The sequence below is a fragment of the Chelonia mydas genome, chromosome 1 (genome assembly GCF_015237465.2).
Source record: "Chelonia mydas isolate rCheMyd1 chromosome 1, rCheMyd1.pri.v2, whole genome shotgun sequence".
Taxonomy (NCBI): Eukaryota; Metazoa; Chordata; order Testudines; family Cheloniidae; genus Chelonia; species Chelonia mydas.
The window spans coordinates 53097669-53169757 of record NC_057849.1 but is presented as its reverse complement, the minus strand read 5'-3'; the positions used below and the strand labels follow the sequence as shown (position 1 = coordinate 53169757).

Genomic DNA, 72089 nt, shown 5'->3' with positions numbered 1-72089 from the left:
CTTCTGCCGTGACTACACTCGGGGCACCAGCCGACGGAGAAATGCGGCGATAGAGCATTTGGAACGGGAGGTCTTAGAGATGGAGAGGCGCATGGCCGCCAACCCCGAGGACCCGTCCCTCTGCGGAGCGTGCCGGGAGAAGCGGGAGGAGCTTCGGGCCCTCGAGGACCACCGGGCCCGAGGTGCCTTCATTCGGTCCCGCATCCGCCTCCTTCGGGAGATGGACCATGGCTCCCGCTTCTTCTATGCCCTGGAGAAAACGAGGGGGGCCAAGAAACACGTCTTTTAGCGGAAGACAGCACCCCCCTCACGGATCCGGAGGAGATGTGTGGGAGGGCCCGTGACTTCTACACAAGCCTTTTCTCCCCGGATCCAACCGATCCTGGCGCTTGCGGGGTGCTCTGGGAGGAACTCCCCACAGTCAGCTTGGGAGACCACGACCGGCTAGAGCTGCCTCTCACCCTGGCCGAGTTCTCGGAAGCCCTCCGTCGCATGCCCACCAATAAATCTCCGGGCATGGACGGGCTGACCGTGGAGTTTTACCGCGCATTCTGGGACATCCTTGACCCAGACCTAGTCACTGTCTTGGCTGAGTCCTTGCAGAGCAGGGTCCTCCCTCTGTCGTGCAGGCGAGCGGTGCTCGCCTTGTTGCCGAAGAAGGGGGACCTCCGCGATTTACGAAACTGGCGTCCCGTCTCACTCCTTAGCACAGATTACAAAATCGTAGCGAAAGCAATCTCGCTGCGGCTAGGGTCCGTGATGTGATCCATCCAGACCAGACCTATACTGTCCCGGGTCGCAGCATTTTTGACAACCTATTTCTAGTCCGAGACCTTTTGGAGCTCGGGCGGAGAGATGGTCTGTCATTCGCCCTCCTGTCTCTTGATCAGGAGAAGGCGTTCGATAGAGTAGACCATGGGTACCTCCTGAGCACTCTGCAGGCGTTTGGATTCGGACCTCAGTTTGTGAGTTTTCTCCGGGTGCTGTATGCCTCCGCGGAGTGTTTGGTTAGGCTCAGCTGGACCCTGACCGAACCGATCAGCTTCGGGCGAGGAGTGCAGCAGGGGTGCCCCCTCTCGGGCCAGCTGTACGCTCTGGCGATCGAGCCTTTCCTCTGTCTCCTCTGCAGGAGGTTGACAGGGTTGGTGCTGCAGGAGCCGGAGCTGCGGCTGGTCCTATCGGCGTACGCCGATGATGTACTCCTCCTGGTTCAGGACCCGGGCGACTTGGCGCAAGTGGAGGCATGCCAGGCCATCTATTTGGCAGCCTCCTCCACCCGAGTCAACTGGGTCAAGAGCTCTGGCTTGGCGGTGGGGGACTGGCGGCAGGTAAGCTCCCTCCCACCCGCGCTTCAGACCATCCAGTGGAGTGCGGGTCCACTGCTCTATCTCGGCGTTTACCTTTCCGCCACGCACCCTTCCCCGCCGGAGAACTGGCAACATTTAGAGGGTGGGGTGATAGAGCGGATCCGGAAATGGACGAGGCTACTCCGATGTCTCTCCCTCCGAGGGAGAGCACTAGTGCTTAACCAACTAGTCCTGTCCACGCTCTGGTACCGGCTCAACACCCTGGCCCCGGCCCTGGGTTTCCTGACCCACCTCCGGAGATTGATTCTAGAGTTCTTTTGGTCAGGAATGCACTGGGACCCTGTTGGAGTTCTTCATTTACCCCTGAAGGAAGGAGGGCAGGGCCTGAAGTGTCTGTACACTCAGGTCCGCGTTTTCCGCCTCCAGGCCCTGCAGAGGCTCCTTTATAGTGCAGGTAGTTCGACGTGGAGCATATTGGTGCACGCCTTCCTGCGCCGCTTCCAAGGGCTCCAATACGACCGGCAGCTCTTTTATCTTTGTCCGAGAGGTTTTCCGTGAGACCTCTCCGGGCTGCCGGTCTTCTACCAGGACCTCCTCCGGACCTGGAAACTGTTTCTAACGACCAGGTCCGTGGCGGCCACCATGGGAGCAGATCTCCTCACGGAGCCCCTGCTACACAATCCCCAACTCCGTGTGCAGGTGCCGGAGTCCCGCTTGGTGCACCAGAGGTTGGTCCTGGCGGAAGTCACGAGGGTCGGAGACCTCCTGGACTACGACCGGAGAGACTGGCTGGATCCCCTGACGCTTGCTCGGCGCATGGGGCTCTCCAGCCCTCGTACCCCCCGGTGCGTACTTCAGGAGATGAAGTCCACCTTGACCCCCGCTGCTCGGGCTTATGTCAACTGAGCCTTGCGCGGGGGCGCACCCCGCCCATCCTCTACCCCAGGCCTGCCGGACCTTTCCATTGGGCCCCTACCCTGCCGATCCCAACAAACCCCTCACCCTTTCACTGCAAGCCGGCTGCATGAACTGCAGCCGGTCAGTTTTCAAATTGCACCACGGAAATATTTATACACACTCATGCTTCACACCCTTCATGCCCACACCCTGGTGTCCCGCCCCGATACAAAGTAGCGGGACCTCCTGCCACCTTTGGAGAGTGAGCAACCTCGGTGGGCCAGCCTGTATTCCACCTTGGTCCCGAGGCCCATCGGGGACATCAGCTGGCGGCTCCTTCACGGAGCTGTGAGCACAGGCATGTTTCTGACACGGTTTACCCCCATCCCGGGTACTTGCCCTTTTTGTAATGTGAGGGAAACCCTGGCGCACGTATATTTAGAGTGTGCCAGATTGCAGCCCCTTTTCCGGCTCCTCACAAATATTCTATTGCGCTTTTGGCTTCATTTCTCCCCTCACCTCTTTATCTATACACTTCCCATCCATGGCCCCACAAAATCGCGGGATCTCCTGGTTAACCTCCTCCTAGCCTTGGCTAAAACAGCCATTTATAAAACCAGAGAGAGGAGGTTGGCCCATGAAATGTCCTGCGATTGTAGGGCCTTTTTCCGATCCTCAGGACATTCACGTATCCGGGCGGAGTTCCTCTGGGCGGCGTCCACCGACTCCCTCGACGCCTTCGAGGAGCAGTGGGCACTGTCTGGGGTTCTCTGCTTGGTGACCCCGTCCGGTTCCCTCCGTCTGACCCTTTGATTGAGGGGAAGAGCGAGAGACATCAGCCCCAGCCATTGCCGCTGTGGATACCATCATTACTGTCATCTAGGAGGGGTCCTATAATACATGGGTGTCTACCCCCCCCACCCCCAAACCGCCCACCCCGCAGCCGTGCCCATCTTGCCGGGCACTCTCAGGAGAGGGATAATCGGTGACACTGGGCGCAGCATTAGGTAACTCGAGGGGGTGGAAGACCACGAGTGTCGAGGAAGCCCCCCCGCTCTAGGCCACCAGGTAACTCAGGAGGGTGGAAGACCACGAGTGTCGAGAAGCCCCCCCCGCTCTGGGCCCAGGCTAGCCTGAACGCTTCTCCCTCCTGAAAGCTGCTGTGTTGTACCTTCTGTTTGCGTTGTTTTGTTGCATAGTTTGTTTTGTTTTCTTGGTAACTCTTTGCAAGTGTTACAATAAAATTCTTTTCTGTTTCAAAAAAAAAAAAAAACAACCTTCCCTGTTACCTTACCCAGGGAAAAGGGACCTACTTAGCCTACTCTCCTGCTGCTGTCCTCTGGCCTGGGCTTTCCTTGCCTTTTGCCCCTGCTTTCGGCTTCCCACCCGACCGGGCCAGATGCTCTCCCGCCTTTCTTTTCTTTTTTCTTTCTCTGCTGTTGCTAGAGTGCTGGCTGACTGCCAGCTGGCTGTTAGCGCACCCCCGCCTGCCCTTGGACACTGCTGCCGCTCCAGCTGAAACCCACCCTGAGAGAGGGGGGGCCTGCCAGCCCGCTTCCCCAGAGGGGGGCAGTGGAAGGACCCAGCCCCCAGAACCAGCCGCTTGCTGTTTGTCTGCGGATCCGTCTCCGGTCGAGAGGACTCTTATCACTTGCTCCGGCATTTCTGGAATGCAAAAAAGAAAGCCCGGAACAGACAGAGAAAAAGCCATCCACCAGAGGAACACCGCCCAGGGAATCTACAAATCGCTGTGGAGGGGACCTAAGACTGAGTAACTTTCAAACTGTGCTCTCGTGTGGGGGGAGGCCTTGACTGTGTCTTAACTGTGTTTGTAGGGACACAGGGAGTGTGGCACGGAGCTACCCCCCAATCCATCTGTGTCCTTCCAACCCCCACACTATGATCTTCACCCCCCCACTCCACCATCTTTGCTGGCTGTCTAACATCTGTCTCTGGACTCAGCTGCTCGCCCTGATTCCACTGCGTGGGCCAGAAGCACCAGCCAACCAAACAGGACTCTCTGGACAAGCGTACGGTGGTTCATGTGCCCCCCCACGAATTGTCCACCCCACAGCTTGTCCCTTTCTACCTGACCCCAACTCCTGTTAATCACCTGCCACCGCCCCCGCTGGGGCATCAGCAATGGAGGGCACCGGGGTGACCTCCGCTGCAGCAATGCCCATCGCCTCCCCAGACTCTAGGGAAGCCCCCCCAGCCGGTGGGAAAGGCCAGGGCAAGAACAAGGGGAAGGGCCCCGCTAAAACCACCAGGCCCTCCATGGGAGGGGCCACCCCCACTGTTGCAGCCCCGCCACCGACCACGGCTTCCTCCCCCACTATCCCCTCCACCAGCTCTGCGGATGTCCCTCCCTCAGCCTCCAGGACATATGCCCGGGAGGCAGCAGCCCTCCTGCCTGCCGCCTCGTCATCTCTCCCGCCCACCACCTCCGCCACCATCAACAGTGGCCGGGGCCCCTTTCCCACCATGACAAGGAAGCACGGTGTCCGATGCCTCCTGGTGCCCACCTCGCCCCATGTGGAGACCTACGTGCGGGCGTTGGCGAGGGTGGTGGGGCCCTCGGCCATTGTGGCGGCCTCCAAAATGTACAGGAAGGTCGTTTTCTTCTTAGCATAGGAGGCTGCCACCCAGGAAGCGGTGGAGAGGGGCCTGGCGCTGTGTGTGGGGGGTGTTTGTCCCCCTAGAGCCGCTAGAGGACCTGGGCATCCGCCTGGTCCTGACCTCTGTCCCGCCTTTTCTCCCCAATGCTGCCCTGCTACCTGCCCTTTCCACCCTGGGGAAACCTGTTTCTGTTATCAGCCCTCTCCCATTGGGCTGCAAGGACCCCACCTTCCGTCACATTTTTTCCTTCCGCCGGCAAGTGCAACTTTTACTGCCATCGGCAGCGCATGACGGAGTGGCGCTCGAAGGGTCCTTTCTAGTCCCCCACCAGGGCGCCCATTACCGGGTGTACTTTTCCACGGGGGAAGCCCGGTGCTACCTCTGCTGGGCGTCGGGGCATGTCCGGAGGGACTGCCCCTTAGCCCGGCAAGGAGGGGCACCTGGGATCCCCGAGACCCGGCAGAACATCGGCCCCCTCATTGCTGACGCCCCTGGCTGCCCAGTACCTAAACCCGCCCCCCTCCTCTTCAGACCACCACTACTCCCGCTCAGGCCCAAGGGGCACCTCCCCTACAATGCCCAGACGAGCGGGAGAGCCCCCCCCTCGCTGCTGACAATCTAGCAGGGCCTATGGAGGAGGGTGTGGCAGAGATACCACCAGGCATGGGAGAGAGCCTGCCCCAGGGAGAATGCTCCCTCCCTTATGCTGCCCCACCATTCCCCCACAAGTCCCTGAGCCATCGCCTTTACCCCCTGACATGACCCCTGCTAACCAGTCCCCAGATGATGCCATGGAGGGCTGGGCCCTAGACCAGGGGAAGCGAGGCAAGCGGAAGGCTCGAGCTCCGCCTCATCTACCCGAGGCAGAGGCCCCCCGGAAGACCAGGAAGGGGGGCACTGATGCCGAACATTCCGCTTTGCCCACAAGTGCCTCCCATCCACCGGTGTCAGCCGGAAAAGACATGGCAGCACCGGATGATAGTGTCTCCCCTCCACGGGAGACCCTCCCCTCCAAGACCCTCGAGGAAGCCCCTTCTGTTCTGACGCTACCCGAAGCCCCCGTGAACCCCGAGGCAACCGTCGTGGCGGGTGCCAGCGGGGAGAACCCCGGGGCGGTGGAAAGTGCCCTCTCCTCCATGTTCTAGGAGATCGAGGCCTTAGATCTGACCCCGGTCGCCCAGGGGGAGGACGACCTTTTGCCAGCAAACCTCGATCTGGGTGACCTCACTCCACCCCTCTTTTCCCCATGCTCCCTCCCCTTAACTGCTGCTTCCGCTCCCACCTCCAAGGAGCCCCTGGACTCCTCCACCGACCCAGCCGCTGATGGCACCCTGCTGACGACCACCGAGCCTGCTTAGGTGACAGCCGGCACCACGCGGCCGGGACATGAGTCGCTGGGGCACCCCCCGTTGGTGCGGAGCAATCTACTTCCTTCCCGGGCAGGGGCCCAACAGAAGATAATCCACGTCCTGATGCTGTGGCCGCTAAATCCACCACAGAGTGCGCGTGCGCAGTGTCACTGAGAGCTCCCTCCCCACCCCCTTAACCCTTGAGCTTCATCGGGAGGTGCCACCATCCAGCTGCTTGCCTCCCGAAACCCAGAACCTTGCCTCTGCCCCTGCCCCTACCCCTATCCAATTTACTTCCTGCAATGTCATTGATGCCCCCGGGGCTGTCTCCTTCCCTTTCCCAACTGATGACCCCCAGGGAGCGGCCTTTGTGTTCTCCTGCCCCGACCCATTAGGAGCTTCTATTTTCCCTCCACCACCCCCTATCGCCCTAGAACTTGAGGCAGGCCTAGAAGCTCCAGCCCATCAGGCACCCCGTCGGGGGTCCGCACCCTGCTTGTCTGTTTTAGTGGACCACAGGGCTGCACCAAGGGCCCCGCCGGAGAACAACCGGGAAACTGTAACCCCAGCCCCCCATGAGCTGCGAGGAGAGCTGCGGAAGTTTTTAGAGGATGTCCGTGGACATCTGGCGCTACCACCACCCGGATGACACTTCCACGTTCACCTTTGTCCGGGTGGAAGCCCATCAGTCGAGCCACTCCTGGTTGGACCGCATTTATTTATCATGCTTCCATCTCTCACGAGCCCACTCCTCCAGCATTCGGCTGGCCCCATTTTCTGACCATCATCTAGCCACCGTGACAGCCTCCCTCTGTGCAGAGAGGCCAGGGCCGGCCGACTGGCATTTTAACAACAGCCTGTTGGAGGATGAGGGCTTCATGATGTCCTTCCGGGAATTCTGGCTGGTCTGGCGAGGGCAGCGGCATGCCCTTCCCTCGGCGCGGCAGTGGTGGGACCTGGGGAAGGTGCGCGCCTGGCTTTTCTGCCGCGACTACGCCCGGGGCACCAGCCAACGGAGAAATGCGGCGATAGAGCAGTTGGAACGGGAGGTCTTAGAGATGGAGAGGCGTCTGGCCGCTAGCCCCGAGGACCTGCTCCTCTGCGGAGTGTGCCGGGAGAAGCAGGAGGAGCTCCGGGCCCTCGAGGACCATCGGGCCCAGGGTGCCTTTGTTCGATCCCGCATCCACCTCCTTCGGGAGATGGATCGCGGCTCCCGCTTCTTCTATGCCCTGGAGAAAACGAGGGGGGCCAAGAAACACATCACCTGCCTCCTGGCAGAAGACGGCACCCCCCTCAAGGAACTGGTGGAGATGTGCGGGAGGGCCCGAGCCGTCTACGCAAGTCTTTTCTCCCCGGATCCGACCGACCATGGCGCTTGCAGAGTTCTCTGGGAGGAGCTCCCTATGGTCAGCGCGAGCAACCGAGACCGGCTAGAGTTGCCTCTCACTCTGGCCGAGTTCTCGGAAGCGTTCCGTCGTATGCCCACTAATAAGTCTCCAGACATGGACGGGCTGACCGTGGAGTTCTACAGCGTGTTTTGGGACGTCCTCGGCCCAGACCTAGTCACTGTCTGGGCCGAGTCTCTGCAGAGCGGGGTCCTCCCTCTCTCGTGCAGGCGAGCTGTGCTCGCCTTACTGCCGAAGAAGGGAGACCTCCGCGATTTACGAAATTGGCGTCCCGTCTCGCTCCTCAGCACGGACTACAAAATCGTAGCGAAAGCAATCTCGCTGCGGCTAGGGTCTGTGCTGGTGGACATGAGCCACCCAGACCAGACCTACACCTTCCCAGTCCGTAGTATCTCTGATAACCTATTTCTGGTTTGGGAGCTTTAGGAACTCGGGCATAGAGACGGTCTGTCGTTCGCCCTCCTGTCCCTAGATCAGGAGAAGGCGTTCGATAGGGTGGACCACGTACCTTCTGAACACTCTGCGAGCGTTTGGCTTTGGACCCCAGTTTGTGGGGTTTCTCTAGGTGCTGTATGCCTCCGCAGAGTGTCTGGTTAAGCTCAACTGGACCCTGACCGAACCGGTCAGCTTCGGGCGAGGCGTACGGCAGGGGTGCCACCTCTCGGGCCAGCTGTACGCTCTGGTGATCGAGCCCTTCCTCTGTCTCCTCCACAGGAGGTTGACAGGGTTGGTGCTGCAGGAGCCGGAGTTGCGGCTGGTCCTGCTGGCGTACGCTGATGACGTGCTCCTAGTGGTCCAGGACTCGGGCGACTTGGCACAGGTGGAGACTTGCGAGGCAGCCTCCTCTGTCCGGGTCAACTGGGTCAAGAGCTCTGGCTTGGCTGTAGGAGACTGGCGGCAGGCGAGCTCCCTCCTGCCCGCGCTTGCATCCATCCAGTGGAGCGCGGGTCCGCTGCTCTACCTCGGCGTTTACCTTTCTGCCAGGCATCCCTCTCCGCTGGAGAACTGGGAAAATTTAGAGGGCAGGGTGATAGAGCGGCTCCAGAAATGGACGGGACTACTCCGATGTCTCTCCCTTCGTGGGAGAGCGCTGGTGCTTAATCAAGTAGTCCTGTCCAAGCTCTGGTACCGGCTCAACACCCTGGTCCCAGCCCCGGGTTTCCTAACCAACCTCCGGACATTGATTCTGGGGTTCTTTTGGTCAGGAATGCACTGGGCCCCTGTAGGGGCTCTTCATCTACCCCTGAAGGAAGGAGGACAGGGCCCGAAGTGTCTGCACACTCAGGTCTGCGTGTTCCGCCTCCAGGCCCTGCAGAGGCTCCTTTATAGTGCAGGTAGTTCGACGTGGAGCATATTGGTGCATGCCTTCCTGCGCCGCTTCCAAGGGCTCCGATATGACCGGTAGCTCTTTTATCTCTGTCCGGGAGGTCTTCTGCGAGACCTCTCCAGGCTGCCGGTCTTCTACCAGGACCTCCTCCGGACTTGGAAACGGTTTTTAACGACCAGGTCCGTGGCGGCCACCGAGGGGGCAGATCTCCTCGCAGAGCCCCTGCTACACAACCCCCAGCTCCGTGTGCAGGTGGCGTAGTCCCGCTCAGTGCGCCAGAGCTTGATCCTGGCAGAAGTCACGAGAGTCGGAGACCTCCTGGACTACGACCGGGGAGACTGGCTGGATCCCCTGACGCTCGCTCAGCGCATGGGGCTCTCCAGCCCTCGTACCCCCCGGCGTGTACTTCAGGAGGTGAAGGCCGCTTTGCCGCCCACTGCTAGAGCTTACCTTGATCGGGTCCTGCTTGAGGGCACGCCGCGCCCACCCTCTACCCCAGGCCCGCCGGACCTTTTAATTGGACCCCTGCCCCGTAGACCCAATCGACCCCCTCACCTCTTTACGGCAAGCCGGCTGCATGAACTGCAGCCGGTATGCGTCCAAACCGCGCCAAGGAAACATCTATACACACTCGTGCTCCACACCCTTCACACCCTCACCCTAGTGTCCCGCCCCGACACAAAGTGGCGAGACCTTCTGCCACCTTTGGAGTGTGAGCAGCCCTGGTGGGCCAGCCTATATTCCACCTTGGTTCTGAGGCCCGTCGGGGACATCAGTTGGCGGCTCCTTCACGGAGCTGTGAGCACGGGCACGTACTTGGTGCGGTTCAACCCCATCCCAGATACTTGTCCCTTTTGCGGTGTCAGGGAAACCCTGACGCACATATATTTGGAGTGCGCCAGGCTGCAGCCCCTGTTCCGGCTCCTCACAAATCTCCTATTACGTTTTTGGTTGCATTTTTCCCCTCACCTTTTTATTTATGCACTCCCCATCCGTGGCCTCACAAAGTTGTGGGATCTCCCCCCCGGGTTGTCCACCCCACAGCCTGCCCCTTTTGTTGGGTGCTTTCAGAAGAGGGAATTGTTGGTGACACTCGGGCATGGTGCCAGGTAACTCGAGGGGGTAGCAGACCTTGAGAGTCGATGAAGCCCCCTCGCTCTGGACCACCAGATAACTCGGAAGGGTGGAAGACCATGAGAGTTGAGGAAGCCCCCCGCTCTGGGCCCAGGCAAGCTTGAACACTTCCCTCCCCTGAAGCTAATGAGAAAACAATTGTGATTGGTTGCTGTGTTACACATTGCATATGCTGTTTTGTTTTGTAAGTGTGTTATGCAAATAAAAAAATACCTTTTTTGCTTCAAAAAAAAATTACTCTCCTATAGCCATCTGGCGTGACCCTGTCACTATATATATATATATATATATAGCAATGGTGATACATTAAGATTGCAAAGCCAAGCACTCAAAAATTAGAAAATACCAGAATTAAGACTGCATCTTCTATGCCAGCTTGGGCCCCTTGTGTGTATGAATTATGATACAGTCTTTAGTTACATGATTACATGAGATCTTCTCCCATAGGACCCCTACCTCATTCAGTGCACAGGATGGACCTGCTCTGGGGATGAATCAAGATTGTGTTCTGGTACGGTTGAATATGCCTTGTAAATACAAATATTTTATTGGAAGCATAAAGCTCTATGAGTATTGCTTCAAATATGCTACGAAGTATGCCAGCTGGAGTCTTTCTGAAGCTGTCTCAGTTACAGGAAAGCATTTCTTTAATAAATCTTAACATTTGCAAACTGGCATTTATTCTGGTTTTGCTGATATGAAGCTACCTTGCCAGCCAGTCCTAGCAACAATACACTGAACCAGTACGTTTTTCCTTATATTTGTGTATTTGGTCTTTTGTAATACAGCTTTACTAATTCTCGCTATGTCTTTCTTGCTTAGAACTGTTATTCTGTAGTGTCAAACTGTACAATTTATGCTTTTAAGAGACAAATGAAGGAACAGAGGTGTACTGTTTTTGCATCCATTTAAGGCATTTGCCTTCTCAGTAAGCTCGAGCACTAAGTTTTCATTTAAGCTCTCACCTGCCCTTTGCTACATGCAGAGCCATACATGGGAAAACAGACTTAATAAATCAATAAGGTTTGATTTAGGTTATTATTTGACCTTGCTTTTTCTTAGGAAGGCAGTGAATGTAATTTTATCTTATACTGGGACACAGCATCGTATAAATAAATCCTAATATTTCCAAGGGCATAATGTAAGTTCTTAACTCTGTCCAACTGCATTTTGAAATAACAAACAGTGTATTCATCTGCCTTTATAAAGTAAAAAAGTAGATGACATTTGGAACACTTCCTCAGCAGGGTCTCCTTTTAAAATCTTAAGTTTTAGAAAGGATTTTCCCCCCAATTTTGCTTTTCAATAGGAAAAAGACCCACCCCACCCTCAAAATATGACAGGTGAAAAATTATGATGCCTAAGACAGAGCTCACTAAATAATTACAAGTCTAAATGGGCTGTACCCTTGTTGAGTGATGCATGTATCACATTAGAAAACCAATTTATAATGGCTCCATGAATATACTTTTCCTTTTAGTTTCTGTACTTAATGTAATCCTTTATATGCTTGTTATTCTAGTCTCCTGTACTTCATATTAGATGCTTTATATAATTCAGCAGTCATTTATTTAAATAATGAACTCCTTAGTGTTTCCATTAGTGACAATGGATATTGTGCTAGAATAATCCAAATTCCATTCCTAAAGACTGGCTGTAGCTCAGCTCTGTCCATGAAGGCAAATGTTCCAAGGAAGGCCTGAGGAAATCGTCTGGCATTATGATCTCAGAAGAATCCTTATTGAGGTTGCAGGAACAAACCATCCCGATGTGTAGAAAAAAATATTAAATATGGCAGGTGACCAGCTTGGCTTCACAGTGAAATCCTTGCTGATCTTAAACACAAAAAAGAAGCTAACATGAAGTGGAAGATTGGACAAATGACCAGGGAGGAGTATAAAAATATTGCTCAGGCATGCAGGAGCGAAATCAGAAAGTCCAAATCATACTTGGAGTTAGAGCTAGCAAGCGATGTTAAGAGTAACAAGAAGGGTTTCTTCAGGTATATTAGCAACAAGAAGAAGGTCAAGGAAAGTGTGGGCCCCTTACTGAATGCGGGAGGTAACCTAGTGACAGAGGATGTGGAAAAAGCTAATGCACTCAATGCTTTTTTTGCCTCTGTCTTCACGAACAAGGTCAGCTCCCAGACTACTGCATGGGGCAGCACAGTATGGGGAGGAGGTGACCAGCCCTCTGTGGAGAAAGAAGTGGTTCAGGACTATTTAGAAAAGCTGGACGAGCACAAGTCCATGGGACCGGATGCCCTGCATCTGAGAGTGCTAAAGGAGTTGGCTGATGTGATTGCAGAGCCATTGGCCATTATCTTTGAAAATTCATGGCGATCGGGGGAGGTCCCAGCTGACTGGAAAAAGGCTAATGTAGTGCCCATCTTTGAAAAAGGGAAGGAGGAGGATCTGGAGGAACTACAGACCAGTCAGCCTCACCTCAGTCCCGGGAAAAATCACGGAGCAGGTCCTCAAGGAATCAATTCTGAAGCACTTAGAGGAGAGGAAAGTGATCAGGAACAGTCAGCATGGATTCACCAAGAGCAAGTCATGCCTGACTAATCTAATTGCCTTCTATGAGAAGATAACTGGCCCTGTGGATGAGGGGAAAGCAGTGGATGTGTTATTCCTGGACTTTAGCAAAGCTTTTGATATGGTCTACCACAGTATTCTTGCCAGCAAGTTAAAGACGTATGGGCTGGATGAATGGACTATAAGGTGGATAGAAAGCTGGCTAGATCGTCGGGCTCAACGGGTAGTGATCAATGGCTCCATGTCCAGTCGGCAGCCAGTATTAAGCAGAATGCCCTAAGGGTCGGTCCTGGGGCTGCTTTTGTTCAATATCTTCATTAATGATCTGGAGGATGGCATTGATTGCACCCTCAGGAAGTTTGCAGATGACACTAAACTGGGAGGAGTGGTAGAAACGCTGGAAGGTAGGGATAGGATACAGAGGGACCTAGACAAATTAGAGAATTGGGCCAAAAGAAATCTGATGAGGTTCAACAAGGACAAGTACAGAGTCCTGCACTTAGGACGGAAGAATCCCATGCACTACTACAGAATAGGGACCAAGCAGCTAGGCAACAGTTCTGCAGAAAAGTACCTAGGGGTCACAATGGATGAGAAGCTGGATATGAGTCAACAGTGTGCCCTTGTTGCCAAGAAGACTAATGGAATATTGGGCTGTATAAGTAGGAGCATTGTCAGCAGATTGAGGGACGTGATCATTCCCCTCTATTTGGCATTGGTGAGGCCTCATCTGGAGTACTGTGTCCAGTTTTGGGCCCCACTCTACAAGAGGGATGTGGAAAAATTGGAAAGAGTCCAGCGGAGGACAACAAAAATGATTAGGGGGCTGGAGCACATGACTTATGAGGAGAGGCTGAGGGAACTGGGATTATTTAGTCTGCAGAAGAGAAGAATGAGGGGGGATTTGATAGCTGCTTTCAACTACTGAAAGGGGGTTCCAAAGAGGATGGATCTAGATTGTTCTCAGTGGTAGAAGATGACAGAATGAGGAGTAATGGTCTCAAGTTGTATTGGGGCAGGTGTGGGTTGGATATTAGGAAAAAACTTTTTCACTAGGAGGGTAGTGAAGCACTGGAATGGGTTACCTAGGGAGGTGGTGAAATCTCCTTCCTTAGAAGTTTTTAAGGTCAGGCTTGACAAAGCCCTGGCTGGGATGATTTAGTTGGGGATTGGCCCTGCTTTGAGCAGGAGGTTGAACTAGATGGCCTCCTGAGGTCTCTTCCAACCCTGATATTCTATGATCTCCTTGCAGTCATAGTAGTTTTATAGAGCATTCCATGTATTTTTAGTGAAGTACATAGCCACAGTTTCAGGGTAACTGCAGCTCTGACCCCTCTGTGGTCTGCTCAAGGGATGCCTCACTTAGATCTAAGGCCTTCAGCTGTCAGCTCGCTGTAGGCAGGGAACTACATCCCACTACCTCCTGACCAGAGATTTAGGCTTCAGTTCCCCTGCAATTTACTGTGATTTATCCCAGCAGGTTTGAACCTAGTCCTGCACCTGCAGTTTGCTCTCTCAACAGCTCTGACACTGAATCTCAGCGACCAACCAGCTTTCACAAAGCAAAGTACCTTTGTCTGAGGACAAAAGCCATATCAAAACCAATAAAAAGGTCTAAACAAGTTAGGCTTACCTAATGTCAACCATATCCCACATGGAGACCCTGGCAAGTTCCAGCCCTTATATCCCTTTGAGCTGGGTTAGCCCCTTTGGTTAAGGGTTCATGTCAGTTTGCAGATCAAGAAGGATACCCCTCTGTCAGCTTAGGCTAACACTTCTATATTCTTCAGGGCTTTTGGTCTCAGTCTTCCTGGAAGAGAGAGAACCTGTCACGGCCCCTTTCCCCTAGCGGCTAGAGCTTCAAAGCCTGGGTCTCTGCATAAACAGCCTTGGGATTTTGCATCACTCACTCACACCTGATTCCATATTCCACAGGGAACCCACTCAGTGAGCAGGAATGCACAAATACAACATGGATTGATGCAAAGGTCTGTGAATATTCTACAAACCGATATTGTCTGGACCATCTCAGTAGAATAGTCCTTGAAATGTACATGCTTCCAAGGTCTGGCTCACAAGCATGCAGATGACATTTATAAAGTTGACACAAAATAGACTCAAAGATATGCCGGAACTCCTTCCATTGTGCACCGAAGGGATTCATTTCAAGAGCATCTGGAACGAGAGGCACAGAAATGGGAGAGGAATGAGTGTCTGACCTGCTCCCCCCTTCCTTGTCCCATGAAAAACCTCTCAGCAGATCTCTTGCAGGTATGAGCTTCCTGGGCTTTGAAGGTCTGGGGACTAGCAGGGTTGCAACTTTCCATCTTACGCTACATAAAACTGGTGGGTTGAGGTGCAGTGAGGTCAGAGAGCTAGATTCTGCCCCTCTTACTCAGGATAAGCAGTATTTTACTCTGCAAATAATCCCACTGAAACAGGCAATAAATGTATGGGTGACAGAGTCCAGTCCTCTGGTATGAACTCAACTCAATCCACAGCTATTATACTGGTTTCAGAGTAGCAGCCGTGTTAGTCTGTATCCGCAAAAAGAAAAGGAGTACTTGTGGCACCTTAGAGACTAACAAATTTATTTGAGCATAAGCTTTTGTGAGAATGCATCCGATGAAGTGAGCTGTAGCTCACGAAAGCTTATGCTCAAATAAATTTGTTAGTCTCTAAGGTGCCACAAGTCCTCCTTTTCTTTTTGCAGCTAATATACTGTATCGGCTAATGCTAGTTTTCCACAGTGGATCCATGCAGATGGGCACAGATTTAGAAGGCTGAATCCTCTACATCCACACCCACTTCTTCCTATAGAATTTCTACCAGCTGAAACTAGCCCAGTTCCCTGCCTCTAAGGGTGTGCCATTTAGCTGAACGAAATACCTACCCAAGATGTTCTTGTAAATTCCTTCTACGTCAAGGATGATTTTTGAAATGCTGGATACTCTTCTTTATTCTCTGCTTGATACACAAAACCTCTTCTATTATCTTTTCCCCTCACTTTCATTGAGTGGTTTTACTAGCCATGAACAAAAGGAGTTAGTGAGGGGATTATAGTGTATGGTGAATTTATGGAGTAACACAGTCACTCTTAAAGGAATGAGCATTGCTGAAAAGATAGCAAGAAACCAGGGGGAAAAAAAGAGCCATTCTGCCTATAGCTGGAGAGGAAGGAGCTAGAACCTATAATAGTCAGGAGTCCTGTGGCACCTTAAAGACTAACAGATTTATTTGGGCAAAAGCTTTTGTGGGTAAAAACCCCACTTCTTCAGATGCATTAGTCTTTAAGGTGCCACCAGACTCCTCGTTGTTTTTGTGGATACAGACTAACATGGCTACCCCTCTGAAACTTGGTATAATAGTCACCTACAGGAATACAAAATTTGCCATTTTAGCCTTTCTTCTGGATTTAAAGTGCCAGCTACCACAGCAGAGCATGCTAGGAAATATACCCCCCTGTAAAAAGAGTGAATTTAAGCCTTAAATGGTATTTGTGACTGGGCAATCAGAGGGGGAAAATAATACTGTCTAAGAAGGACTAAAGCAGTGATTCTCAAACTTTTGTACTGGTGACCCCTTTCACATAGCAAACCTCTGAGTGTGAACCTCCTTATATATTAAAAACACATTTTTATATATTTAACATCATTATAAATGCTAGAGGCAAAGCGGGTTTTGGGGTGGAGGCCGACAGCTCATGATCCCTCCCCCACATAATAACCTCCCGATCCCCAGTTTGAGAGCCCCTGGATTAAAGATACCAACACCATAGGGTGAGGGATCTTGGTATAAATTATTCTGGTATTATTAATAGAAAAAGAGTGGTTTGGGGGCTTCTTAGGGTATCTGTGTCCTTTATTTTTGGGTCTATTGTATTTGATTATCAAAAATCTGTTAAAAAACCCCAAAACCAAACCACCCACTTTCAACACTTGAAACTCACCATCACACTGGACCTGCAGTATCTGGACCTGTATCTTTCTGGGTCAAGTTGGGCTTGCCCTTGTCTAAAGCAATCCTTGGCTACATCTCCAGAATTCTCTTATTGTAAATGCAGAGCATAGCACCTAGTTAGGAGCTGAAACCATGGTAAAACTAAGATGAAAGGAGCTACCTCACTCATTAATAATGACAAACAGGCCCCAGTCCTGCAACTGACAGCACACCAGTCCTTCTATGATTTTATCCCTTGGCTTTACTGGTGCAAGTAAGGGCTAGGACCTTATTGTGCTAGGTATTGTACACACAGGAAGAGGTGGGGCTAGTTTCACAGGGGGAATTTAGTGACACTAGTGTCACTAAACCCAGCTAAACCCAGGGTTGTGAGTTCAATCCTTGAGAGGGCCATTTAGGGATCTGGGGCAAAAATTGGGGATTGATCCTGCTTTGAGCAGGGGGTTGGACTAGATGACCTCCTGAGGTCCCTTCCAACCCTAATATTCTATGATTCTATGACATAGGAACACTGAATTGCTCAGCATTGCAACATCTAACTTGTAGGTGCCTTGCTGCCTTGTGGAATTCACAACCCTGAGTTGGGTGCCCAGGCTTCCTACCCACTGCATAGGGATAGTTAGGGATTCACAGATGCCAGAATACTGAGCAGGGTGCCACTTTTCTGGCCCAATTAATGTTTAAGTATTTCCCATAAAAGGGAACTGCTTCAACAAGGAGAGGGGCCCACCTCAGAGTATTCTACTGCTTGAGGTGCTCACTGTAGCAGGGAGGGAGCTGAGCTCTGGCGGAGTGGGGATTTGAACCTATATCTCCCACATCATGTGTAAGTGCTTTAACCAGTGGGTTTTTGGGTGGGAGATGCTAGTATCACCAAATTTTGCACAGGTTAGGTGTGCTCTGAGCACACCAAGTAGCTTGTGTCCAGCACTTGAGATAGGTGGGGAAATGCCTTGTTTGTGAATCCTGCTAGGGTTGCAGTGTGCATTAGGCACCGAGCAGCTCAGTGGTGTCAGGACTTAGGTGGCTGTGCATTTACCCACTGACAGAAATGTAGGCATCTGGGGGACTTTTCCAATGGAATTTAGGCACCGACAAGGTTGGGTGGCAGCTGAGCAGGGCTTTTGGGAATGCCAGCAGTGCCCTAAATATTGGATTAGGTGCTTAAAAGGACAGCTAGACACCTAAATCCCCCATGTGGATATAGGCCTTGGCTCCTCACCAAAGTGGCTATTAAATTAAACTGAAATAAATATAAATGAAATAAATATTTTTGTAAAATATGGTAAATCTGTGACTAGCAAGGCCCTGACCTAGCAAAGAACTTAAGCACATACTAATTTTGTACCCTACAAACACGCCTACAATTAAGCATGTGCTTAAGTGCTGGGCTGGATTGGGGCCTAAATGGCAGCAGTTACTAACTACTTTGTAAATGAAGGTATAAAGTACATTAGCTCTCTGTCATATTAGATCCTGCGCCAAAGTTCAGTGAAATCAGTGGTTTGACTCCAATGGGCTTTGGATGACCCTTAGTTGATTCTTATCTAAAACAAACCTTACAAACTGAAAACATCCTACTCCCATTTGACAACTTGTATGAAAAATAAATTAAGCTCCATCACAGATGTGAGAACCACCACCATTTAAAATAAAAATCTATGACCTGAAATGACTGTGGAATGATCAATTACCTGAAACGAGGAGACTTTTAAGAAAACAAACAGCAAATCACCCTTGAATGGTAACGTTTTAATGGAAAACTTTTCTGACCTCACAATTTGGGATGAAGCAATGGGTTTTAAAAGCTCAAGATGAAGCTAATGTCTCCCAGACTCTTTCCCCCTCATTGACCAGCACATTCACACAAGTACCATTCAACCGTGAGCCTTTCCACTAACACAAGCGTAGCTGTGTTGAAACAATATGGAGAGTGTGAGAGAAGACACAGATTAAAAGGAGAAAAGAAGTTACAAAACGGTGATGAAAAATGCTGCTGCAGTAGATTTGGGATTAGGACAAAAATGAAAGCAAAACAGACAAGAAGACAGACACTGATCAGGAGGGCCTGGCAGAACGTGGCACTTGTATTGCGCTGCCTAAAATAAGAGAGAGGAAGGCTGTGGATGGAGGGTGCAGGTGGGTGACAGGACAGGAGGGGGCACAATAGCAATAAAAAAATTGGAATGAAGTAAAACCTGTGCAGATGATGGAGATTCTGAAAGGGGTTAAATAAAAAGAGGACCCCTATTGAAAATATAAAGCCAAAAGGATGTGGATAGAAAGGCAGACGTACAGCCAATTATGTAAAAAGGAGCTGATAGTGGATAATCCAGCATTAAATGAAGTAAAAGAAAGCCCCATAACAAATAAAGATTGAAATCTTTAAATGCACGCGTCAAGAAATTAATTGAATGGACAGATATGTTTGTAAGATTTCAAATTAATTTACTGCCTGAACACCTATGAGACAAGTTTAATTAAAGCACATTTAGATAGGCACGAGGTGCTCAGCTTTTCTCCTGCCTAGTTTATAAGCAGTTTTTTAAAGAGCTGAATAATTTTAGACCCATATTAATGTTTGTAGTTCTGCAAGCTACGTGGATGAAGATCTACAGAGAATAGGAAATAATCTCTCCCAAATATGCATAACTGATTAGTTAACAAGGTGCATTATGGGAGATCTTTACTTTCCTCCTCAAGCATTATGATATAGACAGAGAAAGGATAACCAAATAAAGGGAATTACTTAATGCCTTATCTGCATCCCTATATGATGTCCATCATAAGATCTCAGCCAATATGGTTCAAAACAAAAATGAATTGGAAAAACTACAAACAAGTCATTAAAAGATAAGCAGCCCAATCTCACTCCCATTGAAGACAATGGCATAAATCCCATTGCTTTTAATGGACTTGATCTTGTGTCCACTAAAGCGCTCAGTGACTTTAATGGTGCAGGGTCAGTGTGAGCAGGATTGGTTCAAGTGGCAGGACTAAGTAAATATTCTTAATCTGAATTAAATAAATCAAACCTAAAATAGACCCTATCATCATTAGAAGGTGATTTTGTCTTAATTGTCATCCAGAGTAGATTGAAATTTCATGCTGTGGCATTAACTATCTTGCACTTTGCAGGATGCACTATACACTAGCCCATTCTCCTCATCCACCTCGATATACTGTTTAGTGATGGTGAACACATACACTACTCGGTGTTAGACACAATGGTACTGAGGATGCCTACTAGTTGCCTTTGTTAACAAGCATTTCCAATTTTATTTGGATCTTTCCAAGAGCTATAAGGATAGTAAAGCACTGGGACAGGTTACCAAAGCAGGTGGTGGAATTATCCTCATTGGGGGTTTTTAAGAACAGGTTAGACAAACACCTGTCAGGGATGCTCTTGGTATATTTGGTCCTGCCTCAGCACACAGGGGCTGAACTAGATGACCTCCTGAAGTCCTTTATAGCCCTACATTTTCCTGATTCAGATTCTAATATGAATGGAATAGAACACTGACAAATAAATGGGTCTCTCCATTTTACAGATGAAGAACCTAATGTTTGGCTGGTAGTAAAGGCACAGAAGGTCCCTCCAGGTGGCTATTCCCTGCCTATGTGGAGATAAGGGGTCAGCCAGCTCTGTGGCTCTGTCCCAACTTCCCTGGACCTCACTGCAGCATTCCTTCTGTCGTCCTTCTGCACGAAGTCCGGGGGCAGGAGCAGTTTGGGGAAGTCCTAACAGGAGAGTTCTAATGGAGTCATGCTGTCAGAGTGCACGCAGGACAGGGGGAATGGCTGCGGAGACTCAATCCACACAGAAAGCATCAGTTTCTATATTGAATTCCATACAGAGCAACAGAAAATAAAATAAGCCGAATACGATCAAATGAACTAAGTGGGTAAGTGTCATTATTAGAGTAACATTCCATGGTAACCCCGATACATTATAGACTGTTGATAGCAGACCCAGGAAGGTTCAACCAGAGTTGTGTATTACAGGATCTATTACAGTATATCTAATGAATTATTATCGCATGCCAAAGATAAGAAAAAATTGCTCTCCTGGAACCAGAGTCTCAGGGCAGCTTGGTCACAGCTCATGAACGGAACCCTTGTTGGGGATGCAGGTGGATAGTCTTATAATTTAAAAAAAAATAAAGTCATGTCCTAATGTTCTAGCATGTATTCAGTTTGATCATAATTGTTTAATGAATCTACCAGGGCCTAGATTCTATAGAAGGCTGAAATATATTGCTGTAACTTTTCTAACAGAATAATAATTGACTAATGGGTGGATGGACCCCTGTGGCCAGGCAAAACAGCTTGCAGGGTAGCGTGCCATTGTTTCTACTATTTTGATTTTTAGAAACTTGTTCTTGATATAAGATTGTGATATTAAGTAAAACAAACAGCATTATTGCTTTCTTCTGATATCCCACTATTAAATCCTACTTAAAAGCCTTGTTTTGTGGGCTTATGTAGGTTTTAAGCAGTACATAGGCCTTCTACTAGCCATCTACATTGGGGTAAATTTCATATTATGGCCCTAATCCTGCAGCTGGATTTGCGCAAGTGGATCATAGAATCTTAGAAGATTAGGGTTCGAAGAGATCTCAGGAGGTCATCTAGTCCAACCCCCTGCTCAAAGGAGGACCAACACCAACTAAATCATCCTAGTCAGGGCTTTCTCAAGCCGGGACTCAAAAACCTCTAAGGATGGAGATTCCACCACCTCCCTAGGTAACCCATTCCAGTGCTTCACCACCCTCCTAGTGAAATAGTGTTTCCTAATATCCAACCTAGACCTCCCCCACTGCAACTTGAGGCCATTCTTCTGTCATCTACCTTCACTGAGAACAGACTAGCTCCATCCTCTTTGGAACCCCCCTTCAGGTTGTTGAAGGCTGCTATCAAATCCCCCCTCACTCTTCTCTTCTGCAGACTAAATAACCCCAGTTCCCTCAGCTCTCCTCGTAAGTCATGTGTTCCAGTCCCCTAATCATTTTTGTTGCCCTCCGTTGGACTCTCTCCAACTTGTCCACATCCTTTCTGGAGTGGGGGGCCCAAAATCGGATGCAATACTCCAGATGTCACCCCACCAGCGCCAAATAGAGGGGAATAATCACTTCCCTTGATCTGCTGGCAACACACCAACTAATGCAGCCCAATATGCCATTAGCCTTCTTGGCAACAAGGGCACACTGTTGACTCATATCCAGCTTCTCATCCACTGTAATCCCTGGGTCCTTTTCTGAAGAACTGCCACTTAGCCAGTCTGTCCCCAGCCTGTAGCAGTGCATGTCATTCTTCCATCCTAAGTGCAGGACTCAGCACTTGTCCTTGTTGAACCTCATCAGATTTCATTTGGCCCAATCCTCCAATTTGTCTACTTCACTCCGGACCCTATCCCTACCCTCCAGCATATTTACCTCTCCCCACATCTTAGTGTCATCTGTGAACTTGCTGAGGGTGCAATCCATCCCATCATCCAGACCATTAATGAAGATGTTGAACAAAACTGGCCCCAGGACTGACCCCTGGGGCACTCCGCTTGATATCGGCTGCCAACTAGACATCGAGCCATTGATCACTACCTGTTGAGCCCGACACTCTAGCCAGCTTTCTATCCACCTTATAATCCATTCATCCAATCCATACTTCTTGAACTTGCTGGCAGGAATACTGTGGGAGACCTTATCAAAAGCTTTGCTAAAGTCAAGGTATATCACGTCCACCGCTTTCCCCATATCCACAGAGCCAGTTATCTCATCATAGAAGGCAGTCAGATTGGTCAGGCATGACTTGTCCTTGGTGAATCCATGTTGATTGTTCCTGATCACCTTCCTCTCCTCCAAGTGCTTCAAAATGGATTCCTTGGGTACCTGCTCCATGATTTTTTCGGGGACTGAGGTGAGGCTAACTGGTCTGTAGTTCCCCGGATTCTCTTTCTTCCCTTTTTTAAAGATGGGCACTGTATTTGCCTTTTTCCAATCATCCGGGACCTCCCTCGATCACCACAAGTTTTCAAAGATAATGGCCAATGGCTCTGCAATCATATCGGCCAACTCCCTCAGCACCCTCGGATGCATTGGATCCAGCCCCAAGGACTTGTGCATGTCAAGCTTTTCTAAATAGTCCTTAACCTGTTCTTTCACCACTTAGGGCTGCTCACCTCCTCCCTATACTGTGCTGCCCAGTGCAGCAGTCTGGGAGCTGACCTTGTCTGTGAAGACCAAGGCAAAAAAAGCATTGAGTACTTCACCTTTTTCCGTGTCATCTGTCACTAGGTTTCCTCCCCCACTTATTAAGGGTCCCACACTTTCCCTGACCTTCTTCTTGTTGCTAACATACCTGTAGAAATCCTTCTTGTTACCCTTCACATCCCTTGCTAGTTGCAACTCCAGTTGTGTTTTGGCCTTCCTGTTTATACCCCTGCATGCTCGAGCAATACTTTTATACTCCTCCCTAGTCATCTGTCCAAGTTTCCACTTCTTGTAAGCTTCCTTTTTGTGTTTAAACTCACCGAAGATTTCTCTTTTAAGCCAAGCTGGGTGCCTGACATATTTGCTATTCTTTCTGCACATCGGGATGGTTTGTTCCTGTGCCGTCAATAAGGCTTCTTTAAAATACAGCCAGCTCTCCTGGACTCCTTTCCCCCGCATATTAGCTTCCCAGGGGATCCTGCCCATCAGTTCCATGAGGGAGTCAAAGTCTGCTTTTCTGAAGTCCAGGGTCCATATTCTGCTGCTCTCCTTTCTTCCTTTTGTCAGGATCCTGAACTCGGCCATCTCTTGGTCACTGCTGCCCAGGTTGCCATCCACTTCTACATCCCCTACCAATTGTTCCCCATTTGTGAGCAGCAGGTCAAGAGGAGCACAGCCCCTAGTTGGTTCCTCCAGACTTGCACCAGGAAGTTGTCTCCAACACTCTCCAAAAACTTCCTGGATTGTCTGTGCACTGTTGTATTGCTCTCCCAGCAGATGTCAGGATGATTGAAGTCCCCCATGAGAACCAGAGCCTGTGATTTGGAAACTTCTGTTAGTTGTCCAAAGAAAGCCTTGTCTGCCTCATCCTCCTGGTCTGGTGGTCTATAGCAGATGCCCCCCACTACATCATCCTTGTTGCTCTCGCCTCTAAACTTAACCCAAAAACACTCAACAGGCTTTTCTCCAGTTTCATACTGGGGCTCTGAGCAATCCTACTGCTCTCTTACATAGAGTGCAACTCCTCCACCTTTTCTCCCCCGCCTGTCCTTCCTGAACATTTTATCCATGACAGTGCTCCAGTCATGGGAGTTACCCCCCAAACTTTCTGTTATTCTAATCACATCATAATTCCTTGAGTGTGCCAGGACTTCCAATTCTTCCAGCTTGTTTCCCAGACTTTGTGTACAGGCACCTAAGATAACTAGCCGATTGCCCTACTTTCTCAGTATGAATCAGGAGGCCTCCCCTGTTTCACCCTCCTTCTGGTGTTTCTTTCTGGTATCCCACTTCCTCACTTACCTCAGGGATTAGGTCTCCATCCCCCGGCGAACCTAGTATAAAGTCCTCCTCACTAGGTTAGTGAGGATCCCTGCACCTGTGTGGATCTGAAGGCAGGATTGTGGCCTATGTTAGTAACATCAAAGTTCTGCTAAATATTCTTTGCATGATCAGTTCCTCAAGGATATTTAATATATATATACATGCCTGCTATGATAAATCTGTGCCTTGGTCTGCAACTTCCAGGCCTTTGCATGATCTCCTGCTTCTAGGAATTTCCAAAATTCGTCACTGATAATTAATCAACATTATAATGATGATGATTTATTATTCGTATTGAGGTCACGCCTAGGAGCTCCAGTCATGGATTGGTGCCCCATTGCGCTAAGCCCTGTACAAACACACACAAAAATTGGCCTGTCCGAATCTAAGTAAATAGTAGATTAAATTTAAAATGTGGAACTGAGCTATTATTTTAAAGTGTGTCATTATTTAGGACCATAGTCTGCTATCCTTAGTTACATTGAGTAGCAACATGCTCCACATGTAGCTGTCTTCATTTCACTGCAGTTGGTTACTCATACTTTTACTCAATGTGAGAAGAGGTGGCAGAATTTGGTTCTTTGTTTAATTTTGGAACTCTCAAAGAAATTATAGTTTGAAGAGTCGCTAATTTATTACTGGGCTACACTTAAAAGTGGCCCTCACATTGTACATTTATTTAGAACTTTTATGACATGGAACAGGTAACTCATTTGGGACTTGTAGCTGATAAAACAGAAAATTCAGATGAGTGCACAAATTTGATAACAGAGCTTTTGGTTTATATGTTGTCTCCCCTAGTTTCACTCACCAATAAAGCAGAGAGTTTATTTTAAGCAAGAGAGACGTACTAGTCATCTAGTGCGCCAGTTCAATTTCCTCACTGGTTATAAAAGCTATTAGTTTAACCCAGGCCCAAATTCTAATCTCCCAAGATTATTCATTTAGAATACAATAGTGATGCAGTACAGTCGGCATTTGTAGGCTTGCACAGAGCTCTCACCATCAATTCTGTGAGCTGGGCAAAGAGACAAACACCACGGCTGCATTTTCCATCTGACTCCTAACAACCAGCTAACAATCATTATGTTTTGTAATAGCCTTTGAAATATTACTTTGTATGAAGAGAGAAAATCAAATCTGCAATATCAAAAGATTCAGATGACGTGTCACTGTCTCGATGGCTCCAGAGCATAAAAACCCCCCTGTGGCATACATCAGTTCAACTTTGGTCTCCTTTCAATACAGTAATTATGAGATGATCAGCAAGACAGCCTATTTATTGCATTGCAAGTATGAGGTGTACAGACACACAGCAACATATTATCAGAACAAAAAGTTGGGGGGTATTTTCCTTGAAAATGTAAATTTTTTAAATAAGGAAACTGCTGTTGACAACTGGAATTAGACTTGGAGTCCCAGCTAAATGTTCAGGGAAAACAATTGCTTGCTTTCGAGCCACATTCACTGACAAACTGATCTATTGGCTGATATCTGTAACTTGTTCTAATGGCGATTTCAGAACAAAGGGTGGGTCAATTGTTCCAGTCAAGCCAGATTGTGCACCCCTTGCTCATGTGAGAATCCCTATACTGGAGTCAAACAGAATTCTTCCCAATGAGGCAACTCACATGAGGAAGTGTTGCATGACCAAGTACTTATATTTTGTGCTAGATTTTTTATTTGGGCCCAGCCCTGAGCAAGAGGTGCTGCACGAGCTGCACTGCCCCAGGAGAAGCCCTAGGACTACAGATTACACATCTCCCACTCCATTTTGCATCTGCTTCCTCCTAGCTCCAAGGAGGCAGCCATTTTCTGCTTGCCTTGATCAACAGCAAATCACTACCTCCTCACCTGCATTGGCTCAGCTTCTCTGGCTGGTGAGTGAAGGCAAAAGGAGGCTTCCTCCATTCCCCAACCCCCTTCTTCAGGGGGGAATAAACAGGTTCACGGCCTCACATACTCACATGCATGTGTACCTAAGGTCCAGGTATGCCCAAGTAGGGCTGTAGGGACTGTTCTTACTCTTTTTTATTCCCCTGCACCGGGGTAGTCTAGATCACATCTTCTAACTCTTTATTTGTACTAGGATGTTTTCAAAGATGTTGTTTGACAAGTGCTACAAAGCAACAGCACTGGATCACTCAAACCCTGTATCACTGAACATTCAAAAGGAAGTCTGGTATAAAAAGTCAAATGCTTTTTAATGTAAACATTAGCCTATCATTTGAGTTATTCTAAGTGGCTACAGAAATCCTAACAAAGTTATGAAAAACAACTTAAGGTAATTATCGCTCATGAACTTTAACTCATTGTCTCAAAATGCCTGATCCTTGCAAAAAAAAAAAAAAAAAATCTAGTAACATGCCCTGACATTAAATCATAAAGAGAGTAAAGCAACATAGTACAAGGGCACTACAGATCAGCCATCACAATAAATAATTCAATGTACAATAATAGCGATAGGCCACCTGAGGTACTCCTCTCTCTCATAGCCACTGTCTCACCAGCAATGTTATAATTTATAAATCAGGTGAGTCCCGGAGGTCCGGGTAGCACATACCTAGTAAAGGCTGATGTAGGAAACCCTAGTATTGTGAGATGCACAGAGGTAGAAGATGAAGCACATTCTTCACAAGTATTTTTCTTTAGTTCTGACAGCCCCTGTGCCTGTCCTAGTCTTTTCTAGAAAATACATGCACTGTATCCTTCAATTAGTATTCAGCCTTTGATCTAAAATCCCATCGCAATAAATCCCGCCCTTTTCTCTGTGTGCACAGTCAACACGGCAGGTCAGTTGTCTAAATTTGGTAGAAGATTTCAGGGTCTGCATTTCCTCCATGCCACCAAGCTTATCTCTACAGTCTCCCTGCTTGTCCATAAAAGTTTATTTTGGAGCAAGGTCTGTGGATCTGCTGTTGTGTGAATCTATAAGCCACTTCTCCACATGAAACAGATCACTAGGGTCCTGCTCTAAGGCTGGAGCAGTGGTTACAGAGCAACTCGGCTGTCTTTCCACACCCTGAGCAAGAGGATTCCTCCCTTTGTCCTGCTGGGAGATCTGCAACAGCCAGACCAGTTATTCACACTTGGCATTGGGAACAGAATTTCCTCTCTAGTAATGAACAGCATTATGCATGAGTTCTACTATTTGCACTTGTATCTTGAATATTCACATGTATTTGGGTCTTTTCACATTGCTTTACGGAGACTTTTTAAGTCACTGAAGGTAGAAAAAGCAGGTAAATAATATACACAAAAGAAATACAGTAAAAGGAATGTAGCTCCTCTCTCTGATACTTAAGTGTATTATTGCTTGCTTGCAGATGGAAATAAATTAAAAATAATTTTAAATGACAAGTCCAATTGTAAAATTTGACAACTGCTCTCTGTTGCTAAAACTACAACAAACAAATGGAAAGAGGTGAGCTCAAATATAACTATATAAGGAAGAAATGGCATGCAAAATAAGGTTCTCTTATAATTTTGGCTTCAAACTGGACCATTGGAGCTTCATGTGCCCTGCTATACTAAACATATACTAGGTGGTTAGGTACGACAGTACTTGAATACTATGAACATAAGAACGGCCATACTGGGTCAGATCAAAGGTCCATCTAGCCCAGTATCCTGTCTTCCGACTGCGGCCAATGCCAGGTGCCCCAGAGGAAATGAACAGAACAAGTAATTATCAAGTGATCCATTCCCATTGCCCATTCTCAGCTTCTGGAAAACAGAATGACCAGATCTGCTTCTTGCTGTTCCAGCCTCCTGGGAGTTGGTGGAAGCAGTGAATGAAATTTACTGTTGTGCACAGCACTGGTATAAGGACGATGCACCACTTAAATCCTACTTAAATCCATTAAATATAGGGCATAGGGCTTGTGCTGTCGCCCTCCGCCCTCCCCCCCGCCCACGGGGAACTCTGCCAGAGGATGCTGTGAAGGTCAAGACTAACGGGGTACAAAAAAGAACTAGATAAGTTCATGGAGGATAGGTCCATCAATGGCTATTAGCCAGGATGGACAGGGATGGTACCCCTAGCCTCTGCTTGCCAGAATCTGGGACTGGGTGACAGGGAATGGACCACTTGATGATTACCTGTTCTGTTCATTCCCTCTGGGGCACTTGGCATTGGCCAGTGTCAGAAGACAGCATACTGGGCTAGAAGGACCTCTGGTCTAACCCAGTATGGCTGTTCTTATGGGTGAATTTCACCAAGACAGAACATGTAACTAATGACAAGATTGTTGAAATGTGATCTCAACAGTAACATTAGGCTGATTCAAGGATTTAGTTTCATCTTGCCCATTAAGCTGTTCAGTTCACCCATCATCTAAAAGCTACCATCTGAAGGGCTGCTGCATCCATAATCTTCGACGGCCACTCCCAGCCTTTAGTCACACGAACAGCGTTCCTCCTTTCACCCTGACTGCATCTTGTACCCTTTGTAGTGGCAGGGGCTAAACATTGAAGCAGGTGTTAAAAATCTGTGTCTTACCTCTGAGAAAACATCCAACACTGGGAGCTGTCATCACCAATTTTTACAGTGATTTTTCAGCCACAAGAAGATAACTCCTCCCCCCCCCCAAAAAAAAAAAAAAAAAAAAAAAAGTATTTTGCTCTCCAAAACCTAAGTGAGCCTGTTGCTATGGTTCAACTCTGTGGCTTGGGAATACTAATAACAGAGATAGAAACAGTGAGGACAGCACTTGCCAATAGCAGCAATTTTAACAGCAGATTAGAATCGCTCAATTCCTTCATAAACTACCAGTCTCTGTGCAGTTCACTCCCAAGTAAATCTATTTGAAATGTATGTGTCCTAGGAATACATTTTCTGCATCAATTTACAAATCTAAGGACTGACCAAAGCTCTTTGGCAGAGAAGTTTTCATGGATTATAACATTGGCTCTTACATGCAAATATTGACTTGTCACAAAACCCCCGCCAAAAACAAAAACATCACACTTTTTACATTGAAAAATTATAGTTGCTTGAATATTTGAGACCTACTCAATGCACAAACCAGCCCAAGAATTGGCTGCATGTGTCTGTTCACCAGAGGAGTGATCTAACACATACTAAAGTCAAGGCGAGCACTTCAATAAACTTTGGATTAGACTCCAAGGGGCAGATTTTCAAAAACAGCTCAACACTCACAATCAGAGCCAGATTTTACGAAGAGCTCAACTCCCATAACTAGCCAGATTCCAAAAGTACACACCACTTTGGATGCCGAGTTCTATACTAACCTCCTTTGAAAAATCTCACCTCAACTATGAATGCTGAGAGCCCCTGGAAATTTGTCCCTGGTTATTCCCTCTCCTCCCCGCCCCCGCCCCAAGTGTCAAACATAATTTGGTCATAACAAAATGGAAAATCACATCAAATCAGACTGCACGCCCACAAAGAGTTCAACAAGCCTTTTACTACTGATGCAACACATCATTTGCTTTAATGGTAAGGAGAGTTATGCCCAGGTTTAAAAGAACGTACTGCAAGAATACACACATGCAATACTACGTGATCATTCATTGTTCCAAGCTGCTGAGATCCTTTTCACAATATCTACTCAATTTTCTTCGTTACAATTTGAAATAGGTCAAATCTGTTTATTAAAATGGTCAAGGTATTACTTGAGTGTATTTATAATAAAATGCATGTATATAGCATTTGAAATTATTTTTTTAACCTAGTTCCCTTTATATAACGCATAAAAAGATGCTGAAGCTTTTCAAGTGACCTTAGAATTTGGTAGGCTTTAAGCTGTATTGCACTTTGTACAGACAAGAAAACTTCTTGATTAGAGAAACTCCATGTTTGTTTTTTATGCTCTGATGGCAAGTGGTTTTCAGCTATCCAGCCAAACAGTCTTGAGGACAAAAATTAGAAGCAATTAATTCTGTTCATTCTAATTATATCGTGGCAATATATTAATAGAAGTTATGCACTTTGCCCTTTAAATCAACATACCATAAAATTTACTGTAATAGGGATCTCTCCATTTATAATGAATTTCAGAGTATACTGCTTAAAAGGTGTAAGTGCACACTTTCTAATTTATTACCACAATCTGATTGGGAAAATGATGAATGAACACAAGTTGCTTCAACTCTTTCTTTTCTCCCTCCCCTCCTTCCAGGACACTGTTTACTCTGCTAAAGGGAAACCAAAATACAGGCAGTTCAGACAGAGCTGAAAAATGCAGGAGTCTGTATGCCTCCTTCACATGTGAACATGTAGGGGGCCTCCACATGCGCATTTCTTCATTTCCATTAAGAAGGGAACTCGGGTGCCTGTGAATAGCATTAGCCACCATTACACCTTTCCGAGTCCCCTCTGGGTCTGTTTTCTGAATGAGATAAAGACATACATGACAAATACTTGTTTTTACAAAGTATTATTGTTTATTGTTCAATTTTTTGTAACCTCAATAAATTAAATGTATGAGGATAGATAAAATGCAATAATGATTTGTTTGGCAAAATGCATACTATCTTGAAACTACAGTATATCATTGTGGGTCAAAACAAGACACACTGGTTTCTCCAATGTAGGTCAGTGGTTGATGTAACAATTTAACTTCAGACAATTTATAAACAAAATGCTTAATTTCTGAACATACAAACATACAAGTGATTCCAACACTGTTTTCCAAGTAACACATAGTAGCAACAAACTAAGACATTTTCCTCAAATAAATATGTTTGCTGATGAAGGAATGTAGTACTCAACCGATAAATCCCTATCATACAGCACATGGGATTCCCATGATTTGTGTTTTTACACCACCTTTCAGTTGAGGGCACTTTATTTAAAATGTTAAATCCAGCATCAGTGAAAATTTGTAAAAGCTAGTTTGACCAATGAAGCTCAAATGAAGATTTAACAAAAGTATATTTATTTTTCTTTAATTAATTTTTTTCCAGTACCTTATGATTGTAGCCAAGTATTTACATTTCTTAGAAGTTCTCTGCACATTTCAGTAACAAGAGTCTGAAGTTTTCAAGATACCCCTTCGATTTGGACTGACAATTTTAACTGTGAGGAAAACTGTTTCTTTGAGTTTGACAATGTACATTATACATAATTCAGGGCTTAAACTTATGTTTTTTAGCTTTCAGTAGGAAAGCATTTCTCCTAATGGTCTCCTTTTCTAAAAATCAAACACATGATTCTCCTTCCATGAAATGAACTTCTAAATACAGGATTCTGTTATTAATCCATCAATCACAGTTGTATGTTTCTACTGACAAGGTTTGCCCTTTTGTTTTCAATAACATTTCCTAAGAGGTTCTGTTAGTAAAAAGAAAGAGGTCCATCCTGCTTTCAAGAATATAGCATTACATCAGACCATTCTTCTGTTAGTAGATGAAGGGCCAGGCCAGCTTATGATTTGTTAAATGCTAACAGGGAAAGAAAATGAAAACTCTGTTTTTAATTAATTTTTAAATCCCAGGAAGTCATTGTAAGTAATTTTAAAACAGGCTGATTCATTAGTTGTACTAATTCCAAAATAAATATGACCATTTATTCTTTAACATGGTGATTTCACTTGTTCCAAAACCACTCAGTAGATATTAGCAGCTCCCAACACGATCTCTGGGAATAATCCGTAGTTCTGAACCATGCTTTAGGAAAACATTTCCTACACAAAAAAAGAGAAAATTGGTCACCTATAGGTTAAATACACGTATGTGTTATCAATAAGAGCTCTTCAAGGAAATCAGTTACCAAAAGGTGTAAGTATGATCTTAGGAACAATAATATCATCATGTTTCAGTTTTCAATTACATAGTCAGAATGTCTCTTACGCATGAGAAACTGACTGTGTGCTTTATAACATTTTCCAGTTCCTCTCACATACGCACAGTCTAATGAACACTTTGCAATTTAAAACAAAAAAGCCAGGCACAAGGTTACATATTAAGCTCATTAGTTAACAATATAAATTAATAGTTTCACCATGATTTTAAACATAACAACAAAAATTCAAGGAAAGAATAAAAAGCAAAGATATTGCAAATACACTATGCTTTCAAGGCCTCCCAGCATTATGTACAGCCGGCTGTGGCTGCTTTATTCATACCATATATTGTGCACGGTAATGAGTTTTTAAGATTGTAGATTAAGTAGTACAGTCTAGCTAGCTGTCACAAAAATTAAACAAAGTGCTCAAAACCGAACACCCTTGCCCTGCCCCACCCCAGAGGCCCCGCCCCAGGTCACTCCATCTCCCCCTTCCTCCATTGCTCGCTGTCCCCCACCCTCACTCACTCGCTCGTTTTCACCAGGCTGGGGCAGAGGGTTGGGGTGTGTGAGTGGAGGGGGGCTCTGGCTGGGGGTGCAGGCTCTGGGGTAGAGGCAGAAATGAGTGGCTCAGTGTGTGGGAGGGTGCACCTGCGTGGGGCGGGGTTGGAGTATGGAGGGGGGGTGAGGGTTCCAGCTGGGAGGGTGGGCTCCGGGGTGGGGCTGTGAGTTCGGAGTGTGGGAGGGGGCTCAGGGCTGGGAGTTGGAGTGCGGGAAGGGGTATGGGCTCCAGGAGGGAATTTGGGTGCAGGAAGGAATTCTGAGCTGGGGCAAGGGGTTGGGGTGCAGCAGGGGGTGCAGGCTCTGGGAAGGAGTTTGGGTGTGGGAGGGGGCTCAGAGCTGGGGCAGGTTCCCGGCCAGTGGGAACTGCAGAGCCGGCATTCGGGGTGGGGACAGCACGCGGAGCCCCCGTGGCCACCTCTATGCCTAGAAGTCGAAGGGGCATGCCAAATGCTTCCTGGGAGCTGTGCGGAGCCAGCCCCTCGCCAACCGGATTTTTAACAGCCTGGTAAACAGTGCTGACCAATGCCGCCAGGGTCCCTTTTTGACCGGGTGTTCCAGTCGAAAACCGGACACCTGGCAACCCTAACATCACTGACACATACTCCCAACCTTAACTAGCGCAACATAATTTTTTGTTTGAATATAAATGTACTATCTTTCTTGAATAACAATGAAGCAGGAAAAGTCAGCTCCTCAATCATTAGCTTGTGTTTTCAAGAACTTTTTTCACAGCTGTCTAATGCATTGAGTCTTCTTACAGGTTTTTAAAGTTCTCCAAGTCTAAGGTGATCTTACTATGAATTTATATACAGGTATATATATATACACATTTATATACACATCTCTTGGTGGAGGTACAGGGGCACAAGATGCCCTTAAACTCTGTACCAGCTACCCACATCACGGGAAGCAACACAAAGGGAGAAGCAGGTTCAGCAGAGTTGCTACTTCCACCGTTTTCTAGAGGTGCACTGAAGGGAGTCAGGAGGAGAGTGGGTGGAATCTTGGCTCTGCTCTTTCCCACACACCCAAATGAACCTCGGCGGTGCAGTACATCAGGGAGATTCCACAGCACTGGGTATAGACTTGATACAGTTTAGGCCAATCTGGAGCAGCCAGAAGGCTGGAAAGTAGATTTTCAACTCCTCCATACTACTGTTTCTTACACTGGACGGTTTGTAATATCAAAACATAGTCCTAAATTAACTTAAATGTTACCCATTCTGTGCTCTATGAACCTCAAAGCAGTCAAACATCATTAAAATCAGATTTCCTTCAAAATTTTCTTCCCTATTGTCAACATATGTTATAGGTGACTACCTGTTCACAGGTATTTGTATATCAGGGAATAAAGCCTCAAATGAAAAAAGCTTTCTTGATTGGATGCTTAACCTCTCAAATCTGAATGTCAACCAAAGTGTCTGCTAGAGATGGCGATTAAAATATACATCTAAAACCAAAAATTAGAAAGCGATAAGTCATCTTGATATCCTGGTTTGTAAACAGAGCTATGAAAAGTGTGTGTGTGCGCGCGCATGTGTAAAAAGAGAGCGGGCAAAGTTTGACCAGTTCTATATTTGGTTGGAAGGGGGGAGGAGGAGAATGTGAAAATTTAGTCAAAACTTTTTCCATTTCTTTTCTTTTAAAACATTATGACCAGCTCAAACTGTAAATGAAATGAAGAAAGAAATCTAGTGGAGCCTTAAGAAATATTTATTTCAGTGGTTAGAAGTTGAAAGAATCATCTCTCTACATCTCTGCAGCAGTACTTTTTAATCTCTTTCCTGAGCAGGACATTGAAGAGAAAAACAGACTCACTCCTCTACTTTTATGTATTATACTAAAAATGTATCTTCTAGCCCTGTCAGCGGTTCCTCATCTCTGCCTCTGAAAACAGAAAATTATATACTATTTTTGCGTGTCTCTTTTCCTCCTCCTTAATTCCTTCCTTCTCTCTCAGTCAGCTGTATTGTACGGGCAGCAAAGTGAAGACCACTTTCCAATATCTTAACAACCTGCAGACAGTACACTTCAGAGATCAGGAATTTAGTAAATTTCACTTTAATGCTCACACATACAATAGGACAGGTTGGAACAATGCATCAGGAAAACCAAAGTAGGGAGGGAGAATAAAACAGAGAATAATGGTTGGACAGGGAATGACACAGACCACCACCACAAGGTTGGAGGTGGAAAGAAGATGAGATAACATGAGAAAGTAAAATGAGAGTGGAGGGGGAGTAACTGATAAAGGGACATAAAGGGTGGTGGTAGTGATGGTGGTGGAGAAATGAGACCACACAGGAAGTGAAAGAAAGACGGAGAAAACAAGGGCTGAGAGTAAGTCCACCTTTTAGGAAGCACTGTCCAATCCTTAGGTAGCTGTTCCAATCCAATGATAATACAAAAAACACAGGTACACTGAGACTGCAAACTACTAGTGTGACTGAGAAAACAAAACCTAGCTTCTGTAGAACCTTAACCACAATTTAAATGGATAGCAGGCCTATAGTGCAGGTAGTGACAGGCTTTTCAGGAAGATAAAGCAGTTTTAAGTAAAAATATCTAACATTTAGGGAGTATTTCCTGTACAAATTTCAATTCTATTCCCCAAAAAATCTACCTACATGTGACAAATATCTAAGGCACTTAATCCCTTGGTACTTATGTGTGAAAATATGCCTGTTACAAGTTCTCTCCCAGAAGCCTCAACATCACTTCTGCTAAGTGCTTGCTTTTATGACAGAGATCAAAATCTTTAACACTTGTCCAAGTTATCACTACAGTGGAGCAATATTTATCTGTTTCCCTTGAAGTTAAAACTAAGGGACACTTTAGGCACAGTGGTGGTGATTTAAAACATTCTATTTGTCCAGCCTAATGAGGGCTGGCAGATCCACGCACTTGGAGTGTCCTGCCACAAGCATATACTTTTAAGAGGTTTGCCAGGAGCATATACTGCTGAAGCACAAAAAAGCCAAAAGATTTTATATGGCTATTGTATTATTTTATGCTACTCACAAAGCCAAAGCACAACAAAGGAAACATGAAAATATAGCAGATTATATCCAAACACATTAGGGCTTGAACAATGAATCTGATACCCTGACGACTAAACACTCTAATCTGGATGAAATGTACTTGTGCCACTACAAACCACACAAAAGCTGCAAAAATGTTATTTAAACAGGCCTACATTTACCCCCATTCACACACCCCTCACTCCTGCCCCTTTCTCCCTGCCTCTACCATTAATGCAACAGTGTTTTCTTTATAAAGGTACGGCATGCTTGCTCCCAAACCAGAGCGTCTTCCAAATGGAAATCTGTATGGGAGTTAATGCTGGTTGGATTGCTTTAACTCCTGCTCTGCATCTTTTACTTCCCCCTCCCAAAATGGAGGTAACTCACAGTCAATGTGGGGGAGGAGGAGAGATTATATTTTGGCATAATAACATTACTGTTGTTGGGGTGGGGAGACAGGGGAATGGCACGGAAGGACTGTGTCTTCTCATGGAATGACTGAGATCTGCAGGGATAACATTAAATTTTTTCCAATAGATCCTCACGTTCTGAGGTTTCTAAAGACTGAAACAATTGCTCTATCAAATGAGATTTTAAAGCACCAAAAGCATCTTAAATTAAAATATTAAAAACACGAGTTCTTGTATATCGGTAAGTACATGATTACTCCTGAGGGCATTCTGAGCTGAAACAATAAAAATCCTGCACCAAAAAATTAAAAATTCTGCGCACAATATTTTAAAATTCTGCAAATTTTATTTGTCAAATAAACGTGGAGGCTTGAGCATGGCACTGGGGAGCACAGGCCACTGGCTGCACAGAGGTGGGAGATCCCTGTGCAGTTCCCCCCACCCCGAACTCAGCAGTGAGGCTGCACCCAACCCTGACACAGCACAAGGACTGGGCCTGCCCCAGAAACATCTCCACTCTGTGCAGGTGCACCAGGTGTGGGCAGGCAGGCTCAGCAAGACTAGGATCCAAGTGTGGAGGGGCTTAGTGTGGGGGTGATCCAGGTGTGGGTTGAAAGGGTTCTGTGTGGGGCAATCTGGGTGCAGGTGGCTCAGTAAGGGATCCGGGTGAAGGAGGGATCTGGATGTACAGGGGCTTGTTGTGGGGGGGTCTGGGTGCAATGGTAACGGGACTCTGGGGGGGAGGGGTGAAGGTGATTGGGGCTCAGCGGAGGCGGGGGGTGTCCGGATGTGGGGATCTAGAGCTCTGTAGGGGAGGGTCTGGTGGGAGGGGGGAATCAGTGGGGTATCCAGATGCTGGAGGAGTGTGGCTCAGTGTGGTGGGGATCCAGGTGCAGCTGATTGGGGCTTGGTGGGGTGGGGATCTGGGTGTTTTGTTGGGGGTGGTCCAGATGCGGGGGCAGTGGGGCTCATCGGGGAGGTTCTGAGTGCAGGGGAGTGAGGATCGAAGGGAGGGTCTGGGTATGAGGGGGTCTCGATGCATGGGGATTGCGTGGATGGGGGAGCCACTCCCTGTACAGGCATCCCTCCCTCTGCAGCTGAGGAGTGATGGGTGCAGGAAGCGGGGGGATGGGGGAGTTTGCAGAGCTTCCTGCAGTTGGGGAGAAATCTGGTGGTGGGTCTGACCCAGCCCCAGATGCTGTGGAAGGCAAGAGGAAATCCCGTTGTCCCCAGTCCAGCCAGGACTAGCAGCTGAGCCCAGCACAGGGTAGGGAGCTGGGTCTTCCCCAGCCCTGCCTCCTGCACCACAGTGATTTACCTCTCTGCCAGCTGCCCTGGGCACCTGAAACATACGCCTGGGGAGGATCACAATACCGTGCTTGTGGCTTCCCTTTGTTTCCCCATCAGAAAGTCATTTTTCTGTGGAGAAGCAAAGAAATCTGTGTGGGAAATAAATTCGAGCATGCGCAGTGGCACAGAATTCCCCCAAGAGTAGTACATGATACCATGTCTATTGATAAACAGCTTTGTCATAAGTCATCTAGGTTTACGTATGACCCATGACAACTGAAGCATGGGGCACTAAATACCAGTGAATGTGCAGAACCTACTGCTGGTGAAGACTTTCAACACTTTCAGAAGGGCAACGTGCCAGCATTGCTTAGCAGCATCGGTACATATTTAAGAAACCGTCACCTGACGTTGACAATCTGGCTTCCAATCACCCTGCATCTAATCTTCCTTTTGCAGCTAAGAATCATGAGAAGATTGTGGTGAGAACTCTCGGTACCTAGATGCCTCTGATTTATTTGACCCATGTCAATTACGATATTGCTCTTGTAACATTCCGAGATGACTTTCTAGTGGTGATGGATGAAGTTCAAGTATCCATACTGCATTATTAGATTTATCATCTGCCTTAGATTCTCTAAGATTCTATCTTGTTCTCATAAGAACAGCCATACTGGGTCAGATCAAAGGTCCATCTAGCCCAGTGTCCTGTCCATCTAGCCCAGTGGCCAATGCCAGGTGCCCCAGAGGGAATGAACAGAACAGGTAATCAAGCGATCCATCCTGTCGCCCATTCTCAGCTTCTGGCAAACAGAGGCTAGGGACACTCAAAGAATGGGGTTGCATCCCAGCTCATCTTGGCTAATAGCCATTGATGGACCTATCCTCCATGAATTGATCTAGTTTTTTGGGTTTTTTTAACTCTGTTATAGTCTGGGCCTTCACAACATCCTCTGGCAAAGAGTTCCACTAGTTGACTGTGTTTTCTGTGAAGAAAAGGTTCCTTTTGTTTTAAACCTGCTGCCTATTAATTTCATTTGGTGTAGTAATGAGTAAATAACATTTCCTTATTTACTTTCTCCACACCAGTCATGACTTTATAGACTTTTATCATATTCCACCTTAGTCGACTCTTTTCCAAGCTGTAAAGTCCCAGTCTTATTAATCTCTCCTCCTTCTCATTCAGTGTACATATGAGGATGTTAGTGGACTATACCCTGATTCAGCAAGGTGCTTAAGTCCTTTGTGGGACTGGGCCTTAGTGGGAAATAAAGAGTTGTTGTATTTCAAATGTGCTGAAAACACCCAGCTTCATTTTTCTCTCTTTTGATCCCGAGTGGTTGTGTGTCTTCCACAACGTTTGGTGGAGACTGGGACACAGATGAGTTAGATCTGGCTGAGGCTCAATCCAGATAAGAAGGAGATGATATTGGTAGGCTCGGTAAAGCAATCAGAAGATTTGGCAAAAGTCACAAAAGTCTTTCCACAGTGGACCTGGCCAACATAAATCGTGCCTTTGTCACTTGGAGACTAGACTACTGCAATGTTCTCTTAAGGTTAAACCTTAAATTTATTTGTAAGGTAAGCTAGGGCAGAATGCAGCAGCCTGCTTTGTAAACAGAGCGTCTTTCCAGGCGCATACCCAATCAAGCCTCCAAAATCTGCACTGGCTGTCTGTGTGTTTCTGGGTGCAGGTTAAGATGTTGATTTTAAAATGACTTCAAACCTTCCTATTTGAGAGACCACCTCTCTCTCTGTGGCACATTGCCGCAGTTGAGATCAGAAGAGGTCCTTTAACTGGATCCCCCTCGATATGAGTGAGAGGAGACTGCTGGCAGGAATGTTTCCCTTTCCTTTGGAATGTTTCTCTCACCCAGTCCAAAGTAGCTTTAACCAGTTGACCTTCAGGGCACACTGCTAAATCTATTTAGAAAGGCTGCAGAAGTAGTAAATATTGCTGAGTGATGTACAGGGTAAGTTAAAGGTTGTTGTTTTTTCCCTGCATGGTTATTTAGTATTATATTATGGGGTTGCTATTTCTTTTTCATTATCATATTAAGTATTTATGCGAATATTAGCTGGAATATTAGCTAGGCACCTACTGTTTCACAGATCTAAATAAACAAAATATTGAGCAATAATTATATGATCTTAATGTTTGACATGAGGCTTTGGATGCAGTTTTCAGCCACTATTTAGTACTTCTGGATCCCTATTTGAAAAGCTGTTAAAACTTGGATAAACTAGATGAGAACATAAGTCATTCACTGTGATGCATCGTAACGGAATAAAAAATAATTCTTTTTTTTTTTAAATTGGAATTCACAAATAACTACTTACCCGCTGTCTGTGAAGGATTTATTCCTATTCCATCTAAGTTTTAAAAACAAACAAACAAACAAAAACAGTTTGATTTAGGGGCTAAAACAAAAAAAGATCCAAGTATCTCGTAGTGTAAACTTACAACATTAAAATGAATGCAAAATATACAAGGTTCTAAACAATATACTGTAATAATTATTAAATATCAGTCTTTATTAATTTCCTATTGCCAAAAAGTATCGCTAGTCAGCTTTATTATTTACAGCTGATGATAAAAATTTCAGCATAGCGAACCACAAGATATGCTGTAGAATAAAACCTCTCAAATAGCAATACAATATTAATGGCAAAACCCCATGCACCAGCATTATGTATAACAGTGAGGTATTACTTTTAAAGCTCATCAGTTTGTATGCTGGTTAGGTTAGAGAGAAAACCTGCTTATACTTTTCTGGAATACAGCTTAACTGAATCAACAATATAAAAACCATATTCTTACCATTTGTTATAATAGCACTTGTTGCTGCAGGAACTTTGAACTAAAGGAAACAAAAGTATGACAAATTAGTTTTAAAGACAGACAACAAAGTGGAAAATACTACAATGAACATTCAAACTCTGTTGTAATTTTAGATGCTTAGGCCTGTATAAAGAATAATTATGGGAAAAAATTCTCTTCAGATTTTATAGGACTATCAAAATAATAGTTTACAATCAAAGCTTATTATGCACTAAGAGGTTACATGGAACAAAGTACACAGTGTTAAAACAGCTGATTAGATCTAATCATCTGAAAAAAAATCTGGAAATAATGTCAAAATTATGCTAATTGAAAAGTTCAAAAAATAATAATTCTGATAATACTGTAAGGAGCAGCACCAAAAATGTTGATGAAAATGAGTAACTACTAAATTGCATACATTTCTGGAACAAATATGCAATTTTGTTTTATAATTTGCTTTAATTTAAATTGACCAAATATAGATGCCAGAACCTTCTGCAATAAAAATGGCGAAATAAAACCTTCAAACACTTATGTACATAAACAATTTCACGGAATCTACTCAACTATCAATTCATGGACACAAAGTTAAGCGTGTGCATAAGAATTTGCAGAATTGGAGCCTTGGTCTTTGCATAAACGTGATTTTATTTTATTTTTTTAAAGACATGGCTATACCAAAAATGGCTGAAATCTGAAACGTACACAGTCCCGGTATTGAGAGCTATGGTGTTTTTCAGTGCATGAGCAACTGTAAAATCATTTGTGTGCATATTTAGTAACATTTATTAAGAGCACAATGAGCGGAATCACAATGCAGAGTTCCTGCTCGACTAGACTTGGGGCTGGGCAGGGATGGTCTGCTACTGAGACAATTTATGTGGGGGAATTTACAACCATTTCATAAACTGCTAACTCCTTTAAAAAAACCAAAAACCAAAAAAAACCACCTGTCACAGCTGGCCAGATAGAAAATAGACTCTATTCTGCACTTCTGACCGCATTTTCAGTAAGTCTTTCAAAAGTCTCTTGGATTGAAACACTCACTTCAGGCTACTTGATTTTTCTATATTAAGGTAATGCATTGAAAATAGTTAGGAATTTTGATGGACTACGATATTATTTTTATGTGGCAGTACTGTCCATAGGTCCCAGCCAGAATTGGACCCCATTGTGCTAGGTAGTGTACAAAGATATAGTAAAATACAGTTCTTGCTTCAAAGAGCTTCCAATCGAACATCCCCATCCTGTAAACGCACAGGTCCATAAAGTGACTCACAAGCTTAAATCTTTGAAAGATCTGATCCAGTATGCTCTGTTTCTGGACTCAAATGGTCTACCACATATTATGCTTAACATCAGGGTACAGGAGAAAATAGCAGGTGTGGACAAAGGGTTACTGTTACCAGAGAAAGTCACATTGATTCAAGCCTCCTTTTCGTTTTTTTAATCTGAGTCCTGGTATACATTTAAAATGTAGGTAAACATAGACAATAATATTTGTAAATGCATCAATGACAGGAGCGGTCCCAGAAGACTGGAGAAGGGCTAATGTAGTGCCCATTTTTAAAAAAGGGGAAAAGGAGAAGCCAGGGATCTGTACACCAGTCAACCTGACCTTGATACCTGGGAAGCTAATAGAGCAATGAATAAAATATTCAATTTGTGAATACCAGAAGCATGGACATATTAAGAACAAATCATGCCAAACCAGCTTGATTTCCTTCTTTTACAGGATAACTGGTTTGGTGGATAGAGGGAAAGTGGTGGACATTAATATACCCAAACTTTAGCAAGGTTTTTGACACAGTCCCACATGACAGTCTAATAAGTAAGCTGGAGAAATGTGGGCTCAGAGGAACTGCCATTAAGTGGATATAGAACCGGTTAAACAACTACAAACAAAGAGTCCCTCTGAATCGAATAATGTCAGATTGGAAGGAGGTCTCAAGAGGGATTAACAGGGATCTGTTCTGGGTCTGGAGTTATTTAACATCTTTATTAATGACCTGGATGTAGGACTAGAGAGCATACTGTTCAAACTGGCAGATGGCACAAAGCTGGGGATAGAGCTAAAATTCAAAGAGATTTTGATAAATGGGAGAACTGGGCTATAGACAACAAAATGAAATTCAACCAAAGACAAATGTACGGTGCTACAATTAGAGAAGAAAAACCAAATGCACAAATACAGAATAGGGGATAACCGGCTTGGCAGCAGCACTGCTGTAAAGGATCTGGAAGTTGTGGTGGATCACAACCACAACATAAACCAATAATGCGATGCAGTTGCAAAAAACAGCGGCATTGCATGCAAGTCACGGGAAGTGATAGTACCGCTCTACTCGGTGCTGGTTAGGCCTCAGCTGGAGTACTGTGTCCACTTTTGGTCACCTATGTATAGAAAGGATATGGAGAAGCTGGAAAGGATCCAGAGGCAAGAGATAAAGATGATCAGAAGGATGGAATGCAAGCCATATGAGCAAAGGCTGAAGGAACTGGGTATGTTTAGTTTGGAAAAGAGGAGATTAAGACTGGTACATGACAGCGGTCTTCAAATAGTGGAAAGGCTGCCATAAAAAAAGTTGTTCTCTCTTGCCACAGAGGGCAGGACAAGTGGCAATGGGTTCAAGCTATAGCATAGCAGATTTAGATTACATCTCAGGGAAAGACTTCCAAACTGTAAGAACAGTAGGACAATGGAACAGACTGCCTAGGGAGGTCGTGGAAGCTCCTTCACTGGATGTTTTCAAAAAAGAGGCTGGATAACCATCATTCTTGGATGGTTTAGACACAACAAATCCTGCATCTTGGCAAGGGGTTAGACTAGATGACCCTTGCGGTCCCTTCTAACCCTATGGCTCTATGACTCAATAGTTCTCCCGTCGACATAAAAAACCACCTCAACGAGCAGTGAAAGCTATGTTGGCGGGAGAAGCTCTCCCACCAACAAAGTGCTGTGAACACTACAACTCATGCCGGCAAAACTTATGTTGCTCACGGAAGTGTTATTTTCACACCCCTGAGCGACATAAGTTTTGCTGACATAAGCGGTAGTGTAGACATGGCCCAAGTCTATGACATCTGGGATGAAAGGGGAAAGCAGCAGTAATCAGTGCTTATAGGGCTCCCAATGTTACTCATTATTTGCTAATGTTCCAAGGAACCGCTGAATTCATGCACCAACTGTATGTAACGGAAAGGATACCGCTGGCTATCCCCAAAGAGCAACTGAGCATCCATCCTCTTACATCTCCTATATGACTGGTCTGTATATGCACCATCTCCAGTGAATGACTGAACATGCTTCCTTCCAGCCCAAGGCTACAGAGAAGCTGGACTTTCCCTGTAATGGCTGCTAGAGGTTGCCGTGTGGCTTGGCACTGGAACTGAGAGCAAGAAACCTGTCTGTCCTGTGCTCTCAGTGACACCTCTGTTGGCACTCAGCCAGTAAGAAGGTGGAAACTGCCAAATTCAAAAGCAGAGCAGACACAAGGTGGACTTGGAGAGAGAAAAGAGGAGATTTGGACAAGTAGTCTGACAAGACTGTGGCTGGAAGGAGAAGAGAAAACCAGAATTGTCTGAGCAAGGGAATAGGGTTGGCGGGTGTTGACTGGGAATGAAAGGGAGAGGAAGCTTGAACTGGAAGCTGTGGGGGATGGGAAAAGGGAAGGCTTTAATTGGTTGGGTAGGAAGGAAGGGCAGTTTGGAACTGGTTGGACAAAGAGACTAGGACTGGGAACTGGGGTAGGCAGACACTGAGATAACACGACATGAGGAAGTGGGGGGAGGCTGAACAAGGAGGCTGCATCTAGGAACCAGAGTGTGTGTGTTGGGGGAAGGGGAGACAGATCTGACAAGATGGGCTGTGAGGAAAGAACCTGGATTTGCTGGGCAAAGAGACTGGGATAAGACAGCGGGGGATACAGGGACAAGGAACCAGGGAGAAGGTGGGAGACTGGGACTGGATGAAGAATGCAGGGAGGGAGAATAGAACTGGGAGCCAGTGGAAGGAGAGAGACTGGGCAAGGAGAGTGGGACTGGATCTTGGGAGGGGGAGTTTGGAAGTGGGATAAGGTAGATTAGAACCATCTGGACAAGGAAACTGGGACTTGAATGAGAAGCCTGAGGCGTAGAGATGGATTGGACAAGCAAGAGAAGAAGGACTGGGACAATGAGCCAGAGATGGGGAAAAGACAGGATGGGGACAGGTTGGAGGGGGAGGGGCAGGGGCATAAGGGGTCACGTTGGGGAAACAAGAAGAGTCTGCTCCTACTAGAGCACACTCCCCTCCAGAGCTTGAAATGGAATCCAAGGTTCCTATCCCAACAGTCCTCTGTTGTCTGAAAGTATGTGTGAAACCTACTGGCAAAATGTCTCATCCCCATTTACTGCTGGCCCAGACAGAGGATGACAACTTACTACTACTAACAGTTACTTTGTTAGCTGAGATTGCAGAGATTTGCATGGTTGAACTATAAGGTTCAATCCTGTTGATGAATCACTGAGTGTCCATATGATGCCACATGATGGAATTTATGTTTGTTCAGTTTGCTTGTTTAAAAAACTATGCAATTACAAAAAAAGAAAAGGAGTACTTGTGGCACCTTAGAGACTAACAAATTTATTTGAGCATAAGGTTTCATGAGCTACAGCTCACTTCATCGGAGGCATTATGCTCAAATAAATTTGTTAGTCTCTAAGGTGCCACAAGTACTCCTTTTCTTTTTGCGAATACAGACTAACACAGCTGCTACTCTGAAACCTATGAAATTACACACACCCACAAAAACTATACTAAAAAAACATTATTCAGATTGCTAAATCAAGCACTTAACAGTTAGGAAATGCCTCAATTAAAGTTTCCAGTGTAACCTTAATTGAGCCCCCTTGCGCATGTGCATTACTATACAGCCTTTAATTACATGATCACATACTCTTTTTACCATCGGATCCCTGTCTCATTCAATGCACTGGATGGACAGTGCTCAAATTAATACAAAGTATTGTATAGCTGTTCATTAATCTTTTTTATGTAAGGTGTGGCCATAGACCTCATTAAGCACACAATATTCAAACCCTGCTCTGAAGATACCTGCATGATTTTTTCTACGGCCCTCATCACTCTCGTATATGAGTGCTTCATAAAATTAATTTATCTTCACCCCTGTGAGGTGATGGAGTGGAATTATCTCAATTTTACAGATGGGAGCTGAGGCACAGAGACAGTAAGGTAAAAAGTACCCACCAATTTTGGGTGCTCAAGCTGAGATGCCTAGGACTTGATTTTTGAACGTACTTAACTTTTTATACCACTTTATATATTCAAGCACAGCTCCCTTGGACTTCAACTCTAGTTGTGAGCGATCAGCATTTTTGTAAAAGAGGCCCAAGATCTCAAGTTGGGCATGCAGAAAATGAGGAAAACATAATTAGTGACCACCTCTGTAAGGTTTGGTTTCAGTGACTTGCATGGTAGCATCACACAGGAACCCTGTGGCAGAAACAGGGATAGAATCCAGCTGCCTTAACCAGGAAACCATCCTTTCTCTTCTTACAGTTCCCTGTGTTATTCATTACTTTTCAATTCCTGCAACAATTGAGGCAGGGATCCTACAGACAGCAGCCTCCTTTACTACACTGCCCTGATTCATCTCCAGAACAGGCGATGTGCATTGAATGAGGGAGGGGTCCAGTGGAAAAAATAGTATGTGATCATGTAATGAAAATCTGTATCATAATGAACAGGGGGGCTAAATTAAGGTTGCACGAGCATTTTCTAACTTTTGAGTGCTTGACTTTGTAACTTGTTTTTAACAGAGCTTTTGTGTCCGAAATATGGATTTGGGGATTCATCCTGCTCCGTTAAAAAAAGCGGGAACCAGATCAAGACCTTTTTGCGGGAATGCGTATATTTCAAACTGTTGTGGGTAAATAATGTGAAGATCATATCTGATATTGTAGAAAAAGCCATCCAATTTTGCTGGACTTATGCTTTTTGAAAGCAAATACCATGTTTATTCTAGAAACGTCCACATTTGTATTCTTTGCTATATCTGTGGCAAAATAATGCTTAGGTATAAAAAGAATGGTTAAGTCTTGGTTTAAATACTTGCTTCACAGAGTCATACCAAAAAAAAATATCATATTGCTATGGGCTGAGTTCAACTTTGTTGTTATGGGTCAGGCATAACCATCTGCTATATATTCAGGATAAATACGAACAGGACATTGTAATCAAGTGGCTGAAACAATTAAGCTGACTCCACCCTAAACACAGGCCCATGTCTCCAGCCAAAACAAAGGCACATCCAAGCCACTCAGGAACATGAACTATGTGGACAGGGGCTCAGCTGGGCATCGTTTAAGGGTGTGTGTGCGTGTATGTGCACATGCGAGAGTGAGAAGCAAGACAGAGAGACCGAAGCAGCAAGAAAGTCAAAAGTAACAGAAGTGCTGGTAATGTGGCCCTGATGGAAAGCTAAGAAAGAAAACTATGTGGGCAAAGAGTGCTGGTGGCAAAGCAGGTATGGAAGTGCAAGTAACGAAACTGTCTCCTGCTGTTTGATTCCTATTGTATTCAGGAAAACAGAACTTTATGTATAATTTTTGTAAACAAACAAGATTGCATCAAAGAAAATACCTGTTTCTGTCACCAATTTCTCCTCTTACCTGCAACACCCCAAATTCAGCTAACAGCTCAGTCAAAAGGGGTAACAATATTAAAAGGTATAGTATTAAAAACATAACTCATATGAAACCTATATTTAAGGATTGATAACGTCTTAATAAACTGAACAAAATATCTACATATTTCAGATGGCATGCCTACTAAAAACATAATTTAGAAATCATTTAGTTCTCTACCTCTAGAAACACGTTGTAAACTATGCTTTTTTAAAATTCTAAACCAGCACTTGCATGTTTATTCTGACGGGCTACGGATATTCTGTATGTTATCTTAAAAAATTCCCTCCACAGTAAATGAATGATTCATCTATTCAAATGACTGAGTTAACATTAAACTAAGTGATTCAAGGAGTATAGTCCATTTATAAAGCCAGAAACCAGGTCTTGTTCTTTTCAGTGCCAAATACATGCAGTACCTGTGGTCTGAATTAAAAATTAAATTACCCCTCTCCCCTTCCCCAAAGAATGTAACTAATAAGCAAGGAAGCAAAGTCTTTTTATTCTATATTTGTATAGCACGTAGCACACTGGGGTCTTGGGTTCATGACTAGAGCTCGTTGACCCTATTGTAGTACAAATAAATATTATAAATAACAATAATAACCAAAGACAATGCAGTATTTTTAAAAGGATCATTTCATTATTTCCTCCTCCCCTCAATAGATCCTTGTACCAGTGTGTGAAAGAGCTAATCATCGTCATATTGTATTATAGGTGGCTTCCAAAAAAAACTATAAAAATATCAAAACTTATCTTTTAAAAATAAAATGTTTTCTTCTGTGTGCGCTAAGTGGATTTATATAACTGAACTCTAATGATACGTGGGGTACAAGAGCCCACTACAACAATTGTTCTTCATTTTCCCTCTAAGCCTCCTGAAAACAGCTGTAATTATCCCTCTAGGTTGTAAACCTACACAAAGGGGATGATTCAAAGCCCACTGATGTCAACAGAAAGACTCCCGTTGATTTCAAAAGGCATGATCCAAAGTACATAAATACACACTAGTTGCAACTGTATGTTGTTTAATGGGACCATTTTAATAACTAATACTTTCCTAACATGGCTGTTTTTAAAGCATGGGCTTCTAGTGTACACAAAAGCCTTTGAAATGGAAAAGACCTACAAAAGTCTGGTCTACACTTAAAAGTTTTACTGGCATAGCCATTTTGGTTAAGAGTGTGTGTTTAAAAAAAAAAATCACACCCCTCACCAATATAGCTAAGCTGACAAAAGCCCTACCTTGGATGCAGTTATACCATCAAAAAAGTTGTTTTGCCAGTATAGCTTATTTTGTTTGGGGAACTGGTATAAGCCAGGGGTTGGTAATCTTTGGCACCCGGCCCGCCAGGCTAAAGCCACTGACGGGCCGGGCCAGTTTGTTTATCTGGCGCATCTGCAGGTACGGAGCCAACCCGGGCAGGGTTCGCCATTCCCGGTCAATGGGAGCTGTGGGAAGCAGTGGCTAGCACATCCCTTTGGCTTTACTCTGGTGGGCCGGGTGCCAAAGGTTGCCGACCTCTGGTATAAGCTATACTGGCAAAAGCACTCTTTGGTGATGCAAATTGCATCTCCAGTAAGAGGATCTTCCTGAACAGCTATACTGGCAAACCCTTTCTAATATGGAATGGCCTATGTCATCAAATCCATTCCCTCTGCCAATACATTATTATTTCTTCTAGTACACGTTCAAAGGAGTAAAGTGGGATTGTACTTGAGTGGCTAGCCTGAGCCACTGCAGCCATACTGTTATTTTTAGCCATTTTTATCCATCTAACCAAGGCACAGAGAGAGAATAAGGGTTTGACTGCACAGGAAAGGTTTACCATATTATATGGATATAATTATACCAGTATAGGTAAACTGATACAATTACACCCAGCATAGCTTCTTGTGTGGACACTCTTATTCAGGAATAAGAGTGTCCACAGAAGAAGCTATATTGGTGTAATTGTATCAGTTTAACTATACTGGTATAATAATTCAGGAATAATACAATATTCAGGAATAAGAGTGTCCACACAGCGAGTTATACTGGTATAACTATATTAGTGTAAGGGTATGACTACACTGCCCATGTTACAGCGATGTGGGCAGTGTAGTCAAGCTTTATTGCCAGGGAAGAGCTCTCCTGGCAATAAAAAATAACTACCCCGAATGAGGGGTGATAGTTTTAATGGTGGGACCACGGCTCCTGGTGATAAAGCGCTGTCTATACTGGTGTTTTTCAGCCCTACAACTTTTGTCGCTATGGGGTGTGTTTTTTCACACCCCGAACGACTAAAGTTTTAGCACTGAAAGTAACAGTGTAGACACAGCCTAAATTCACGTCTTACTTTATACTTGTATAAACTTTCCTACAATGGCAAGCCAACAGTAACTCGCTCAAGATCACACAGGAAGTTTGTTGCGAAGCAAAGAACTGAACCTGGGGCTCCCAAATCCTAACCTGGCACCCTAACCTCTGGACCATCCTTCTTCTCTGCTCCTCCTTAGAGTTTATACCCTTCAAATACTTATAAGCTATGCCTCCACCTTAGTCATCACTTAGCAATGTATACACATTTCTCTGGCTCTTTCTTCACATTTATCCCTCCAGCCCCTTCATCATTTTTACTTTCTCTGAAATCCCTCCAAACTATCACTTTCCCTTGAGTAAGAAAAAGGTCAAAATATCATAATATTCCAGGTGTAGATTCACCAAAGCGAAGTAGAGACGCACCATTTCCCCACTGAACTGTGATGTGGCACTTCTTCATACGCAGCCCAAAACAAGTTTTAATGTGTTACAGCAAAAAAGACAACAACATTTTGTTGTCCACAATCATTATTGCTTACCAGGTTTCTCTCTTTCATTAATTTAATGTTTACTTCCTATTTTCTATCTCTACATATTTTTAAATCATACACACACACATTTTACACCCATGTAATACGTTATGGATCAGATATCACTTTTTATTACTTTAAGAAAGAATAATTATGTAACTGCCTTGATGAAATTCCAATGAGTTTTTTCAATAAAAGCAAACTTCCAACATGAATCATTCTAGACCCAGCTATCTATAATTTCACACAAAAATTTACACGAGTCTTGTAATTTAACTCTTTGGTTATTGATGTAAACATTGTCACAATTCAACACTTACTTCTTCTGCAGCAAACTTCAAGACAGCTGTGAAAGGTGTATTTTCAGGCACACTTAACCTGAAACAAAGAAGAGTTAATAGAAAATATGATTTCTAGACCAAATTAGAGACTAATTCCAATGGTTCTAAAAGTTATTGATTATAATTTCACTGAAATCAATGGGAGTGCCCAATGATAAGGGCCTAAAACACAGAAAGAAGACTAGTACATTGCAAAAAAATAACTGAAGTTTTTATTTTTAAATAAATTATTACAGGCATTCCAGAAGTCGTCATGTCAACATGTTTACCACATAAGAATTGTGGAAGACTTCCCAGTATCTACTCTCCATACCTTTTTGAGTGTGTGAGATTACATATTCAACTTTCCCCTACCATCAGCCTGATCTTGCAAACACTTACTATGGGGCTTGGTGTTTAATACCATGAGTAGTACCACTGATTTAATAATAAGACCTCAAAAACCATATTGTGGTACCAACATGATGAGCAATATGGCCAGTTACGAACTCAGGGCTTTAGTGAAGACGCTACTACACCGACGGAAGAGCTTCTCCTGTTGGCATAGTTAATCCACCTCCGCAAGAGACAATAGCTACATCGATGGAAAGGCACTGTCTACACTGGGGTTTAGGTCGGTATAACTATATCGCTCAGAGGCATGCATTTTTTACATCCTTGAATGATGTAGTTATACTGATGTAAGTTTGTAGTGTAGACCTGGCCTCAGTGCTATATCATACAGATTAACGACGAGTCCTGTGCGTCATTCCAGCCCACAGTGATGATACCTAGATAAATAGACCAGGAGCAGTAGAAAGCTATATACCATCTTTAAAGAACACATCTGTTTGATGGGAAAGAAGATAAGCGCTACCCTTTTCTGCATCTGTAAAGTACTGTCCAGGTGACAGTAATAAAACAATTTAAATTCAGCCAGATCAGAACCAAGTATCTTTGAACCACACCCTAATTCTGCCTATTTTTAAACTTTATCTAGTTATAAGGAATACCACTCATTTTAAACCATATATTAATTATTACTACTTAGGCTATATCTACACTACAAGATTAAGTCAATGTACAGCCATTATTGAAATTAAACCGCTGTTGCATGTCCACACTATGCTCCTTGTATCAGCGGAATGCATCCACAGTAGCAGCTCTTACATTGATGCAGAAAGCAGTACACCGATGGTGGCTATCTCACTGGGTAATTGACCACAGGGTGTTTTGGAAAGAGTTTGCAATGTTTCATGGTGGCAAGTTCAGCATCACATGATGCAGGTTTCACTGACCCATCATTCCATGGGCGTCCTACTAGATTTCCAGCTGCTGTTCAACTGCCCTGGTAATCTGTGAGCCAGCCATCTGTGTCAGAAAGCACGGAACCTACACTGCTCTTCAGTATTGTGCTGTGTGTTATGAACACAAGGCTATAAGAGGAGCTCAACAGGGGAGGAGAGGCACAATTCACCATCATCCTGACTCCAGCCCCCTCATTGTAGAAGAAACATGTCTTCAGCTCTGCACCAGAGGTGACTATTTGCCTCCCATGTCTTCTGCTGAGTTTTACACAGCATTGCTGTGTGTGTGTCCTATCGTAGCCCTTCCTCATACCCCTTGATGCTCCAAGCAAGTTCCTGCAGCTGGACTGGAGCTGTGCCTGCACAGCCTCCTCTCCCCACAGACCCAGGAAATCCACCACCTTCAGACAGGAGCGTGTTTGCTGTGTGGAGCTGGCATGCTCAGCTGGGAAGTTGCTATGAGAGCTCTCCACATCGAGCAAACAGGAAGAGAAAGTTCAAAACTTCCCAGGGCTTTAACAGGGGTGGAGTGTTCACCTGTGTACCTGGCTGCAGGGAAGCGGAGTTCAAAACGATGACCAGAGCGGTCACAGTGGACATTGTGGGATACCTCCTGGAGGCCACTTATGGTGACGTAAGCAACACACTGTTTACACTGACACTGTGTTGCTCTAACTACGTCTCTCTAAGCTTTGAGTCTCTCGTGGAGGTGGTTTTATTATGTAGGCATAGCAGGCAAGTTAAAGTGGCAGGAGCACTGCAGTGTGTACACCTCCATAGTTAGTTTGACATAAGCTGCCTTATGTCGACAAAACTGTGTAGTGTAAACATGGCCTTAGTAAACGACACAAAAACATCAATTACAAATAACTGTGCAACAAATCAGTCCCATAAGAATGCCATTTCCATCTGTGCTACACTTGAAACTAACGTTCTTGAAAGCACAGACAAAGCAGCAGATGTGAAGCAGTGCCCACATGGAGTGAAACTGAAGCTACAGACATGGGGCAATACCCACATGGAAAGAGAAGGAGGCTGAAGTGGCACAAGCACTCACTCTCACGTGCTTTGCTGGCTTGTTCTTGTTCACATGCTCAGGGTCGAACTGACTACCATATATGGGGTTGGGAAAGAATGCTACTCTGAAACCCCCCAGATCAGTGAACCTAGGGGGTTTTCACATTCCTGTGCAGCATGGGGTATGGGTCACTTCCCGAGATTACCTGCGTATATCTCAATCAATTTTCTGCCATTGCGGGGCCCTCTGGCATCAGTGCACTTCAGTGCCTCCTGTTCTCTGCCTGTGGCATAGAACAATCTAGTCTCCTGTGGGCTGCGATACTTTGATCTAATTTCAGTTGTTGGGTTTAGTGTGTGGTGATGGTGAACTATGCTCTACAGGAAATCAGACTACATGATCTGGTGGTCTCGTCTATCCTTAAACTCTGTGACTATAGGCATGAGGCAGTGTCTACATGGACAAAGAAGTATGTGGGCGGGAGCAGTGCTCATGGGTCCAGGGGCAGTGCCTGTAGGCAAGACAGGTGGGTTGGGGGCACAGCTAAGGGAGGCTTGCAGACAGTATCAGTGGGCGGGGGTGGATCAGTGTCTGGAGGTAGCGTCTGGGGGCACGGTGGTGACCGGGGGCATAGTGTCCATGGGCAGGGAGAGAGAGTTGGAGGGACAATAGCCATGAGTGGGGAGGGTCGATGGCAAGGGGTTTGGTGTGAGGGGGCCGTGCCCACTGGTGTGAGAGAAGCTGGTGTGGGGAGGCAGTACCTGTGGTCAGGGTGATTGCGGGGCTGGAATAGGGAGAGAGGCGGTGCCCATGGACGAGACACAGGAAGTGGCAGCAGGGAGGTCGGTGGCAAGAGGCTGGCATGGGGGGCAGTGCCGAGGGACTGGCATACAGGGGTCAGTGTCTGGGGGTGGCGCAGCTGGGGGATGTTGCCCATGGGCAGGCCGGGGTTTGACGGGGGGGGGGGGGGTAGAGGACAGTGCCCAGGGGCGGGGCGGCTGGGGGCATAGGGTGTGGGGGGGTGCCCATGGGCCAGGGAGGGGGGACAGTGCCCGTGCAGTGGTGCCCATGGGAGGACGGGCAGTAGGTGCGGGTGGAGTAGATGTGGCAGCGCATGCGCACAAGGCATGAGGCGGCGGGGGGGGTGTCACTCACACTTTGTAGGGCAGCCGCGGGTCCGAGGTCAGCGTGATTTTGAAGGTGACTTTCGACCTGGGGAGGCAGAGGACAGAGCGTTAGAGGCGGCGGGGCAGGGGGAGGCCGCGGCGGATAGGGGAGCCGGGGGAGGGGGGTGTCCGTGTCACTCACATGATCCGGTCCGGGCCCAGGAACCGCCGCCACCGCCCCCAGGCACACGTCAGCCGCCGCTGCGCCGGCCGGCCGGTGGGGTCCTTCGCCCCGCTTCCGCCCCGCCCGAGCTGCCCGGCCGCCGCCTGAACAAAATCGCCACGGAGCAAGCGGGACCAGGGAGCGGGTCCTTGACAGGCAGCGGTGGGGCAGCTACTCTGGGTCCTGCCGCTGTGCGGCGCGGTGAGGCGAGGCGAGGCCGGGCTCCGCCCCCTGAGCCCACCCGCTCCCCGGCTCCCGCGGAGACCCAGGCGCCCGGTGCACAGAGACTGGGGGCGGCGGGGCGGGGTGCGAGGAGCAGCCCGGGGGGGGTCGGGAAGGACTTTCCCAGGCTGGCAGGGACCTCGCGGGCGGGGCGGGGTTCGCCTCCGTGTGCGGCCGGTGGGTGACTTGCCCGGGGCAGCTGGGAGCCTTTCCAGTCCGCCAGCAGCCGCCTGGCATTGTGGCCCTCAGGCCCGGGCGCAGTGTTCCAGCAGCCCTGGCCCCGGGACCAACTAGAGCCTCTGCTTGAGAGTCCCTGGTTTCTGCCGCCGAGCATCCCATTAGCGCTTGGCCACAGCGTCAGGCGGGGAGCTGATGTTCAGCTGATTATCCACCATGACCCCCAAATCTTTTTCAGAGTCACTGCTCCTGGAGGGTGGGGCCATCAATGGCTATTAGCCAGGATGGGCAGGGATGATGCCCCTAGCTTTCACTCCATGTATCTGAAGAAGTGGGGTTTTTACCCACGAAAGCTTATGCTCAAATAAATCTCAGGTTTCAGGGTAGCAGCCGTTAGTCTGTATCCGCAAAAAGAAAAGGAGTACTTGTGGCACCTTAGAGACTAACCAATTTATTTAAGCATAAGCTTTCGTGAGCTACAGCTCACTTCATCGGATGCTGTAGCTCACGAAAGCTTATGCTCAAATAAATTGGTTAGTCTCTAAGGTGCCACAAGTCCTCCTTTTCAAATAAATCTGTTAGTCTTTAAAGTGCCACCGGACTCCTTGTTGTTTTTGTGGATACAGACTAACACTGCTACCCCCTGATACTTGCTCCCAAGCCTCTGTTTGCCAGAAGCTGAGAATGGGCAACAGGGGATGGATCTCTTGATGATTCCCTGTTCTGTTCATTACCTCTGTGGCACCTGGCTTTGGCACTGTCGGAAAACAGGATACTGGGCTAGATGGACCTTTGGTCTGACCCAGTATGACTGCTCTTTTGTTCTTATGCTTTTCAGCATAGAGTTCCCCATCCTGTAAGTATAGCCACCATTTTTTGTTTCTAGATATATACATTTACATTGAGCTGTATTAAAACACATGCTTGTGCTCAGTTTACCAGGCGATCTAGATTGCTCTGAATCAGTGACCTTTCCTCTTCACTACTACCCCAATTTTTGTGCCATTTGCAAACTATCAGTAATTTAGGTTTGGTTGCTTTGGTCTTGGTTTTGATTGTTCAACAAACAAAAAATGATAATTTTTCAACATTCATTAAATGAACCCAAAAAAAGACAGAAGAAAAGAAACAAAACCTACTAAAAACATGTACAATTCAAAATTGTCTTCATTTTAACAATTCCTGTGTTCTCTCTATAGCATGTTTTAAATGTAAACTCCTTGCCTCACATTCATAGAATAATAGAATATCAGGGTTGGAAGGGACCTCAGGAGGTCATCTAGTCCAACCCCCTGCTCGAAGGAGGACCAAGTCCCAGTTAAATCATCCCAGCCAGGGCTTTGTCAAGCCTGACCTTAAAAACCTCTAAGGAAGGAGATTCTACCACCTCCCTAGGTAACGCATTCCAGTGTTTCACCACCCTCTTAGTGAAAAAGTTTTTCCTAATATCCAACCTAAACCTCCCCCATTGCAACTTGAGACCATTACTCCTCGTTCTGTCATCTGCTACCATTGAGAACAGTCTAGAGCCATCCTCTTTGGAACCCCCTTTCAGGTAGTTGAAAGCAGCTATCAAATCCCCCCTCATTCTTCTCTTCTGGAGACTAAACAATCCCAGCTCCCTCAGCCTCTCCTCATAAGTCATGTGCTCTAGACCCCTAATCATTTTTGTTGCCCTTCGCTGGACTCTCTCCAATTTCTCCACATCCTTCTTGTAGTGTGGGGCCCAAAACTGGACACAGTACTCCAGATGAGGCCTCACCAGTGTCGAATAGAGGGGAACGATCACGTCCCTCGATCTGCTCGCTATGCCCCTACTTATACATCCCAAAATGCCATTGGCCTTCTTGGCAACAAGGGCACACTGCTGACTCATATCCAGCTTCTCGTCCACTGTCACCCCTAGGTCCTTTTCCGCAGAACTGCTGCCTAGCCATTCGGTCCCTAGTCTGTAGCGGTGCATTGGATTCCTCCGTCCTAAGTGCAGGACCCTGCACTTATCCTTATTGAACCTCATCAGATTTCTTTTGGCCCAATCCTCCAATTTGTCTAGGTCCTTCTGTATCCTATCCCTCCCCTCCAGCGTATCTACCACTCCTCCCAGTTTAGTATCATCCGCAAATTTGCTGAGAGTGCAATCCACACCATCCTCCAGATCATTTATGAAGATATTGAACAAAACCGGCCCCAGGACCGACCCCTGGGGCACTCCACTTGACACCGGCTGCCAACTAGACATGGAGCCATTGATCACTACCCGTTGAGCCCGACAATCTAGCCAGCTTTCTACCCACCTTATAGTGCATTCATCCAGCCCATACTTCCTTAACTTGCTGACAAGAATACTGTGGGAGACCGTGTCAAAAGCTTTGCTAAAGTCAAGAAACAATACATCCACTGCTTTCCCTTCATCCACAGAACCCGTAATCTCATCATAAAAGGCGATTAGATTAGTCAGGCATGACCTTCCCTTGGTGAATCCATGCTGACTGTTCCTGATCACTTTCCTCTCATGTAAGTGCTTCAGGATTGATTCTTTGAGGACCTGCTCCATGATTTTTCCAGGGACTGAGGTGAGGCTGACTGGCCTGTAGTTCCCAGGATCCTCCTTCTTCCCTTTTTTAAAGATTGGCACTACATTAGCCTTTTTCCAGTCATCCGGGACTTCCCCCTTTCGCCACGAGTTTTCAAAGATAATGGCCAAGGGCTCTGCAATCACAGCCGCCAATTCCTTCAGCACTCTCGGATGCAACTCGTCCGGCCCCATGGACTTGTGCACGTCCAGCTTTTCTAAATAGTCCCTAACCACCTCTATCTCCACAGAGGGCTGGCCATCTCTTCCCCATTTTGTGATGCCCAGCGCAGCAGTCTGGGAGCTGACCTTGTTAGTGAAAACAGAGGCAAAAAAAGCATTGAGTACATTAGCTTTTTCCACATCCTCTGTCACTAGGTTGCCTCCCTCATTCAGTAAGGGGCCCACACTTTCCTTGGCTTTCTTCTTGTTGCCAACATACCTGAAGAAACCCTTCTTGTTACTCTTGACATCTCTTGCTAGCTGCAGCTCCAGGTGCGATTTGGCCCTCCTGATATCTTTCCTACATGCCCGAGCAATATTTTTATACTCTTCCCTGGTCATATGTCCAACCTTCCACTTCTTGTAAGCTTCTTTTTTATGTTTAAGATCCGCTAGGATTTCACCATTAAGCCAAGCTGGTCGCCTGCCATATTTACTATTCTTTCGACTCATCGGGATGGTTTGTCCCTGTAACCTCAACAGGGATTCCTTGAAATACAGCCAGCTCTCCTGGACTCCCTTCCCCTTCATGTTAGTCCCCCAGGGGATCCTGGCCATCTGTTCCCTGAGGGAGTCGAAGTCTGCTTTCCTGAAGTCCAGGGTCCGTATCCTGCTGCTTACCTTTCTTCCCTGCGTCAGGATCCTGAACTCAACCAACTCATGGTCACTGCCTCCCAGATTCCCATCCACTTTTGCTTCCCCCACTAATTCTACCCGGTTTGTGAGCAGCAGGTCAAGAAAAGCGCCCCCCCTAGTTGGCTCCCCTAGCACTTGCACCAGGAAATTGTCCCCTACGCTTTCCAAAAACTTCCTGGATTGTCTATGCACCACTGTATTGCTCTCCCAGCAGGTATCAGGAAATTCTTGGATGGTATCAAATACTGTTGCTTAGAAGACAAGAATAAGTTTTAGGTACTAGCTCTCAGGTTTTTTTCTTTGTAAAAATTCAATCAATTTTCTTCTCGGGACAAAACAGACTAAATCAATAATTGTGAAAGAATAGGAAAACATAGGAAAATGCAGCTTTTTGTCTCTAGTGCTTGTTGTTCAGTTGTTAGAAGATCAGAGGCTACAGCGTCTGACCCAATTGGCCATTTCTGAATTTTGGCTTTTCTCCTCTGGCAACTGTTTGGCTAAATTGCTTTTATTTTCCTCTCACTGGTTTGTGGGAGGTAAATTTTTCATTGCAGATTAGGCTGCTTGGTATCGTTTATTGCTTTCCAAACTGGTCACGGCAAAACTGTTGCAAAATTAAATCTGTCATAGCTTTCTGAATTGGAGTCTTATTAGATAGAAGGCAAAAAGAAAGAAGAGATGTAGAAGAAATAAGGTGAAAGAGGAAACTGACATGAGGAGGGGGAAAAAAATGGACCCTAGATTCACATCTCAGGAGTGGCTCAGGATACAGCCATGAAATGGCTTCTGATTCCTTCTCTTTGTCTGGACGGTAAGAAAAAATCTTTCAGGATCAGAAATGTGATGATGGATTATGCTCCCTGCCAGGTGTAAGCAAGTTACTAGGTGCTCTCCAGGAAAGCCTGTCCAAAAGCATTGGCAATTTTATCCTGTCAAAACGAACCCATCCAAAGAATAGTTTGTGGTTCATATCTATATATACACTTTCTTTTAGTAAAACCATTTTGTAGCATCACCAGAAGCCTAGAAAACCCTTAAACATCAGTTTTTAGTTGAGACAAACTGTTTAGATATGTGGTGACTACATTCTGTGGGGGGTTTTTTCAACAGTAATTTTACATGCCTGTTTATAGATTAAAATGATCTTTTCTGCCACTTTTCATTCACCGTGGTCATTTCAAGTTTTCAGCCAAGAGTAGGGTTCAGCAAGATAAGAGAGAGTTGAGAGACTGTGGATGGAGAATGAACTTCCAGAGGAGGAATTTAGATGATGCTAGAACAGGGGTGGGCAAAATATGGCCCACGGACCACATCCAGCCCACCAGCTGATTTAATCTGGCCCTCGAGCTCCTGCTGGGGAGCAGGGTTGGGGGCGCTCTGCATGCATGTGCGGCAGCTCTGCGCAGCTCCTGGAAGCAGCGGTATCTCCCCACTCCGGCTCCTACGGGTAGGAGCAGCCAGGGGGCTCCGCAAGCTGCCCCTGGCCCACGTGCTGCCCCCGCAGCTCCCATTGGGCAGGAATTGCTGCCAATGGGAGCTGCAGGGGTGGCAGCTGTGTACGGGGTGGCACGTAGAGCTGCCTGGCCTTGCCTATGCATAGGAGCCAGAGGGGGAACATGCCGCAGCTTCCGGGAGCTGCTTAAGGTAAGCACTGCCCGGAGCCTGAGCCCCTCCTGCTCCCCAATCCCCTGCCCCAGCCTGAAGCCTCCTCCCACCCTCTGAACCCCTTGATCCCAGCCTGGAGCACCCTCCTGCACCCCCAAACTCCTCATCCCCAGTCCTACCGCAGAGCTTGCACCCCCAGCCTCAGAGCTTGCACCCCCCTGTGCCCCAATCCCCTGTCCCAGCCTGGAGCCCCCTCCCACACTCCGAACCCCTCGGTCCCAGCCTGGAGCACCCCCTAAACCCCTCATCCTCAGCCCCACCCCAGATCCTGCACCTCCAGCTGGAGCCCTCACCCCCCCACACACACACCCCAATTCTTGCCCCAGCCCGGAGCCCCCTCCTGCACGCTGAACTAATTTCTGGCCCCACCCCAGAGCCTGCACCCACAGCCAGAGCCCTCACCCCCTCCTGCACCCCAACCCCAATTTTGTGAATTCATGGCCCAGCATACAATTTCCATACCCAGATGTGGCCCTCGGGCCAAAAAGTTTGCCCATCCCTGTTCTAGAATCTGACCACCTTTAGGAAACACTGTGCAAACTTTCTCGTTTATGAATCTTTTCTACCATAACCAGACCATTCATAGCATCAAGTGTTCCCTTTCTGCACCCTCTGCATCAACAAAACAAAACAAAACCCCTGTCTCAAGTAGAGTTTCTATAATCTGGAAATTAAGAACCAGAGATTCCATGAACTCTGCTATTGCCAATATATTTTGCTCAGAAGGCAACTGGGTATGGTCATAGGCAGTAATACACAGTTTTAAGTTAGATGGTTTTCACAATGTATCCCACTATGGAGAAAGATTATTTCAGGAGCTATAGCACAGACTGGGATGAATTGTTTGACAGGTGGTTAACCATGACTGAGATTATGAGGAAAGATTAAAAGAGTTAAATATGTGCAAATTGGCTAAGCAGTGACTGAACAGAGGGACATGATAATAGATGACAAAAATGTAAACACCAAGGAGAAATTAATTTACTGTGGTACACAAAGGTATAAGAACTCAGGCTCATGGGGTGAAACTGAGAAAGGGAACAACTGAGATAATGCCAGAAGAACTTTGTAGTGAAATCTATTACATTGTGGCATAGTCTTCTCACTTGTTACAAGCCCCGAGTTGGGATATTTAAAATTAGATTCAAGACCTAAAGTGTTCTCAGAGAAGTGCTTGCTCTGTCGTTGCCAGACACTGGAATTTTATTAGTTCATTGCATTCTAGGTCTTGTACACTTGTTTACATTCATTTATACCACTATTGCTTACTTTGAGTGGCCCAGTGAGGGTTTTTTTAATACTGAATAGGAGGATATGATCTGAATTTGCCAACCAGGGAGTATTGAATTATTCCATATACAGATCCAGCCAGGGATGGACTAGAGCGGAATGCTACATGTCTCATTTAATTATGCACAGCAAATTCCATCTCATTTCCAGAGATATTGTAAACAAAAACCCCTAAAATCTGCCCCCAACTAAGTCTCCTCTCTTTCCCCAAATGAGTGAGACTTGGCGCAGCAATTCTAGAGTTGGAGGTTCATTATTGTATTTATGTTTTGTGCATTTCTTATTTACACACCCTTGAGGTATTGACTGTGTTGTGAGATAGAAATGAGGCACAGATAGTTAGCTGGCTTTTCTAGCAGTGTGTAATTATAATACATTAACTGGAAGGCACTATTAGAGATTCAAACAAATAAATCGAAATAAACCAGCAAAATGGAAAGTGTTCAGCAGAAGAGATTAAAAACCCCGCCACAAAACAACAGAAATACCCCTCTGAAGAGCATGATGTGAATATATTTGAATTAAAGAAATAAAAACCAATGCAGTACTTTAAAATAATAGTTAGAGTTGTAATTAATGTGTTAAAAAATAAACAGGAAGAGGGAGGCTACTCCTAAAGATTGCAGAACAAAGGTGCTTTTCTTCTCATTTGCCTGTAATATAAAGATATCCACCTAAATAGGTCTGTTTTAGCTGTGTGAAAAGGAAGTTAAACAGGACAATCAGGACATAGAATAAAAATAGGATAGGTACAAAGTTTTTACTTTATTGAAATCTACTTACTAATGTTAAATTTACACCGAGCTGTATTATTTTCAGTCCTGCCCTTCCTTTCCTCAAAACGAAACTCTTCTTCCTGAAATTTTACATGATGCATCTCATCTCAGGGTGAAATTTTTTTCTGGAAAGTTTGGTTAAATAAATAAATAAATCAGACCCTATGGTGTGCTCCTACACCAAGGCAATTCCATGCTGGCCAATCCCATAATTTATAACAATCCTTTGGTTGCAATCCTTCACTAATTACTTACCCATGTGCCAGGTGGGTCTAAGAGGCTACTATTCTGATTTGGTAGCATTTTATACCTGCTGCCCAGAAATAAGACTACACAAGGTTCAAAGCAGTGGAGAATTGCACCTAAAGGGTTTTTTAATTATGGATCTAGATTTGAGCTGTAAGTGGTCAGCAGGGAATTTCCCTGGTGTAGAACTCTGTGCTCCCACAAAACTGACAGGGGCTGTTCCTGCACCAGCGACTCTATCTCCCTTCACAACCTGGATGTATTAGTCATATCACACATGGAGTAGCAGAGTTTTGCAACGCCTATCATCCAGTGGTGTAGTGTCCATTTAAAATGCTACACAAGTGGCATAAGTTAGAGAAGATCTAATTCAGGTCAGAACTGGTGCAGACCAGTCTTCAGAACCAGGAAGTCATAATCAGCTCCCTAATTCCTCCCCATTACTCTAGCACTAATCTGAGCTCGGCCACAGGAAAGGATCTGGCCCATGGTGTGGAGTTTTGGAAATGCAGCTGTAGATTTCTTTTTGAAAAGTTTTCCAACAGTTTTTTAGTTCCTGATATGTCTAAAATGTATTGGCCTAGAAACTTCATATTTTTTGCTATTGCTGAAGAGAAATGCCTTTTTTAAGCGTTTCAGAGTTGTAGCCTTGTTAGTCTGTATCAGCAAAAACAAGGAGGAGTACTTGTGGCACCTTAGAGACTAACAAATTTATTTGGGCATAAGCTTTTGTCGGCTAAGACCCACTCTATCAGATGCATGGAGTGGAAAATACAGTAGGAAGATATATATACATAGTACATGAAAAGATGGGAGTTGCCTTACGTTGTCTAACAAGACAATTCAATTAAAGTGGGCTATTATCAGCAGGAGGAAAAATTACTTTTGTAGTGGTAATCAGGGTGGCCCATTTCAAACAGTTGACAAGACGGTGTGAGTAACAGTAGGGGGAAAATTAGCATGGGGAAATTAGTTTTTAGTTCTTGACCCATCCCCTGTCTTTATTCAGACTTCTGGGTACCCTTCTGATTCTGTCAATCTGTTTCTTCAGTTCAGCAGGTGGATATTTTATTCTAGTACAGTGTATTCTGGTATTGAATTCTGGTACCAGAAGGATACCCAGAAGTCACCTACTAAAGGACAGGCCCAAAAAAGAAAGTAACAGAACGCCATTAGCTGTCACCTTCAGCCCCCAAGTAAAACCTCTCCAGCGCATCATCAAGGATCTACAACCTATCTTGAATGACAATCCCTTACTCTCACAGACCTTCTTGTCAACTGTTTGAAATGGGCCACCCTGATTATCACTACAAAAGTGATTTTTCCTCCTGCTGCTATTAGCCCACCTTAATTGATTAGTCTCGTTACAGTTGGTATGGCAACACCCATTTTTTCATGTTCTTTGTGTTTATATATCTTCCTACTGTATTATTATCCACTCCATGCATCTGATGAAGTGGGTCTTAGCCCACCAAAGCTTATGTCCAAATAAATTTGTTAGTCTCTGAGGTCCCACAAGTACTCCTCGTTGTTTTTTAAAAGTAATTTTAATTTTATTCATTGTTATATAGTAGACCCTCAGTTTTACAAACACTAATCTTATGAATGACCAGTTATATGAACTGTTTTTCCTGATGGAAAAATAAATCACATAATGAAAGTGATGGTAATTAACAATTCAACATCCCCTCATATTTCGATGCCTTAAATCACTTTGGAGTGGTTTGAAGGACGAGAAGAAAGTGATGCGCCACATTTACTGTAATTTTGAAATGTTCAATTAACTATTTGAGTTTTTGAACTTATTCCCCAGTTATTTTATAAAATAGGGCATTCTGCTGTACTAGAACACAATGCAGTTGACAGAAAGTTTTCCTCATCTTCCAGAGAAAGATCAAAGCAAATACAATATAACAGTGTGTGTCTATATGTTTAAATCTAAACATTAAAAAAAAATTGCCATGCACAAAGTGTTTGTGTCTCTTCAAAATATGACAGAATCAAAAGAAAATAAAACATGAGGAACACAATGGTTTCATTTGCGTATTTTGGACAATTATATGAATGAATACATCGCAGTAATCTTTATTTAGCAAAACACAATTAAAATTATCCTTACAGTTCTCTCATTTATGTGTCAGAAATAATGTACAAAAATAGTTTGTCAAATCAAACAAAATAGTTATAATGATTAATCATATCAGTCATAATTAGGGTAGGTAGAATTCAATTTTTTAAATTATTTTGATGAATAATATTAATGTTTATTTTTGAACATTTATTTTAATTTTTATCAATTTAAATGTACCGAATTTTGCAAAATATGGGTTATAAGAATTTTTAATTGTAATTGATTTACATTTTCACTGGTGTGGGAAATTATGGTGGGGACAGACAGTAAGAGGGGCCAGACAATTATTTAATGAAAGTAGACATTGAGATTCAAAAATTAAAGCTTCATAACCATTAAAACACAAAATGTCAACATCACATGTCAAACTATATAAAGTAAATATCCGTAAATCAAATTTTAACAAGTTATCAAGCAGCATTTTTCTTACTTTGCCTATTTGTAAATTTCAGTTATTGATTAAAATGTTTTTTCATTGGTTTGTGCATGTATAATGAAATTGATGTTTACCCCAACATTCACCAATAAAAATCTAATCCTTCCAGGATCAGATAAAATGGAGAATCTTAGGGTATGTCTACAGTGCAATTAGACACCTGTGGTGGCTCATGCCAGCTGACTTAGACTTGCAGGATTCAGGCCAAGGGGCTGTTTAATTGTGGTGTAGAGGTTCAGGCTTGGGATGCAGCCTGAACTCTGAGACCCTCTCAGGGCCCTAGAGCACAGGCTGCAACCCAATGGAATGTCTACATTGCAGTTAAACAGCCCTCAAGTCAGTTGCCACAGGCCAGCTGCGAGTTAGACATACCCATAGACTAGGTCTCGTACATTGCAAAATTTCTTTTCTACATATTAATACAAGGGTGGTCCACATTCATGTATAGTTCTGATACTTGGCTGCCAAGCAAGCAGTTATATTCTTCCAAAGCAAGAATACTGAATGCATTCATCAGTTGTAGATGATGTAGTTTTCCGCATGTGGCCAGTAACATTTTTTAGCTAAGAGAAGTTGATTACTGAGATTTTAAAAAATGAGTCAGAAGGATATTTAGCATCCTACAGGAAAAATGGCTGGACCAAGTGGAACTTGTAGTCCTGTGATCTCATTTATGATGTCTTTGACCTTGGACCAGAAATTTAATTATAATGAATGGAAAAAGCCATCATAAGCGTATAAAGGGACCAGGACATTTTTTCCTGTATTTTTATGAAATGTCACTTATTTTCTAAATTTTCCAGGTGTCCCAGATTGATTCATGTTTCTTTTGTCATGTATGATAATGAGCACTATGACATTTTTGGCAGTGATACGTGTACATAATAATTTCTTTTGATATATATATGAATGCTTGTTTTTAAAACAAGTGAACATATGAGTGGTATACAAAACTCTTGCCAAACCTGGTGGTCACCTAAAGTCACTTGGTACCTAAGTTTCTGAGACAATTTTCAAGGTACCCAGGACCGCCAATGACCTTGTTACTCCCCGCCTCCAGGGAGAAGGAGCCATTCTTGTGACATCTGCGTGTCGGCTCCTTGGCATTGCCAGCCCTTCAGCTGCTCAAGCACTCTCCTCTGGCAGGCATGTTAACAGTAGGTACACTCAAGTCCCTTTGAATCTTTCCCCTATGATACCAAGCTCCTGACACTGGCTACTCACAGAAATTCCAGATCCGTTGCACTCAAAAGATGCAGTGTACACCTGCTTACTAGTTTTATCTTAAACCATGGCTCCTGTAAACTACACAGCACTTGTGAGTACTTATAATTAGGGCTCCATGTCTGTCATGGAGGTTGCGGAAGTCACGGATTCCATGGCTTTCTGCAAACTCCGTGACTTCTGCAGCAGCCGGTGTGGCTGGCCCCAGGGACAGCTGCTCAAGCGGCCCTGGGGACAACCCCACAGCCAGCCACATCAGCTGCTGCTGGAGCTGCCCTGAGGCCAGACGCATCTGCTGCTGCTTGGGTGGCTCCAGGCAGTTGGCCCCAGGGACTGCCCAAGCAGCCATTCCGGGGGTGGCAGGAGCAGTCACACCTCGGTGTCCCCCAGCAGCAGTCCCAGGGATGGCCAGAGCAGCTGTGGATCGGCAGCTCCCGGCAGCTGGTGCCGCTGGCCCCAGGCCCACCCTCCCAAAGCAGTGGCTCCCGAGGACCCCCCAGAACAGCAGCCCCTGCCCCTCCCCCAGCAGCACCCCCCCAAGCAGCAGCCCTCTGAGGCCCCGCAGAGCAGCGGCTCCCCGCAGAACCCCGAGACAGTGGCCCCCCCAGCTAAGATTTTGTCATGGGTATTTATATTGCAAGTCATGGAGAGGTCATGGGCCATGAATTTTTGTTTATTTCCCATGACCTGTCCATTACTTATTAAAAATACCCATGACTAAATCGTAGCCTTACTTATAATAAAACAGGTGTAGGGTTTTTTTACGATTTACCTAGAAGTGAGAGAAAGTGATGGGAACACCTGGTGACAAAACAAAATCATAAAATGCTTATCTGGCTCTACACTTATCAATACCTATTTTTCCTATATAATAAAGTAGGCTTTTTTTCTCAAAAATCAGGCTATTGCAGATCTGGCTGGTTTCACAAAAGCCAAGATCCAAACATTCATGAAAGCATCCCCCTCCACCAGGGGTTTTCCTGAGTGAATGAATACACAGTGCTTCTCCCTCCTCTGTATTATACTGAAAACAGACTTTTGTTTCCATTCACAGATAGGGCAAACTCCTGTCTTGTTGTAATGTTCCTCTTTCACCTCCAAGAGTTTGTTTCTATATTTATAGTTGTTTCTGATGGTTTTCAGTTGATAATCTTGGGAGCGAGCAAGGCTAGGCACTTCACTGGCTAACTAGGGGTGCGGTGACAACTTTCCTTTGCCCAAATGGGCATCGATGAGACACATTATCCCTGGTGAATATTTTTCACTCTAAGTCCATAAAGCATACCTGCAATATAAATACATAATTCCTTAAATATTGCCCATACTTCCACCTCACAATGATTATGAATCTTGACAAGTTACAAGATTTCTGTAGATACCTTACATGTTACTCTTTATGGATAAATATCCTGTAAGACATGTTTGGTGTAGTGAGTTTTCCAGGTCTGAGCTGAGGGGAGTTTGCAAAGAACAGGAGACTCTTTGCCAAGGGGTTTCAGTGTTGCAGTTTCTGTCTCTGGGCTTACTCATTGCTGCCTCACTCTTGGCATCTGGACGCCTATCTCCCACCTAAGCCCCAGAGCAATTCATGAACTAGGGAAAGACAGGCTTTTGGCCACCTAAGTCACATGCAGGGCCCAATGTGGTAGGTGACCTCTGGCATGCCTACCAGATCGGATGCCATTCACAATCAGGACAGAGGAGGAGGTGATGGTGCTGTTGCACACTGTATAACTTTTAGCCCAGTGGTTAGAGCACTCACCTGGGATATGGGAGACACAGGTTCAATTTCCCCTTCTACCTAAGGTAGAGAAAGGGGGATCTCCCACCTCTCAGGAGAGTGTTCTAATCACAGAGCTATGGGATATTCTGCTGTGAGAGCTCCCTCAATCCTATTGAAACTGTTCCACCGTGTACATAATGAAAGAGCAGTGGTGTGCCATTTGTGTAAACCAGGGGTCGGCGACCTATGGCACGCATGCCAAAGACGGCACGCGAGCCGATCTTTAATGGCACGCTGCTGTCTACAGGAAAGGGGGTGGAATCGGCATATCCCCTCCAGCCCCCTGCCATGAGCCGCTCAGGGCAGGGGGCTGGGAGCACCCCCACAACCGCAGCCCACACCCCCAACCCTCTGCCCTGACCCCTGAACCCTCCTCTCACACATCCAGCCCTCTGCCCTGACCCCTGCACCCTCCACACACCCCAGCCCCATGCGCTGACCCCTGCACCCCCCCACACATACCCAGCCCCCTGCCCTGACTCCTGCACCCTCCTCACACACCCCCAAACCCCATGCCCTGACTCTTGCACCCCCCACATACCCACCCCCACCTTGAGCACCAAACGGGAGCTCCTGCTCGCGCGCGTGCGCACACACACACACACACACACTCTCCCTCCTGCACCCCTCGTACCAAATGGGAGCTGCCCAGGTAAGCGCTCCACACCCAAACCTCCTGCCCCAACCCTGAGCCCCCTCCCTCATTCTAGCTCCTGGCCAGACCCTGCACCCCAACCCCCAGCCTGCTCCTTCACCCCCAGCCCTGTGCTCAGTGCACTCCCACCCTCAGCTCAGTGCAGAGAGAGAGAGGAAGAGAATGGGCTAGAACCAGGGAGAAGGTAGGTACCCACTCTATGTGGACAGGGCCGGGACCCCAGACCGGCAGCGGGCTGAGCGGGGCCGGCAGCCGGGACCCTGGCTGGCAGGAGCCGGCGGATGGAACCCCAGACTGGCAGCGGGCTGAGTGGCAGCGGGCTGAGCCACTCAGCCCACTGCTGGTCTGGGGTCCCGGCCACCGGCCCCGCTCAGCCCGCTGTCGGCTTAGGTGAATGGAACCCCAGGCTGGCAGTGGGCTGAGCGGGCCGGCGGCGTAAGATCAGCATTTTAATTTAATTTTAAATGAAGCTTCTTAAACATTTTGAAAACCTTGTTTACATACGACAATAGTTTAGTTATATAATATATAGACTTAGAGAGAGAGACCATCTAAAAAATGTTAAAATGTATTACTGGCACGCGAAACCTTAAAGTGAATAAATGAAGACTCGGCACACCACTTCTGAAAGGTTTCCGACCCCTGGTGTAAACAATGCATGCTTTGCATGTCCCAGGGCCGGCTGTGCCCAGGGGGTGATTCTGTCCACCTCCCGAATGTACATGGATGATGCCATTTTGTATGCAAGTGTAGAATTGCATGCCTAATTTAAAATGTCGCAGCACATTGAAAGAATGATTGGAGAAGGGGGACTGCATCCTGGATCTCCCACCTCAGTCATTTTCTCTCTGGCACCAATGATTGTTTCACAGTGGGTAAATACTTAAGTAGTCAAGAATGGGGGAAGGGAGAATATGAATGAATGATTCTGTAGTCCAATAGTTAGGGTACCCACCTGACAGGTGGGAGACCCCTGTTCAAATCCTTTTTCCTCCTCCAGCAGAGAGAGGGAAATTGAATCCAGGTCTCTCACATTCCTGGTGAATTGTTAATCCCTGGATGCCAACTCCTTACTTAGTCTCACAAGAAACCACTTAGTTACCTAAACGGCCTGACTCCAGGCATCAGGTTCCTATTCATGGATCACTAAGCAGAGATAGGCATCTTTCTGCTGCCCAGACTTAGGTGCCTATCTCCAAGAGAGGGTCAGGGCTTAGCACACGCACCTCTTGTCAGCATCCCCCATTGGCTGGCTTAGGTGGCTTCCTGCCTAGCATGCTGGGTTTTGTGGAGGCACCAATCTCACCTCATTCATTATATGGAGAGCCTAGGTCCCTAACCTGGCTTTGTGGATTGCAGTGCTGTTCTTGTAATTTTCTAGGTGCCGTGACACTCAGGGTTGCAACACCGTAGTCCTTTCATGAATCCTACCCTTTGTGCCCATGCTTTGTTGAATTGTGATATGATTGCAGCTGTGCTGGTACAATTTAATCGCAGGGGTGCTTATTTCTTTTCTGCTGGGTCATTTACTGTTACCAGCAAATGCAAAAGATCATCCTTGTATGATCACATGCCATAGTTCAAGAAAGTAGTTTCATCCAGTTATACAGAATGCCTTACCCATTAAGCTTGCCTCGGAGTTGATTCCCCTACTTCCATGATCAGGCCATGTAATGCTATAATTGACTTATTTATACACTGGAATACTGTAGATTGGCTTGTTAATGGAGATGAAATGATCTTGTTTACAAGATGACTCAGAGAATCAGGAAATGTGTACAGACATTACAGGCTCATACAGTAAAACAAAACAGTGTAGAAAGATTTAAATTCAATCCGAGTACATTTTTATTGCAGTCTGAGTATCTTTCTGTTTTTGGAAAACATTAATGTTATTCCAGACCAAGTTGCTTCCTGATTTCTAATACTAACTAATGGGACCCTCTCACAGTTTTTCTACTTCAGGTTCTCAGAAGAGCATTGCTGCATACTCATGGTGAAATCCTAGCCCTACCACAGTCCATGAGAATTTTGCCATTGACTTCAGTGGCACCAAAATTTCACTCTCAATCTAGGGCAATGATGGAGAAACTAGTATGGGCCCTATTTCTACTGTTGCTCTAATTCAGTTATTCATGAAGTGCTTATGCTGTTAGGACTTTTCCATGAGGACGACATTTTTACTGCAGTTAATTTAGTTTATTGTAATGACTTCATAGTTATATATTGATTTAGTTTTATTTTCTTACTTCAAGAAACAGCAGGAATTGGACTACATAATAAGAATTTAATGTCAGCTTCTGGAAGATTGATTAGGATAGACTGAGTACAAGATGTCAGTTACAGTAACCATCACAGTACTCTAAAAAAGGTTAGTGGGTGTACATTTCCTTTATTCTGTCATTCATTACTCTCCTATTCCCCTTTTTATGTTCTTTGATGGGAAGCCCAGAAAAGGGTTTGTAAAGTCTGCAAATGGTGCTGCAGGAGGACTTTTTTCACTGACAGGGGGGTAAAGTTATGCAGATCAGTAATCTAGTGTTTCTGAAGAGTGTAAAAGAGAGATTTACTGAGACAGAATAGGATAGTGCATGTGTCTGCAATTTGCAGAGAAAATCCTGCATTGTATTTGCAAAATCTGTTGTTTTCAATTGCTGAAGCCTTTGTCTGGCAGCAAAATAAACATGACCTTTTATTTTCTTCATCCAGGACAGGTCTTTCTAACCTGTTGCAGCAGAAGACATCAGAAGAACTCTTAAGACTGTGTATTTATCAGACTTCAGCTTCTAATTTCTCTGAGTACAATGCCAAGATCCACTCCTCATATGTCTCTTTTCTGTGGATTTCCTAAGGAGTTAGAAGTTTAGGGGGAAAGTTCTGAATTGGGAAACATGTCTGCAAATGAATCACCTCCTCTAATGCAATGCTACAGTGCTAAAATGTTTTTGGTAAGTAGAAATTTAATACACTGGCACAGAGAATGTTTTTTAAGCTTCAAAGAGTAACCAACAATTTAAGTTAATAAATAATATCTAAAAAACAGTAGAAAGTGGCCCTTCAATGTCAGAGAAGGACCTGAGCTATGCATTTTTATATTATATTTTAGTTTAAAACTCAGTCCACATGATTCCTTTGATTTTGTACTTGCTTTCAACTGCAATCTTTCTATAACACGTTTACAGGTTAAGACAACTTTCTGCCACTTTCTGCACACTTTGGTTTGTCAAGGCTTTAAAAATATGTAAAGACTTCTAAATGTAGCACGTATTAATCTCAGATGCACCACTACTAACATTAGGGTTCATGCCCTGGGTGTCCTGCTGTTGACACAACTGATATGATTCCTGTGACCGTCTCCAGAGCTTGCTGAGTGAACACAGATATTTTGGGAGCTTAGCGATGGACCTGGAGACTGCTCTTCTTTGTGGATCAGGAAGAAAGTGATTGCTGGGAAGAAAGAGACCTTCCCTGCATGTAGTCAGACTGGATGGTCACATTGGTCACTTCTGGCTTTATAATCCATTAATCTAGTGGTCAGGGCTATGGGCTCAGCGGCCAATGACCAGGAATGAGGCTGGGTTGGAATGTCAGGAGGTCAGAATCGAGAGTCAGGATACCAGGAGGTCAGGATCAGAAGGCAGGAACGGGTAAACACCAGACTAGCAGTCCATGGCAGGGTAAAACCCAGTTTATACAGAAAACTTCCTGTTTCTTCCTCTGGCTTAAATAGGGGCTGTGGCCCAATCAGGAATTTTTGGATCTCACCCAATCAGATGTAGGGACAAGTCTTGTGGCCCAGTTGGGGTTTGTGGACCCCAGTCCCAGGTACTGTCTGTGAGCTGCTGGGTGGAGAATTGGAATGTGATGACTCCCATGACACCTATGCACCCAGGTTTGAGACCAGCAGGGCCTGACATCACCCCCTCCCTCCAAGGAGTGCCCTCTGGGTCCTGTGGGTCGAGGCTTATTAGGGTGGTTCTTCTGGAAGGCTTATTGTATTAGAGCCGGTATATGAATGTATTTCCCTGGCTCCCACATATGCTCCTCAGGACCATAGCCTTCCCAGTCAATAAGGTGTAAAAGTTTACCCTGCTGGCATTTAGAAGCCAAGATCTCATGCATGACATATTCCTTGTGGCCTTATACACACACTGTCAGGGGAGACAGTTGGGTCCTGTGTGGAAATGAGTTCTTAGTATAGGGTTTCAGGAGGGATATGTGGAATACCGGGTGAATCTTGAGTGATCGGGATAGGTGTAGTTCAATGGTGACCTGATTAACTTGGTGATGGATTCGATAAGGGCCAAGGTACTGGAAGTCCAACTTATGCAAGGGGTCTGTTCATGCAGAGGTGCTCTTTTGAGAGCCATACTTTTTGTACCACTGAATAGGTGGGGCCTGGTTGATGACGTTAGTCTGCATGTCACTTGTTTTTAGCTTTGATGAATCCTCTGCACTGAGTCTGAAGTGATGGAGTTAGGAGAGGTCATAGGTAGTTGTGGGTAGAATTCGGGTGGAACCCATAGTTGGCAGAGAAGGTTTTTTTTCCGCGTGAATGTGTGATCTGCGTTATTGTACACAAATTCCACGTAGGGTGGTAGTGCGGAGCAATCATCTTGATGGTGGTTAATA

General features: G+C 45.7%; 1 protein-coding gene and 1 long non-coding RNA gene across 3 annotated transcripts; one reads left to right on the top strand and one right to left on the bottom strand.

The window, feature by feature from the left end:
- Positions 1–30983: 30983 nt before the first annotated feature.
- UFM1 (ubiquitin fold modifier 1) lies at positions 30984–53610 on the bottom strand. The gene is made up of 6 exons (XM_037892755.2): positions 53402–53610; positions 53249–53305; positions 49769–49826; positions 39927–39966; positions 39446–39478; positions 30984–31717 (listed from the first exon to the last, which is right to left on the bottom strand). Coding segments are annotated over exons 1-6 (258 nt in total). The 5' UTR covers positions 53404–53610; the 3' UTR covers positions 30984–31649.
- Positions 53611–54539: 929 nt separating this feature from the next.
- Positions 54540–70294, top strand: LOC122463325. 2 transcript variants are annotated; one of them, XR_006286583.1, is made up of 3 exons: positions 54540–54677; positions 69713–69828; positions 70167–70294. It is a non-coding gene; the product is annotated as an uncharacterized LOC122463325 (long non-coding RNA). The 2 variants fall into 2 exon arrangements; XR_006286577.1 differs by lacking the exon at positions 54540–54677 and adding an exon at positions 64855–64952.
- Positions 70295–72089: the final 1795 nt, after the last annotated feature.

What these genes read in the sequence shown, in the direction of transcription:
- UFM1 (XM_037892755.2), bottom strand. An exon ending in TGAAGTTTGCTGCAGAAGAA is followed by an intron (nt 39,967 to 49,768) that starts GTAAGTGTTGAA and finishes TGTTTCCTTTAG; the next exon opens with TTCAAAGTTCCTGCAGCAAC. An exon ending in AAATCCTTCACAGACAGCGG is followed by an intron (nt 31,718 to 39,445) that starts GTAAGTAGTTAT and finishes TTTTTTGTGTAG; the next exon opens with GAAATGTTTTCCTAAAGCAT.